This window comes from Rhododendron vialii, chromosome 1a (genome assembly GCF_030253575.1).
Source record: "Rhododendron vialii isolate Sample 1 chromosome 1a, ASM3025357v1".
NCBI classification, from domain to species: Eukaryota; Viridiplantae; Streptophyta; class Magnoliopsida; order Ericales; family Ericaceae; genus Rhododendron; species Rhododendron vialii.
Genome location: NC_080557.1, coordinates 4,512,134 through 4,583,261, shown reverse-complemented (window position 1 = coordinate 4,583,261; position 71,128 = coordinate 4,512,134). Strand labels below are relative to the sequence as shown.

General features: G+C 37.5%; 3 protein-coding genes and 1 pseudogene across 4 annotated transcripts in view; 1 reads left to right on the top strand and 3 right to left on the bottom strand.

Moving 5' to 3' along the window:
* The window catches only part of LOC131298589 (class V chitinase CHIT5a-like), a 4,707-nt gene extending 2,201 nt beyond the window's left edge, over positions 1-2,506 (bottom strand). The window contains exon 1 of one of the 2 annotated variants that reach the window (XM_058324073.1): positions 1,366-2,506. In XM_058324073.1, coding sequence (XP_058180056.1) covers positions 1,366-2,431 — 1,066 coding nt within the window. In that variant the 5' untranslated portion in view covers positions 2,432-2,506. The remainder of the gene's footprint in view (positions 1-1,365) is intronic. The other variant, XM_058324079.1, reaches the window with a different exon arrangement.
* A 6,951-nt stretch (positions 2,507-9,457) lies between these two features.
* Positions 9,458-13,784, top strand: LOC131298584 (ankyrin repeat-containing protein At2g01680-like). The gene is made up of 2 exons (XM_058324067.1): positions 9,458-10,189; positions 12,697-13,784. Exons 1-2 carry the CDS (start codon positions 9,557-9,559, stop codon positions 13,576-13,578), a joined length of 1,515 nt encoding a protein of 504 aa, XP_058180050.1. The 5' UTR covers positions 9,458-9,556; the 3' UTR covers positions 13,579-13,784.
* A 13,131-nt stretch (positions 13,785-26,915) lies between these two features.
* On the bottom strand, positions 26,916-45,036 carry LOC131326646 (uncharacterized; annotated as a pseudogene).
* A 2,661-nt stretch (positions 45,037-47,697) lies between these two features.
* Positions 47,698-69,830, bottom strand: LOC131326638 (uncharacterized). Its single transcript, XM_058359492.1, has 21 exons — positions 68,663-69,830; positions 68,185-68,316; positions 67,908-68,053; positions 66,660-66,870; positions 65,942-66,179; positions 65,716-65,866; positions 65,326-65,633; positions 65,061-65,237; positions 64,066-64,318; positions 62,585-63,973; positions 62,113-62,469; positions 61,834-62,004; positions 54,646-54,703; positions 54,408-54,413; positions 52,684-53,841; positions 52,238-52,390; positions 51,994-52,145; positions 50,747-50,957; positions 48,545-48,782; positions 48,323-48,473; positions 47,698-48,225 (listed from the first exon to the last, which is right to left on the bottom strand). The coding sequence occupies exons 1-21, from the start codon at positions 69,795-69,797 to the stop codon at positions 47,917-47,919; spliced, it is 7,104 nt and encodes a 2,367-aa protein (XP_058215475.1). The 5' UTR covers positions 69,798-69,830; the 3' UTR covers positions 47,698-47,916.
* Positions 69,831-71,128: the final 1,298 nt, after the last annotated feature.

The window sequence follows — 71,128 nt, the reverse complement described above, 5'->3', positions numbered from 1 at the left end:
CTAATCTAATACTCTAATCCACCACCTTATTCTTTCACTCTACTCTCAGGATTAATTCCCTAAATTCCTATACATGATAGCATATTCCTATAACTTCAACATACTAAATATACACACGGCTAGGGCTTAGTCAATTGATTTTTCACTCTTTTTTTCTCGGTAACTAATTTTTTAATCTAATACTATATTTCATGGCCTATTCCTTCACTAATAACTTATATTCTACTCTTATTTAATTGGTTAATGTTAGCGAGTTTTGATTATTTTAATATAACTGGTTTTAATATAAGTTAATTGGTTTAACTTATCTAGGCAATTTCAAATAGTTTATGGAGATAATATTTCAATTTCAAGCGAACCGTGGTTCAAAACCGAAACCGAACCGCTTTTTAATGGTTTAGATTGGTTTGATTTTATGAATTTTATGGGTTGGTTTGGTTCTCCAAATTCATAATCCGTAGGTAGTAGTTTGATTTTTAGATTATTAAAAAAAAACCCAGATCATTTCGGTCCATGCTTACTCCTAATGCGGTCCACGCTTACTCCTAATTGTTGGAGATCTTCTCAAGAAAATAAAATTTCTCTACACATTTTGTGAGAAAAAATATGGCAAGCTCTCATACTTTAGAGGGTTATACAGGAAAATTCATTTTCTAGGACATTCTTATTAAGTGAACATAAAAAAATATTTTTTTCTCTTTCTTGCGTTTTCTACCATTATCTTGCTAATCAAACGGACCCTTGGTGTTTTTTTGTAAGAAGAAACGGGATTTGTCCGTAAGAAAAGGAGTGTTAAAATCATTTTCCTAAAGAAAATTTTCTTCCGTGTAATTGGGCGAGGAAAACATTTTCGTATTCCAATACTTATTGCTCTACGGTTGTGTTCTTATAAACTTATAAGTTTGAAACTTATTTCAATATCTTTATTTTTTGTAAATTTTTGGGGTTAATTATTCGTTCCGACAAAACGAATCGAAAAAATATAAAAATATGGACCTATTTTGTAAAAATTCAGATAAGATAATTATTTAAACAAATAAAACAGCTGTTTGATCCGTTTTTTTGTTTGTAGTGAACTTTTTTTTTGTTTTCTTCTATAATTTTTTACTTTTAAGACTCCTCTCGTCGAGTTGGATGATTAATCCAAAGAATACGATACGAATCTAACATAAATTCAGAAAAAATGAACAAAAGAGTCTCGACGAATAATTCAAAAAAAATTATACGAATCTAACAAAAATTCCAAAAAAAAAAAAAACGAACAGAGGAAAATAAAAAATTCACAAGAATGAAGCCTACATGCATGAATATTCATCGATCGGGAATGGTGGAACAATAAGCGGTCGAAATTGTAACTATTTTCACCTTGTTTCGAGATTTTCAACTCAATGTCACCGGTGACGTTCCAAATAAAGTACCCGCGAATCCCATGGTCCTGAGCATGCCGTATCTTCACCGTGGTCGACCTGGTGTCGTCGTACCCAATCCAGGCAGTTCCGGCGTAGGAGTACGTCGACACCGTCTCCGGATCATACACCACCGTCGCGTTCTTCTCCCTGTTGAACTTCTCCACCTCCGAGTAACTCATCTTCCCGTCGTCCCCCGGGCCACCCAAGCCGACGGCCACCGCTGCCGCACCGATGCCGTTCAACCTCGGGTTCTGGAGCGTCCAGGTCCGGCCGAACAACGGCAGGCCCATGACGAACTTGCTCCGGCGGAGCCCGGCGGAGATCCACGCATCCACCGCGAAGCTCGTCGATATCCTTTTCCGCGGGTTGTACAGCGCGGCGGGGGCGCCCGTTTCCTTCGGGGTGAACTCCCCGTAGTAGTCGTAGCACATCACGTTCACCCAGTCCAGGTTCTCGTTGATTGACCGTACCGGGTACGACCGGGTCGCCCCCTCCGGGCTGTAGCTTATTTCCACGGTGCTGGCCACGGCGGCGGTCAGTAGGAGCGTTTGATCGTGCTTATCCTTGTTGACCTTGGCCCGCCATTCCTCCAGTAACTTGCCCAAGTTCTTCATGTCTTTTGGGGTTCTGGGGAACTCCCAGTCGAGGTCTATGCCATCGAAACCGTATTTCCTCGCCACTCCGATGCACGACTCGATGAAACCCCTGCGCGACTCCCCCGATGCTGCCATCCGGGCAAAGACCTTCGCATTTTTCTCGTCCGCGCTCCACCCGCCGACCGTGAGGAGCGTCTTGGCATGGGGGTTCTTGCGGTGGATCGTCTCCGTGAAGCTCCTGAGCTTTGCTGCCGTTGGACTCGGGTCCTGGACGTCGAGCTTAAAAGTATTGCTGTCGGGCAGGAGAAAAGCGTAGTAGAGGTGGGTGAAAAATCTGGTGTCGATGGCCGAGGGAGGGAAATTATCCGCGTCCCATTCAGGCCAGAAACCCCCTTTGACCACCGGTGGAGATGTTGCTCCGACCATGGTATAAATTGTCAAGATGGAAATAGCACAAAGTTCTTCTAGGCCTCCCAATGGTCTTATGGGTTAGCCAAATTCACTCCCCCAACTGGTATTAAATTTGTATTAGTATAGGGTGGTGATAATATTAAAATTGTTTTTATTGGTATCAAAATTTTAGCACATAAAAGTCTCTTGCATTGCACATAAAAAAAGAGACTGCACATAATACAAGTTTTTTGTGTACTAAAATTTTGACATTATTACTTTCTTTACCGTGTGTGTGTGTGTGTATATATATATATATATACAGTCCGGATTTTTTAAGAGATCCCGCACGGCCTTACCGTGCGAGACTTCCCTTTTCCGATCGAATTGCGACGATCCGAACCGCTCAAAATGATCAGAACGTGATTTTAAGGGTACTCGCGAGAAATCAGCAAAATAAATGATTGGGAAGGGCTTGATCCGAACAGTTTTTTATTAAACGGTTCAGTAAAAAACTGCTCGGATCAAGCCCTTCCCGATCATTTTTTTTCTGATTTCTTGCGGGTACCCTTAAAATCACATTCTGCATACTTTGAGTGGCTCGGATCGTAATAATTTGATTGGGAAAGGGGAGTCCCGCCCGGTAAAGCCGTGTGGGATACCTCATTGGATCCTAAGTGTGTGTATATATCTCTATTATAAAACAGAAGGGTGTGGGGACAAGTTGTTGGAACGGCTTAGATTCATTTGATCCAAAGGCTGTAGTGCATCCTCCCACTTCCCGGTTAAGTGCCCAGGGTTTTCACCTAAATCACACAACTGCCATCCCCTTCCAATCGGGATGCGTAGTGCCGTAGGCACGGGCTAACACTAGTATATATATATATATATATATATATATCGGGATGGTTATATATTGGGATGGTTCTGGGGACTCTTAAAAAACCCTTTAAAAAAATCCCCCCAAGTTTTCGATTAAGTTTTGATGATCCGAGCCGCTCAATGTAATCAAAATGTGATTTTAAGGGTACCCGTGAGAAATCAGGAAAAAAAAAAGACTGAAAAGGCCTTCATCCGAACAGTTTTTTATTGAACTTTATTGAACGGTTCAATAAAAAACTGCTCAAATCAAGCCCTTCCCGGTTATTTTTTTTTGCCAATTTCTCTCGAGCACCCTTAAAATCACATTCTGAACACATCGAGCGGCTCAGATCATCAAAATTTGATCGAAAATTATGAAATTAAGATTTGAAGAGTTTTTTTAAAAGTTTTTTTAAGGGTCCCCGGAACTGTCCTGTACATACATATATATTTATACAAACATATATGTACATATACATATATAGAGTCCCATTCCCCTAAGGACTACCTTAACTTAATAAAATACGGACCTCCATTTTCCGATAGAATTTTGATGATCCAAGCCTCTAAATGTGTTCAGAACGTGATTTTAAGGGAATTCGTGTGAAATCAGCAAAAAAAAAAGAAGACCGGAAATGTTTTATCCTAGCAGTTTTTTTGTTTGTTTTTTATCGAACGGTTCAAATAAAAACCGCTCGGATGAAGCTTTTTCCAGTCATTTTTTTTGTTGATTCCTAGCGTGTACTCTTAAAATCACGTTTTGAACACATTGAGCGGCTCGAATCATCGTAATTCGAACGGAAAATAAGCGAAATAGAGAAATCCTTATTTTACTCATTTGAAAATGATTATACATATATATGTCCTTTAAAAATGCTATGAGTACGTCTTTTGAAAACAAATCTTGCATTCCAGGTCAACTTGCCACATCAGCATTTGCGCGTGCAAGACTTGTTCCCAAAGTACGTAATCATAGCATTTTTGTAAGCCCTTCAAAGTAATCTTTTAGCCCTCCCATTGGTTTTCGGTGCACAGCCAATCCACTGTCCCAAATGGTCTTTGAATACTCCCCTCGTTTTAATTTATTGTGCTTATTTTGATTTTTACGTAATTTTAGAAAAAAAAAATCATAATTACATTTTGTCAATTGACTTTGTATCAATTTTATTATTTTACCCTTTTGTAATTTATAATTTTTTTGTCAACTTTTTACTTGTCATGTCATTGAGAGAATTGAGACAAATCTAATTTACTCCAAAAAAAGAATAAGAGCATGACAAAGTGGGACGAAGGAAGTACATCTTTAGCCTATACTTCATCTCTATCCTGAAGTTTTAGTCCGTCAGGAAGGGAATATATCTTTAGCCAATACTTCATCTCTCTTTAGCCAATACTTCATCTCTATCCTGAAGTTTTAGTCCGTCAGGAAGGGAGTATATCTTTAGCCAATACTTCATCTCTATCATGAAGTTTTAGTCCGTCACAAGATACATGTAATTTTTAAATCAAATAAAAGAATTATGTACATAACTTCATAATTTATTCACACCAATTTAAAAAATTAACTTAAATCATTTAGTTTGTTGCATATGCATATAAAAAAATATTCACGAAAGTACTCTATTGCATGGTCTAAAAATCACATCTTCATAGCAAACAAATTTTTTGGAATGGAGTCATCTCAGTAAATAAACCACAAGATTCTATAAAAAAAAATTAAATTCATAAGATTTGATTTAATTCAAATTATTAAAAACATGGAAAGAATTTTTTAATTTTATAGTGATTCCAAAGTGTTTCATTTCAGAATAAAGGTATTCGTAGTTGATGATTTATTTGATATTGGCTGATTTATTCTTATGGGTCCTACGAGCCGTCTTCAATCGTACTATTAAGTTTTTTTTAATTACTATTGTAAAACAAAAAGTCTAGGTACACTACATCTATGGTATAAATATGCAGCGGAATTTTACTAACAATTAACCAAATTTAATTTTTTTGAAAGTCCTCAACGGCGATGTATGACATGTTGCATTATTTATTGCACGGGTTCACGTCATTGATTGTATTAAACTTTTAACATATAACCGGCCGGAATTCAACTAACAATTAATCAAATTTAGGTTTTTTGAAGTTCGCAAATAACCACTACAAGAATTTTGGTTTTTGAAGACGAATGAAAATCGTCACAAATTTGCATGTTTTTTTGGGGTCATATATTGCATGTTTAGATTCTATATAACCAAATTTGACTCTTTGAAAAGTACCTAAATGACTGTTTATAAGTGCTCACTAAATGAAAGTCAACATTATATACCTTCATTCTTATTGGTTACTTTTAATTTGTAGGTCCCACTATGTTTAATCATGATTAGCCATTTTTTTAAAAAACTCGGAAACACATAGTTAGCATTAAAACCATGGACATGATACAAGAAGATAAAGTTATTTGGAATTATTCCTTGCAGGTTGCAACTCAAGGAGTCATGAAATATCCAAACAGATTTTCTTTGCCGGTTTTGCTCTGATGAAGAAGTATTAAATTGTAAATTTCTGCCGTTCAAGCATTTTTTTTTGCCATTCGTTAATCCTAATTTCTGTTATCTTAGGGGATCTGGTGGAAAGAAATGAGGCTTATGGAAAACATTAGTTTAATCTATGCCGTTCAAGCATTGAATCGTGTGTTTTGTGGCCATGTAAGACAAATGAAACATTAGTTTAGTGTGTCGACCGGTGACTGGTTCTCATCTGATTGCAAATTCACCGTAATGATTTCATTTGGTTCTTATCTGATTGGAAATTCCACCTCAATCCTCTTTTATTTATGATGATTTTGAAGGAACTCCAAATCCCAATCCAACCTTCTATAAGCTACGAAGTGTTGAAAAAGTGAAGATAAATCAGGAATGATTAATAGAGAACAACTACCCAAAAGGTTAGGCAGAATTAATTACATGTTAACTTGGCATATGAAACAACCTTCTCAGTTCTCATACTGGTAACCCAATAGTGGATTTGATCAAGATAAGAGTGGCTATGTGGATAAAAGTTAAGTTTGATATCTATTCGGTAGAGGTGTTTAAGTTGTTTCTTGATGGGATTCAAAAGGATAAACGACTATGAAATTGTGAGATTGTACTGTTTGTGTATTTCTTAAGGGATTCGGACTACAGAGAAGAGTGTACAATCTAATTTGGACCATTCATATTTATAATTAATAGTAGTTCAAATCTGTTGAATCTTTTACTGGTTAAAGTATACTATTACTGGTAAAAGATTCAAAACAAATCTGAACTATTAAAAACGCTAATCAACGGCTACGATCACTTGGACTGCAGACAAACCATATCCTTTCTTAAGTTGGTGGGTAGCTATCAACTCTCTGTCGGTTGTCTACCGGTAGCTTGTAAGTTTCGTTTTCCTTGGTTGGGCAGTTCTGTTGCTCTTCCTCTTCTCTTTTTTTCCCTTGATGTACCACTTTCGAACTTTTATAAAATAATCTTTTGCCGGGGCAAAAAAGAGAGAGTAAGCTTTTATTCATGATAGAGACTTTGACAATAACCAGATTACCATCCCTTACATGAAAGGACATGGCGTCAAGGTTTACAACAAGATGATCACAAATCATATGAAAACAGCCGATATAAAAAAAAAAATTTACTTATATCATATGAAAACAAGAGTACCAAGAAATAAAGGATGGGAAATGATTTTGGTACTCTAAAGGATGAATTTTATACTCCCTCCGTCCCATAATATTTGTCTGGTCCGCAAAACGAGAACTATAAAATAATGCATTTCTTTCAAGAAAAAATTCAATTTTTTTTGATAAGTTAAAAGAAGTCGTCAAGATCTAGTAAATTGTTAAATTTTTTTCCAACTTTTCTTACAAAAATTGTATTATTTTTACGTCTCCGTTTTGCGGACCGGACAAATATTATAGGAAGGAGGGAGTATTTTGAAGGGTGTGAATTCAGAGGAGCATGTGTGCGTTGGAAAAAAAGGCCTAGAAAAGTAGCACATGTTGGCGAGTGGGCCTGGACAGATAGGGGTCCACAAAACAGGCCAGCCTGGAATAACCTCTTGTTTATTAATTTGTGCGTTTGATCTTGTTGTACTAAATTTTCTCTTTTAACACGCTTCCTTGCGTTGACATCATCGAAAAGTCACATACATTAACTGAGGCGTGATAAAAATAAAAATAGGTCAATGTATGTGGCCCGGTTAAATGGTTTGGGGCCCCAATTTCTGTTAGTTGACTTTAGCAGAAATTCACTATCTTTAACCTTATAAAATTCTTCTTTACCATCAGAAGTAATATCATAAGTAATATGTGCCCCACTAAAGTTTCTGGGTCTACCAGTGCCTGAACTTATTTATAGAATAAGATAAGAAATGTTATGTATAGTAAGTGCCTGCGTCGACTTATTTATACAGAGGATGTCATCAGGATATAATTATGATATTATATAATTGGATATTCTAACATAGAGAATGTCGTCCTAATACAATATCATCGATACATTGATGACATGAAAAGTTGACATCCTATCCCATGTAGGGATGGCATTCGGGGTGGAAATTGGGTTTTCGGTCCCCGATCCCCGAAACCGAAGTTCCGCCCAATCCACCCCGATCCCCGAATGGGAAGGGAAGAATGAAACCATTTTCGAGCCATTCGGTTTTTAGGTAATCCCCAACCGAATGGAATAGAAAAATATGTTTACCCGAACCGACCGAACCGACTTGGCCTTAATTTCAGCAGCCACACCAGCAGCAGATAACACAACCAAGAACAGTAGTTCAAAACAGAGAGAAACAGGAATCAAACAGTAGATGGAACCCCAATTTATATGAATTCGCGAATAAGATCAATACCAGAAAATCAAATAACAACCGGTTTCAGAGATCTAACATCAAATAGAACCCTAGCTTACCTGGATTCTTGAACAGAAAAGAGCAAAACTTGACTAGATTGTGCAGAAATCAAGTAGATCGTGTGAGAACCAAGACTTTACAACCTTATCGATTCGTTTTACCTTACGCCAAAACTTCGACTCTGGCTCCAGACCCACGGCATACTTCGGTATGACTCAAGCGAGCCTTGCCGGAGGACTTTCCAGCCTTATCAGTCTCAGGCGAGCCATGTTGGAGAGCTTTCCAGCCTTGTCGATCGAGCTCAGGTGGACCTTGTCAGAGTTTGTCGAGCTCAAGCGAGACTTGCTGGAGTATGGGTTTGCTGGTACAGGTACTACTTAATGGATGGGTGGGAGAGAGAGAGAGAGAGAGAGAGAGAGAGAGAGAGAGAGAGAGAGAGAGAGAGAGAGAGAGAGAGAGAGAGAGAGAGAGAGAGAGTACCGAGGTCCCGTTTCAGAACACCTTTTTAAAAAATTAAAAAATAAATACTTATTTCATATTTTCAAACTCAAAAATAATGTAAATGAAAATTATTTTTTTAATTTTTTTTTTGCACTGTATTAAAGATCTCAATCTATCAAACAAGATCCATATTAATAGGAAAATTATTTGCGTAAGCACATGATTTTTGAGCTTGAAATTGCCTTCTTAAAAAATAAGTATTTATTTTCCTTTCCGGAACGGAGCCTGAATAGCTCGGTAGGACATATGTGTATATGTATAGGTAGGGGTAATTTTGTAATTTACTAGTTCGGTTCGGGTTCGGTTTGGGTATCAGCTGAACCACAACCGAACCGAAACCCGTTCGGTTATCCTGTGTGCCAACCATACCCGTACCCACGGGGAAAATTTCGATTATCGGTTCGGTTCGAATTGCCATCCCTAATCCCATGATCATCCTCTGCTAAAAGGAAAAATTACATTAACCCCCTTTAACAATGACCCGGCCACACATTGCCCCCTTTAACTACAAAATCCAACACTTAACCTCCTTTAACCACCATTTAATCGAAAGAGTCAAAAACAGATCTAGAGTATGCCGTCCTAATACAATATCATCGATCCATTGCTGACGTGAATTATGTTAACATCATATGCCAATGTCATCCTGTGCTAGCATACATTAAGTTGACTCACATTACTTAATAGTTGGGAAAGCATCATATTTAAATCTAATTAAGAAGATGCCTTTCACCGCATCATAGTAGTATCTTTTTATATGTAAAACATTCAACAGTATCTCTCTGTATCTATATATACATGCGTAATAAGCCGTGTTGCACTGCGCAGACTAAATTTTTTTAACATATGCTCGATCTCTGATAACTTGAGAGAGAGAGAGAGAGAGAGAGAGAGTGAGAGTTGCTCTGTGCTGCACCAATCATGGGGGATATTAAATCACTGCACTCAAGAACCGTGGAGAGCGCGAAATGGGTGGAGAGAACGGAGGACTGGCTCTGTACTAATGCAGCATTGAGAGGAGATGTAAAATCACTAAATGAAATAATTGCGAGAGATGGTCACATTTTGGATAGAGTTTTGGTGGGAAGTTTCAAAGGAAAAAATCCTCTTCATGTGGCTATATCAACAGGGCAAGAAGGTATTGTTGAAGAGCTTCTCAAAACCAAACGAGAACTGGCTAAGGTTTTAGATTGGGACCTAGGCACGGCCCTTCACGTAGCATCTGCTAAGGGGCACCTAGGGATTGTGAAACGTTTAGTGGACGTTTGCCCTGGGATGTGCATGACTCGAGATAGAGAAGGCAATAATCCTCTTCATATCGCTGCAATGAACGGTAAGGTCGAAGTATTGAATGAGTTGCTTCAAACCTGCCCCCAAGCAGCTCTAGTTAAGGTGGATCGAGGGGACACCATTTTGCACTTGTGTATAAACTATAATCAGCTTGAGTGTCTGGAAAGGCTGCTAATCCCGTTCGGAGATGAACAATTCGTCAATTCTTTTGATAGCAATGGCAACAACATTTTCCATCTGGCTGTTTTTAGTAGACGATTGGAGGTATGTTTCATATTCATATTTTCGAAGTGTTCAATTTTTGACAAATGTTTTATAAAGTTAAAATCATTCCATTCATAAATAGCTTAGTGATACTTACGAAGGATTCCACCCTTTAAAACAACGATGCGAACAAATAACAGTTCCAGCCTATGTAGCACCGACACTCCAAAAGGGCGCCGTGTCCACATATTGGACACGGGGACACGCCCAAATACGTATTGGACACGCTACGTGGTGTGTCCAATAATTTTTATTATTTTTTGATAGGGGACACACCGGGGACACGGCTGGGGACACGCCGGGTACACGGCTGAGAGTCAAAATGTAATATATATTTTTAATTTTGAGGGGGTTAATAAGAAATTATTCAAAAATATTTTGGTTAAATTGTAATTATGTCTTTATTTGGACCATGGTAATCTTATACATTCATATAGGACTTGTCTGCATCAACAGTGGAAGAAAAGAAAAAATATATGTATATATGTATTTATATATATTTATTTATTTATTTATACACGTGGCGTGTCCCCCGCCGTGTCCGTATCCTCATTTTTTTAGAATTGCCGTGTCCCGTATCCGTATCCGTATCCATATCCTTATTTGTGTCCGTGCTACATAGGTTCCAGCAACAAAACATAGAAAATCAAGATAGGAGACTAATGTCTATGAGGTAGATACAAGTCTAAAAGCTCCCTAATACCTAATTGTTCAATCAGAGTGTGGCAAAGAAGAAAATGTGGTATCTCATCCAAAAAACACCTTGGTGATAAAAGGAGAAATCCAGAGAGATGAGAGGAAAACAGAGGAAAACGCAAATAGAGAGAATAAGAGCATCTCTATTTCTTACCCAAATTGGTTCAGTTTGGTATGAGAGTATCCAGCCCTTGACTCATATTTGAAGCCCTAACCACCGTCCTCCGCTGGTCAACGCCGCCGGAGCCGCAACAAATCAGGTTCAAGTCGGGTATTGGTTGATGATGACAACGATGACGAGCACAACCCACTTCCGGCGACGTATCCTTGCTTGATGTTGGGATTTGTCCCACATTGGTTAATTATCTCCTCCAATACTAGTATATAAGCCTGGGCGGCCTCTCCACTCTTGGCCAATTGGTTTGGAGTTGGATGCTTTAACATGGTATCAAAGCTAGAATTTCGGAGGCTTTTCCCCTTTGTCTGTGCCATAGTTGCACTTTCTTTCATTGTGGTCCGTGTGTTCCGGTTCCGGATCCTTTGTTTACCTCTCCACGTGCGAGTCAGGGGTCGCACGTGCGGGGGAGTGTTGGGATTTGTCCCACATTGGTTAATTATCTCCTCCAATACAAGTATATAAGCCTGGGCGGCCTCTCCACTCTTGGCCAATTGGTTTGGAGTTGGATGCTTTAACACTTGAGTTGAGACGACGACAACGGGGTACTTCCGGCCAAAAACGCCACCACAAAGCAGCCATGAAGGATTCGGTGAAGGACCAAATTTGGTATGAGTTTGGGTAAGGAGTGGAGCTGTGATTTGAGAAGTTTTTATTCAACTTTGAGTTTGAGTTTAAAATTGGATAAGGAGTGGAGATTGTCTAAGAGAACCCATGAAAAATCTCTATGGAAAACCCTTAGATATGAGAGACTATGTATGTGTTTTTCTTCTTCCTTCTCATTTTCATTTGGATGGGCTGCTTTGTTCTGTGAACAATGGCAAAAACGGTGCTGTTTAGTTGCACAACAGGGGCAGTAGTGCAAGGTGCACTGCCCCCCAACTCTTTGTGGTTTTGAAAACCGGCCGCTACGTAATTTTCGGACATTCGATACTGTTACACTTTGGTATATTTGTTCTATTAAAAATTCACATCCGTATCGGCCAGTTCTCGCTACGTATGGCTTTGTATCCGATTTTTCACCTGCAACATGACCGCTACATGTGCTTTGGCGCCACAAACGATTTTGAAAAATTTATGACCACTACACACAATTCCCGCTACATATAAATCGATACTCCCTCCACTGCTTTTACTATTTAAAATATGGTATAGCGGTAGCGGAAATATCAAATAATACGAAGCGGGAGTCGGGTGTGTCAGTCGTGAATTTTTTAAAATTATTTTTTGGGCCAAAATACCTGTAGTGGTCACGTAGCGACTTAGCAAAAAATCGGATACAAATACATAGCAGGAACCGGCCGGGTGTGAATTTTTTATAGTACCGGTATATTGGGGTGCAACCAAAAGTCCGAAGCAGCCGTTTTTAAAGTATGTTCTAGGGACAGTGTAATTAATTGGTGTTGTGGTGGAGTACTAAGTCACATAAAGCGTGTGCGGGTGCGAGCATAAAAGCGTTTCTCAAAAACCTCCATAACAAATGAAATTCGTGAGTACGAAGATTGAGAGCGCAAACATTTACCATTTTGAAGGAATTATGCGAATTAGGTGGAAAGTTTTCCGCTTCCGAACGGTTTTGTTTAAAAAGTGTTCATTCCAATCGATCTAATCGTGAAACCGGGTATCCATATTTCAGCTTGTGCAACGAGTGCTTAACAAAACCAATACAAGAATAGACGTGAACGCGACAAACGGAAGTGGGTTAACGGCGATGGACATTCATTACGCCGTGAGAGCTGCTCATGATCGGGAGAGTGATAAAAGAATCGAAGACTTCCTACACAGTAATGGGGCTAGACTCTTGAAAGAATTACATTCGTTACGGCCAGGAGACGAGCCTTCATGGAAGAAGAACAAACATGATACGTTGATGGTTGTATCATCACTGATTGCTACAATGGCATTCCTAGTTGGGTTGACCCCTCCAGGCGGTGTTTGGGTAGACACTTTAGCAGGGGACAAAGGTGGGAAAGCTATAATCGCTTATCGCTATCCGAATGCATATCCCTGCTTGATGTATGTCAACACGGTAGGATTCGTCGTGTCTTTGACCACAATCTTACTTCTCATTATTGCTTTGCCGGCGGAAAAACAAGTTGTTAGGTGGATTCGATCTGTGGTCTCGTGGTTGACAATAATGACCACGGCATTCACTTACACATTTTCCGTTGTGGTTGTCACACCGAGAGTAGAGCACGAGAGGTCCGCAAGCATTGCCATTTTGGTTACTGTTATATCGTGGGCTGTTGTGACGTCGCTTATCCTCCAAGAGCGATTTAGAAGGGATTGTATTCGGGAGCGATGGAGTCCGAAGGATATCCTTGGAGATCGTTTTCGAGAGCAATGGAGTCCGAAGGAGATCCTTGGAGATTGTTTTCGAGAGCGACAGAGTTCAAAGGAGTTCGTGAAAATGAGCACGGCCTCGCGGGTAATACAACCAAGACCACTTCCAGATGAAGAGCTAGCGGAAGCGAGTCCAATGTTGGTTGCATTTCATTCTGCAGAAGAGCTACAGTAAATACTTCAAATCTTGTTAAATTCGTGATATTTGTAATCGTTTCATTAACACATGGTACATACAAAATCTCATTTGTTTTCTGTGATTCTTTTGTTAGGAGATTTTTGTAGTTATGCTAGGAGTTTATGTGTCTAGTGTCATGAATCGAATACTGATCGAGACGTGTAATGGGCTGTTTAGGAGCCGGATTATGGATTGTCATTATCCATTTTGGTATTCACCCCCCCCCCCCCCCCCCCCCCCCCCGGTTTGAGAGCCTCATTTGGAGAATGCATTGTCTTAAAACTACACTTTAGAGACACAATTTGAGAATCAGCTCTGGAGAAGTTTTTCTATTCTCATTTTGGATTATCTTTGCAATTCATAATTTATTTTGAGCATTATCTTCATCCCTAATTTACCTTACGTGCGGACTTCTTTTCCAAGTCATTGGATCTCATCCAACGGGTACCAAAAGAAAGGGTAAACTCGTAGTTCTAATGAGAGACGGGTTTCCTGCTCATGACCAATGCGGGTTAAAAGAAGACCCCGTGAGTTCTTTTTAAATCCGTATTGGTCATGACCCGAAAACTCGCCTGTCATTTGACCCGTGAGTTTATCCTTTCGATCTTTTGGTATCCAAGGGCTTAGAAAAACGTCCGCATATAAGGTAGAGGGATCCCCATAGGAAGGGGACTATATGTGCGTGTGGACACGCAGGTATATGTGATTTTGTATAGAAAACAACAAATTCATAACCATTTTTCACATGTTAAAAGTTTTCAAAGATAAATTTGAAAATTTTCCTGATAACATACTAACTCCGTCCCAAAGAATTTGTCTAGTATGCAAAATAAGATGTTACAAAGACTAAAAGGAACAAGGATAAGACGACATCAAATTCCTAAACTAAGCTAAAAACAATCATGTGCCAATCCAAGACCCGAACTGGAATTGGCAAGATGCCAACCAAGGAAACACCCATTCAGACGAGCCCTCAAACTTTGCCAACTTGGCCTTTTGTTTTGTCCTTATTTAGATTTTTTCGTATTTGTTATCTTTTTTTCTTCTTCTAATAAATGGGAAAAAGTCATAATTTTTTTTTACTTTTTTGATTCTTCTCATCAAGACAAATCAATAATTTACAAAAAAATATGGCGCAAAACTAACTGGCTGTAATTTGACTATTAATTTGTCACTTTTCAAAGTTAGTTTCACTTAGATATTAGCAAACTAAGTTTATGTTCAAAAGTAATGACGGAGTCACAATTTAACCTGTTTTTTTTTCAAAGTTTAGAGGTGCTTTCATTAAGGGGAAAGCTGTGGTACACAGGTATACCGTATGTCTAAATTACGACAATTTGTGATTTTCATTATGCCGATTTTTGGTTTTCGACTGCATATTTATGGTGCTAGTTATGACTTGTACTTTAAAATTTGCCCGTTGAACAGGTCATTAGCAGGTTATTTATAATTAAAAAATATTGTTATTATGTAACCATAATTATTTGTACCAAAATCCATAATACTTGTATCCCAACCAAATATGTACAATATCAAAAATTAAATAATGCTACCCATAAATGTTATAGCAACACCATAAATTGGTATTATCTTACCACAATGAGTCGTACCAAAAATTCTTTGACTCGTATGATATTCCGTAACAAAATAAAAAATTATCGTACTAGAATCAACAATTGTTATACCCAAGCCAAAAATATTTGTAAAATATCACAAATTTTATAAAATAACCACAATTGTTATGACAACATCTAAAATTGTCATTTTCTTACCACAACGTGTCGTATCAAAAGAAAACATATGTAAATATCACAAATTATGTAACAAACCACAATTGTTATGACAATACCATAAATTGACGATTTTTTTTATCACAATGTGTCGTACCAAAGGAAATTGATTAAAATATTCCATAATAAGACATGTTTAAAGTACCACAAATTCAGTAATATAACCAAATTTGTTATGACAACACTATAAATTGACGTTTTCATACCCACAACGTGCCGTATAAAAAAAATTCAATTAGCTTGTTCAGTTAACGATAGTTATAATCGGCAAAATACCATACCATAATTAAATAATATAACCACAATTGTTACATTAAAATCATAAAGTGGCGTTACCTTACCACAACCTGTTGTATATATATATTTTTTGTGATGATATATTCCATAACAAAATAAAAATATGTCGTAAAAAATTCACAATAGTTATACCGAAGAAAAATTTATAATTAAATTAAATACCAAATATTGAATAAAATAATCACAAATATTATAACAATAACATAGATTGTTGTTACCTAAGCACAATGTGTTGTACGAAACTTAAACCTAATTTTTTTCAATTCCCACCACATAATTTTTTCAAAATTTGAAAATTTCCATAATATTATCTTAATTTTCAATTACCTCCGCACTATTTTTTCAAATTTTAATTTTTCCTACACAATACCTCAATAATTTAAACTAAAAATGAAGTTCTCGAACAAAATTTTCATCCAAGAAATTCACCAAAAAATAAGTATTATATCCAAATTTTCGAATACAACTACAATCTCCTCTCAAAATATTAGTCTAAATCAGATTCTTTCTCTACAAAATTTAATTTAAAAAATCAAAATTCCTTCATGGAAAAATGAGATGTCACTAAAAAAAATAATTATCCAACTGTCTCAAATACATACACTTTCGACACTAAAATAGAGTATAAAAAAATAAGTGTGAATATCAAAAAATAGAGTGTGAAAATTAATCCCCTTTTTGTAATTGGTGAAATTAATTATATTACTACCCAATCTTATCAATATTTAGGGCAGTGCACTTAATAATTGGCACTATATGCATAGTTATGGATACCGTTCCGTACCGGCCGGTACGTACCATTTTGATGAAGAACCGGTACCCTAACCCCCCAATTTCGTTCCGGTCTCAATACTGGCCGGTACCGGGCTTTTCGGGAAATACCGGCCGGTATCGGGATACCGGCCTTTCCGGCCGAAATTTTGCAGAGTTTTTTTTTTTTTTTTTTACGTTTTCTGGTCCCAAAAAAACCAAAAAAAAAACGTTTCAGGCCCAAAAAAATAAAAAAACGTTTTTAAAAATTTTAGCAAAACACGGGCTTAACCATAGTACGTGCGCGAGGCTTAGATCCCGGATTTGCACCCCCCCTGCGCACGAATAACCCGTGACGCGCACCCGGTTAATTGGTTTCCGAATCAATTTTTTCAAATTGCCTTCGGCCACGGCACATTTTTTCGAGCGCGCGAGACCTCTTATTGGGTTATCATTCACAAGTTCACTAGTGTGCAAAGTCATTTAAAGTGGAAAAGAGTTTTGTAACTAAGCAATGTGGGACTAGAGAATCTCTAATAGAGATATTTCATGATGAATTGTATGATATGGGGGATTTTTTTGAATTATAATTACATATAATTATTATATATATTGTAGTTGCGGTAAATTCGAAACGGTACCCGGTACCTGATCGGTACCGGTACGTACCGTACCAATAGAAAAACCGGTATCCTGTCCGAAACGGTATTCAGAACTATGACTATATGTTAGACACGTGGATCGGTGCTGCTTCGTTCTCCAAGATAATATGGAATAATACCCCAAGCGTTCGATTGAAGCATAATAAACCGGAAATCCGGGATCGTACCCAAGGGAATAATTATATGGCTTGATCGGATTTGTAGGTGTAAGTAAGGGCTTTCGGCCTTTAGAAGGCCAACTTTGTTTTACTTTAAAAGGTGGAAATAAAAGGGCTAAATTAAAGCGAATTAACTAAAGAAAAGATAGGCTAGGTCTAGAAATTATTAGCACTCAAGACTCGAACTAGGTCACACTCTTCACCCAACTACACAATTTAAGATACTTGATTATAGTTCTCAAATCGGAAAATAAAATGATTTGAGAACCAAGCTAGCTCTAGAATTCATTTGACAAATACCTCGAGCGAAAGAGCTCTAAGCATCATGTGTGGTGGGTAGTCGACGCTCCCACCAATACAAGATCAAAGAGGTTAACACCTCGGTGATTTGTCAAACAAACCCGAACCCCACATCAATTTTCAAATCAAAGTTTAAAGCTTTATTGGGTGCAAAATGCAATTTTCGCCTGAGCCATGAGATGCTAATCATCCCATGACCTAACCTTTAAAACTACTCACCCATATCTAGAGAGATAGGAGCAAGCAAAAATCTAGTTAACATAATGAAATAACAAGACTTGAATTAAACTAGAGACTAATATAGATCGGGGGAAAATAAACAACTTTAATTAAAGAGACAATGTCAAAAATTAACAACTAAGAGCAGAAATTGAAATATTAAACACTGAAAAATAAAGAACACTTCAAGAACAATTTGAATTCCAAAGAAATCTAATCTAGATCTAGAAAAAGATACTATTGAATCTATGCTACTTTTTTTTACAAAATGATGTAATAAGCTTTTATACTCCGGGGATCCGCACCTGGAATATTCCCAAGATGCTCTGAAAATCCACCCCTTAGGCCCTCGGTATCGATCGCGAAGCCCTTAAGTTGCTGTGCTAATGACCTCGGTATCGATAGATGCCAAAAAGTGGTATCAATACCGAAGTGGTTAAGGAGTTACCACTATGCTACTCGGTATTGATAGACTGAATCACTTGGTATCAATACCGAGGCTATTAGGGGCTGCTGCATGATGATCTCGGTATTGATAGGAGAAATCTCAAGGTATTAATACCAAAGCTATTAGTGTCCAGCACTTGCTTCTTTGATCTTTGGCTTGCTTCTTTGAGCCGACGGGTCCCTAAATGCTTGGGCTTTGATTCCGATGACTTCGAATTTGGTCACGTTTGAACTTCCATTGTCTTAACGTGCTTTGGCTTTAAAGACCCTTGCTTAGAACGATTTCCTAAAAAACGGAACCAGAATACCCTACGAGTAAAAAGCAAATTAAAACCCACTAAATTAACGAAAGAAATAACTAAAACTAGATAACTAGCGCACCCTTAATGTCATTGTCGGGTGCTTATCAGGTGCCAAACCTTCACCCTATGCATACCAATCCAAATTTAATGGTGGTCCCTGGAACTAGGTCGTGGAAGTACAATCTAAATAATTTTGTAAATTTATTTCATTGTACTTTCTTTCAAAAAAAATTATTATAGTCGACATATTAATTTACACCAATGACATAAGTTATAATATGATCTACAAGTGCAAGCCTAGCACTACGACGGAGGCATTTGAGGCCACTGTCTTCTCAATTTTTCAATTGGGAAATAGGGTCCCTACGAACAAGAAAGTATTATATAATTAATAGCTTTTAGAATTAGAAATTCTCAATTGTGTACCATAGTGATAAGATGTCGGAGTTTGGACATTTATCTAAAATATATGGGGTTCAAGTCTTGCACCCTGCATTCTTATTTTTTTTAAGAGAATGTTGTTATTTTTTAGGATAAATTACATAGTTAGTGATTGAAGTTGAATACTTCAACAAATCTCGTCGTTCAATTTCAATACAACATTAAAATCTAATAATGCACCATCTGAGCCCCACGTAAGGTTTTTTTTATTATTATCGAAATCGTCTATTTTTTACAATTTAAATACTCCCTCCGTCCCAAACTGGATGACAATTTTTGAAATTTGTGTTATTTTTTATTACTTATATCTTTCAATCTATAATGTTTTTCACGAATTTGAAAACTTTGTCTAATAGAACTAATCGAGAACTATCAAACAAGATCCATATTGCATATTTTTTGAGATTCATATTGAAAGATATAAGGAATTGAAATTGGCACCGATTTCAAAAATTGTCATCCAATTTGGGACGGAAGGAGTAATATCAATTAGGTCATTCGTATCAAGAATGAAGTTGATGGCTTATAGCTAGACACTTAATTGAATGAAAAATATTATTCTATTATTCAATCTGCGTGTCGATGATGAAGCTTCCTAAACCTGATCGAGGCAAAAAATTTACGTAGGTGACTTAATCAACAAACATAAAAAATTCAACGGATTTAATTGTCATTATTGTGTCATGGTTGCATGATTACCTTACATTCAACTACAATAGAGGACTAGGTTTCATATCAAATATAAATTGAATGTACAATCTAAATGTCGTTAGTGAGTGCATTTTTAGAATGATTGATCAGGGCTGTTAGGATGTCAAATTATACGATATTTAATTTTTGATATTTTAGACATGTATCTTGCTTGAGTATAATAATTATTGATTGTGGTACGACATATTTTGGTCTTGTATCTAGTATCTTTTGATCGATTTCTTTTGGTACGACACATTGTGGAAAGAAAGTGCCATTTTTTTGTGTTGTCATAACAATTGTGGTTATGTTATATAATTTATAGTATTTTACATATGAGGGAGCGGGAGAGAAAGTCAAGAAGGAGAGAATAACATGTTACATGCTAAGCCCTTTTTTTATTTTACTAATTAATTTAATAAATGGATGGTCCGGATTATTCCTTTTGAAATCCAAGAGTTTAAGATCATAGTGTGTACGGTACACTCCTTAATAAGGGGTGTGTACCATAGGACTACCCATTCATTAATACAAAAATTGTACATCGAGAACGGGTAGCCACCTCCTAGGAGGGACAAAAACAACCACAAAGAACATCTAAACTCATAAATGAACATTCAGGATGATTTCACACAAACAAAACTTGTCTCTGACCACGAAAAGCCATCAAGATATGGACATAGAAAACCCATCACAAAACAGCCACAAGGAGTGAGAGAAAGTCCCACGCAGGGGAAGAAAACCAAAAAAAAAAAACCAAAAAAAAAAAACCAAAAAAAAAATTAATGCAAAACCTACAAGCAAACAACAGATTGACACCCCTAAGTCCAGCCACCCAAAAAACGCTGATCAAGACCCTCACTGCCATTAACGTTAAGACTATCAAATTGAATCCTAAAAACTTGTTGGTTCCATCTTCTTCCTTATCTTCCAACCAAGCCATCGGATCGTGCATCTGATGGCTCGGATTTCATCTCGGTAATTAACGGCTCTCAATCATTTGTTGTCAAGATAAGATCCGAGCCGTCGGATGCACGATCCAAAGGCTCGGAGGTGTGCACCTCACTGCACAGCATCAACCCGAAGTCTAAAGTTAGAGGAGGGAGAAACTATACTTTAAAGAAATTTGTTGAAATGCAAGAGGAAGAATTTAAGAATAGGATCCATGCTCTAAATGACTTGGAGGAAGAGTTTGCCTCGGAGGAAGAAGTTGATTTCGAGGATGAAGCCTCTCTTTCTTTGGAATTTTAATATCGAGGTTTGGCGGGTTTTGGTAGCTTCTTGGTTTCGGCTTTGTCCTATAGGTTTGCTATCTTAAGTTTCGGATTATGTTTTGGGCTTGTTTGGGTTGTTTTGGTTTTGGTTTTCTCTGTGATTTTATGGTTGGCTGCTTGCAAACCGTTAAATCTTTGTAATATTTTTTAAAGATTTATAAAAAAAATTTGTTGATCATAAAAAAAAAGACCCTCTCTGCTGCTACCACAAGGTTGGCGGCAGAGACATAGCAAAGACCACAGAACAAAACCTTGATCACCACACCAGTCACATCCCACCGTACAACACCACCAACTGCTACCTCCATCCCAAGAAACAACGCCCTCCTTAGGACACGAACTTATGCGATGCCCAGAACAACAAGAACAGGGCTGACCTAATAACGTCAATGGAACTGCAGGACAACTTGAAAAAAGAGCATACAGTGAGGAAGATCGGATAAAGGAGCACACGAGTGGATTGCTCCGATGACGATCGACTCCGTCGACGTTGGGGCTCGCGGAAATCAATGGGGGAGAAGGATTAATTTTTATTTAGCCCCTATCAAGGTTAAATCGTAAGAGTTTTTTTTTTGTTGATATGGCATATTGGAGAATTAAATCTCAAGAGATTGTTGATACCATGTATTAAGAACCGCCGTATCATAATATAATTGCAAATTATTAGATACGCATACCGAACCCCACAAAAATTAGGGTACTGAAAATAGATTGGTTAGTGTATTTTGATTTTGGTTCAAGTTCTATACATTTTCTCCTATTGCGTGAAGCCCTAAAATAGTGGTGTAAAAAAATATTTGAACTTATTTATTTTACTTTTTTGGTCCCTTAATACTTCCGCCACTCTTTAAAGGTATCGGGGTGTAGATATTTTGAGATTTTTAGCTAAAACTATAAACAAGCCGATAGTGATATGGATTCGTGAAGTCATGAATGGATTTAGTCTCCTATTACGGCGCAATAGGATCTACCTTTTCTGTTTTCTAAGCAAGGGCGGCACGAGAATTTGTATTCAAATGGCAAGTTAATCTTTGTAATTCGTTTTCAAAGATTAACAAAATTCTTTTTCGCTAATCAGAAAAAAGAATTTGAATTCAAAAGGCAAGTTACAATATATAGACTTTTTGTTCTTGAACAATTGATTAAAAAAGATGGTTTCTGTTTTTTGATGTTTTATTGAATGGTTTCCAAAATAATAGAATGATCCTCTGGAGATTAATATCATGTCATCCATGATTAGGTGTCCCCTCTATAACAAATGAATATGTGCTACATTTCATAATTATTAACTTACTTAAAACAATGAAAATTTCAATTGCGGTAGAATGTGTTTTAGAGGTGTATCACAAATATTTGAAAAAAAATAAGGGTGAGGCCAGTGCCTAGGGGTAGGAATTTTCGACATGACACGAAATTAGCGAATTAGGGTCAGTTATTTTTGACACGGAACACGAATATAACACGAAAAAGCTTATAAACAGGTCGGGTTAGATTTGAGAGAATTCTGACACAAACACGAGATGACACAACACAACACGAGAATTTTTGGAAGGACACAATAACACGACACGAAGTTAGCGGGTTAGGGTCGGTTATTTTTTACACGAAACACGAATATGACATGACATGATAACATGAAAAGCTAAACAGGTCAGGTTAGAATTGAAAGAATTTTGACATGCATGAACACGCGCAAGATGACACAAACACGACATGACATGATGCCCACCCCTACCAGTGCCCGAGCGGGACCCATGGTAGGTCTGCCCTTGTTTGCACGTTTTATTATTCCATTTGACCAGAGTGATGAAATATCAATGCAAAAATTGTTTTTCATTCGTAAGTTGGGAAATGATTTTTACACTCCCTTTTGTTCTTATGCACTTTCTTTTTTGTCATTATGCATGTGAAATTACTAAGTTGTCCTTTTTTCTACATCCACTTTTTAATTTCTCGTTGATAAATCCAAAAAAAAAGTGCAATAAATAAAAGAAGAATGCAAAAATCATTTATCCTACGTAAATTCTTGTTGACCACCTTTGTTTGTTTTTACTTGATTTGCATACCCCAAGCCCCAGCCTAGATTTCTAGGCTTCTAGCTTTAAAATGATAGATTAGACCCCATTCTGCCAATATTTTTATTTTTTAAGTATTTATTTTTTATTTTATAAGACAAATTATTCTCTCACAAAAAATAAGTAATTATTTTCGTTAATGAAACACCCGCTTATAAATAATGTGCACCACCCGCACAACACCATCCCCGGTTCACACTAATGGCTATGAAAACGTTGTGAATGGGCCTCTTTTATTTGAGTACCTCTCACTGCTAATATCGTTTTCATTTTCCCTATTGAACTGGTCTCCAGAAGTTGACATAAAACCACCTTTATCGTCCCACATAAGAAGGTACTTTCAGCTCCAAGGAGAAGGTTCCTTCTATAGTACAACAATAATACACCAATTATTGTAAAAGCTAGGGTCACACCCATTTACACGCTCAAACTTACATGAGAGGTGGGTTCGTGTGGGACCCACCTCTCATGTGAGTGTGGGTGTGTGTGTTTGAGTGTGGTGCTAGCAAAATTGATATAATCACATATTTTGTGGACACCGTCGTACGTAGTGCTCATGAACGACCTAAGACTTTTGAAGTGATTCTTCAATGTTCTTCTAGCACCACATGGTAACTTTTGATTTTCGTGGGTCTAAAGCAAAAATATAAAAAGTCACGCCCATTTTGAAATGTTTGTTTAAACAATATTTGTTACATTCGCATGATATCAGTTCTTCGACTCGCATATGCGGCAACCTATAGGCTAGATTAAAATATTTAAAGTATTGAATACTGATAGATGAGTGGAGCCGTCAAAAAAAGAGAAAGGTCTATCATCGGGTTAGTGTTGATAGAGTGGGTTGCCGTGGACGTTGGTTGCGGAGTATGGTGATATGTTATGATCCTAAAATCCCACATCGCCTAAGCATGGGCTTGACCTAGTGTATATAGACTCTTGGGCGCCCTCCTCTTGTAAGCCGGTTTTCAAAGATGAGTTCTACCCACGAGTTTGTATCATCTTTGAGTACTAATGGTAAGGTTAAGACTTGTTAAAAACGACATCTATATACAATGCTCAACATTAATCTGAGGGAATGTTTTACAGAAAGGCCCAATATAAGCTCGACCCAAGAACGACTTGGTCCTGAGGCCTGACCCTAGCTTGATCCCTAGAATGGGCCACAGGTGTCCCGTAGGAAATCGATCTAGTCTGGCAGAGACTGGACCATGGACTAGGCTTGAGCCAGTTGGTTCGGCCCAAATCCCATAATCCAGTCACCCAAAATGCTTGTTATGGGATTTAGGAGTATGAGATGATTAGGGTTGATAAGCAATAAAATTTAGAATCTAAAATCTGTAGCAAAATCTGAAACTAAAATTCAAAATTTGTATTCATAACAATCGCAAACACCCTATTATGGAAGAGAAAGTAATCAAACCGAAATGTCTTGTGAATGGCATTGGCACCTAGTGGGCCCCGTTAACATTAACATTAGTGATTAATTTAAGCACCACAACTTTTTGGTTGTCCTTATTCAATTTTTTTTCGCGTTTGATAGTTTTACTCTAAACTTTTAATTGATATGGGTTCATCTTGACGAGAGAAACCGGAAAAGTAAAAAATTATGACTTTTATACAAGTATTTTGAGAAATATCTAAGAAAAAGTCCAAAAACTCACGAGATGAACTCATATCGCATAAAAGTTTAGCGTAAAACTAATAAACGCAAAAAAATATTGAATAAAGACAAAACCAAACAATTATACTAAACAAGTTAATCACTAGTTTAAACACACCGAATGTTGGACATCACATTTTATGTAAGTGATTACGCAAAACCAAAAGCCTACAATCACAACTTTAAAATTTAATTCTTGACACAAATGCATCTAACGTCATTAGAATACGTATCGAACGGCAACAGACAAAGTTGTGTTTAGAGTTGTATTTTTAAATTGTGTTGATAGCATTGCTCTCGAACTTGCTTTCACAGATGACAAGATTTTACGATAATTGGTAAAATATTGCTGCCGTTTTATTTATTTACTAATTTTTTTAAATCAAAAAGCAATATAATACATTCGTCGAAGCCTTTCGGTACTTACAGAATTTTCATCTTCATCTGACAAATAGTGATAAGAAAATATACACAAAAAGACCACGTTCGCTTTTTGTATTGGGATTTTCGGTAATGAGTGGAGAAAGATAGATAGAGAAATAAAAGTAATACTCCCTCCATTCCAAAATATTTTTTGGTCCGCAAAACGAGAACGTAAAAATAATACAATTTTTGTAGAAAAAATTCAAATTTTTTTCAACAATTTACTAGATATCGACGAGTTTTTTTAATTTATGAATTTGAATTTTTTCTTCAAAAAATGCATTATTTTTTAGTTTTCATTTTACGGACCGGAGAAACATTTTGAGACGGAGATAGTAATTGTTGAAAAATTTATTAGAGACGGTTTGCATAGAGATAATTCCAAATCCAAAATTCCCAAAATATTTTGCGGCCATATGTAATGTAACGCGGTCAAGGGTAATTAAAAGTGGCCAAGTGTAATTTCGTGCCGCCAAGGATAATTAAAAGCGGCCAAGTGTAATTTCGTGCCGCCAAGAGGCATATAAAATACGAAAGAATTGTTTATAGCGATCCCGCTTTCAATATTTCGGGGCCAGATGCAATTTAATGCATCCAAGAATAATTACAAGCGGTCAAGTGTAATTCCGTGCGGCCAATAGGTATGTAAAGTGATACCGCTTTTAACGGTAAACAAAAGCGGCTAAGTGTAATTCCGAACGGCCAAGAAGCACGTAAAATGGTTTCAAATACGCAGATTACCCAACAAATCGTAGACATTGACTCGACGACAATGGGCGAAGTCAATCTGATCAATATTTGGTTCCCAATCCCATCTTCAGTTTCCAAGGTTAATACGGAAAATTCTCTCTCCATTTTGTTGTATTAACTGTTTGGTTGCACTTGCACATAATATGTTCGAATAAATGTCTATTAGAAATTCCCTTCAGTTATCCCTGGACCAACACCCTTCATTTCAACCAACAGTCTCTTATCTTGATTTTGCTTTGTATGCTTGCTTAATTTGCTACAATGTAATTCTGGGTTCTATGAAGAATTTGTTTTTCTCCTTATGTTAGCTTTGTCAAGTCGATTAACTTTGTCTTGTTCTGAATTTGTGGTAGTTATACTTTACTTTCGTTGAGAATTGACGGTATAAGTGTTTTTATGTTACTCTGTGGCAGTGTCACTGTGGTTGCGATGTCTGCCATACCTAATATCAAGCATATCTTTTTAATAACTAGATGTTCGGATCAGCTTGCGTGCATCTTAGCTAATTTTGAAGTCATAAAGTTAACGACCAGACAAATATCAAACAACTTGCTGGCTAGAAGCCTAGGTACCCAAAACTGGCGTGAAAAAATGATCCATGAAGTAAATGGATCAAAATCCTAGACGTTCTGTAGCCTGTAAGGCTCTTTGTGAGTTCTTGCTAGGCCTACGCCTATGATTGAAATTGTTCACATTTTAGAGCTTGTTGATTGGATGCCATTTGATATGTATTGGAAACACACCTATGTTAAGAAAAATGGATTCCGATTCAGTCCTGCTATAATTTTTTCTCAATGTGTTCTGATTCTTCTGAAAACATTTCAAGTGAAATTGATCATAGCGGGCCTGGAAAGGGCGCACAAAGGGCCCAATAGGACGGTCGAGTCCCTTTGGGGACCAGAGAGAATCGTAATCTTAAGTAAATTGTGTGGTCTAGATTCACTTGGATCAGTTAGGAGGTATACTTTATGAACAATTATTTAGTATTTTTTTGTTCCCAATTCTTGAACCATAAAATTGCTCTTTAGCTGGATAACACTAAATGGAAACAAGAAAAAGAAAACATATGTGTACTCACTAGAACATATGTGTACTCACTAGAACATATGTGTAATCACAAGAACGAAGAATATTCTGCATAATGATAGAGCTAAAGATAGATGTCATCTGGGCATGACTTGGGACGTAGTTGCAAAATTAGCTGAACAAATTTCTTCCCCTGACTTGTGATGATTTTCTTCATCCATATCAGTTTTAGTAGAAAAGGCAGGCCTTTTAGGTGCTGACACATCTTCAATTTCATTTTTGAGCATCGAGTACACTTCCAACATGGTTGGTCTATCTTCCCATTTTTCTTGGACGCACAAAAGCCCGACTTGCATGCATCGTGGGAGTTTACACCCCGAATTTGTATCATCCATTAGTGGATCCATGAACTCCATGCTTTTGCCGTCTTTCCACAATTCATACGCCTGCCCAAAAATATTTATCATATAACCTTTGGTGTTGACATGCGAAAGTTTGAAGCACAGCCGTGATAGGAGTCATTGTTTAAGTGATGACTTACGTATTCTAGGAGGTGAAGGTTGTCCTGACCATATAGAAATGTATTCTTCTTTCCACTTATGATTTGCAAGAGTAGAACCCCAAAGCTATAAACATCATATTTGGTGGAGTATATGCCTCGTTTTACGTACTCTGGAGGAACGTAACCGCTGCAATTCAGGAGTCAACATCGCCATTTTTGGTTACTATAATACATGTGTAAGAGATTTGAGAATAGATTAGCTTACTATGTTCCAACAATCCGGCCGGTGTTTGCTTCATGTTCATCTTTCTGAAAAATTCTAGCTATACCGAAATCTGCAATTTTAGGTCTCATGTCATTGTCGAGTAAGATGTTGCTAGCCTTCAAATCTCTGTGGATTATTGTGAATCTTGAATATTCTTGAAGATATAGAAGCCCTTGAGTCACACCTTCGATGATATGAGCCCGTTCCTCCCAATCCAACAGTGCTCGTCTAACCGAATCTACATAATAGAAATTAAGAAGTCACCTCTCAATAAGTCAGGTAGGAGCTGGAGGAGCAGGTTAGACTTCAACTGATCATGATTTCATTCAAGCTTGAAGGCATGTGGCACAACATAGCAACCTCTTAGTGAAACTCTTTTAGCCTTTTAGGCACAAACACATCGAATTTAGATACATGCCCTTCTGGATTGCTGTGGATAAGTAATATTGCGGGATAACATAAGGCAAAATATTAGTTGTACCATGTTTGTTTGGGGTTTGGATAAGGAGAGAATTGTTTAGACTGTTGGAAAAAGGAGGGATATAATCTGGATGGACTTAATCTCAAGAGTCCATGGAGTGTGGTGTGTAGCGATTGTAGTTGTTAATGTCTGTTCTTTGTTCAGGAATTAGGTATTGTGGTTTCGAGTATTTGTTCTTTCATTTCATATAAAAAATCTTAGTACTGCAGTGATGCCGAGAGAGGGTATGGGCCAGGAAGGGTTTTGTTAGACCAAATAATTACTGGTATAGAAGGGGAGTGTAAGAGATTGCGTACCATACAGGTAGAAATCCAAACTTTTGTTAGGCATGTACTCATAGATCAGCAGCTTTTCTTCCCTTTCAGTACAAAACCCCAAAAGTCTTACTAGATTGACGTGTTGAAGTTTTGCAGTGAGTGTTAGCTCATTTATGAACTCCTCTTGCCCTTGTTTAGAAGATTCCGAAAGTCTCTTCACTGCAACTTCCAGTCCATCTTGCAATCTAACCTGCAAAATCTCACTTGGTTAGTGTTAGCAATTGAATAGGAGGAAAATTTTGTGATGCCTTGAGCAAATGATTACTGCAAGTACCTCTAACCTGAACTTTTTTCATCTATATATTCTACTTTATGCTCTCATATTAGAAAGCACTACAAGCAAATGCATAATCAACCAACTCTAGTGTTAAGGCAAGTCTATGACACCGGTCCAATTCTTTCTGTGGTTTTGAATGGCCTAATATAACGTGGATTTATCTTAATTTTCGAAAAGCAGAGTTCCTTAGGTGGTACCTTTAAGAAAATTGAGTCTATAAGTTGTACACCACATATCTCCTCTGTTGTACAATAAAACTTTTTGCCCTCAGATGGATGGAATTGATAGTCAGAAACAACGATACATAACCCTGTAAGATATGTTATGCAAGGGATTTAGAGATTTTACTTAGAGGTATTTGAGTAGCGCAGATAGAAGAATGGTGCGACCTATATACTGGACATGAGGCCAATGCTTGATATGTTGCTTGGAAAACTATCCTTGAGATGTATGGTTATTGGCTTGTCTATTGAAGAGAGATGCCAAATATATAGCTCAAGTTCTTATAGAGGATATACTTTATTCCCACATCTCCCCAAACGTAGATTCTTGATCATCTCCATCATTTATGATTCTCTAACAATAACGCCATCATTGTACGGGCCTATTAGGTAAAATGAAAGCACTTTTGGTGGAACCACACTTGGTGTCCTATATATAAATCTTTAGATATCTAAATAATTGCAGGCTTTTCAACCAAGCCAAGTATGACATACTGTATTAGGTAAAATGAAAATGTCACCCTTGGCATTAGGTAGAGCTCATACCACACAAATTGTTGAAACATGTGCTGCAAACAAATTCTGCTAAAGAACACCTTCTCTGATAGGAAATCTGTGGCGGAGTGAGAAAAAATGGAATTTCTAACTGAAGTCTAACATATATTCCAAATGGAGGGATACTTGAAAGGAAGTAAGGGTAGATACTGCAAAAGTAGGAGCAGTCACAACCAAGAGAAATCGGCCGAAAGGGTTAGCGAAAGGAATGTTGCTTGTGTTTATTATTCCTACTTTTAGCTTCAAGATTCCCCATACAACCTTCAGATGTGGAACATAACTTTTTGTTCCTACTTTAGCTTCAAGATGGGAATCCCATACAACCTTCAGATGTGGGACATAACTTTCCTTTGGCAACTATATGACTCAAAAAGATATAGCTTTAAAGAAAGGCACAATTTCTTGTTCTAATTCTTCATCTTAACCAATTTAACAAAACATATAATCTTCATCTTAAGATTCTGAACCATTCAGATTCATTTGAACTACGGAAAGTGTTCTTCACTTGCAGTACTAAATCTGTGGAGTATGTGTACATCTTGTTTATTTTCCCTAGTCAAAGATTGACTGCAAAGATAGGACACAACATTGTAATGCATATAGTACCTTATAAACAGGTCCAAATCCTCCCTCTCCAAGCTTATTCTCATCAGAAAAGTTACTTGTGGCCACTTTGATGTCAGTAAAACGGAATGCTTGCAGGTTCGGATAGCACGATTTTGTCCTCGTAGCCATTACCCTCATAGCCAGAACTGTAAAAGATGAACAATGTGAATTTGCGGATAGTTGTATTGACAAATCATTTGATGACAACAAATGGTGAACTCTGAAAATTGTAGCAAGTTACCTTTCCATTTGCACAATCTCCTTCGCAAATACCATGTTAGAGTCCCAAGTAGGAGAGTGACTACAACACTTGTAGGTAGCAGAATTTCCAACAGCAATTGCTTGTTTTCTTTATCCTTGCCTTCCTCTTGAGCTGCAGTGGTGGGTTTATTGCATTTGCAGTAAGTACGTTTTCAGAGCTATTGCGTTCAGTTTTTCAACATTTTTGATTTTTGCTGGACAAGTAGAGAGCTGCAGAGTATGCAAAAATCTCACTTTTGCTTAAAATTGACTTGAGCGATCAAAATTACTAATTTGGTGGTTTTTTCTTGTCCAATAAACCGGATCAAACATTCATATGGAAAGTTGACAGAGATGGTTGCTTGATTTGCTTCCATATCTGTAAGCAAATTCATCCTTTTACAATATGATAAACCAATCAAACCGAGCTTTTAAGTCCAAGTAAATTGGGTCGACTACATGATGTTGCTATAAAATTTTACCTGCCTTGGAAAGCACCCAATTGTCATCATTGGGGACTTGCCATACTTTGTAACCCAGAAGCCCTTTGTCCCTCGCATACGAAACCTTAGTTTTGATAGCCTCCACATCATCAAAACCAATCCAAAACGAACCAATTACGCAATAGTTTGCTACATAACTCGCGTTGTACACCACTTTTACTCCATAACTTCTCAAATATGACTTGATGTACTTGTAGCTCATCGAACCATCTGCCGTAATGGCGCGACCTCTTGCAGGTGATCCAATTGCATTGTCCTTGGGGTCGACAAGAGTCCACGCGTACCCATGGTATGCTAACCCCAAAACCATCTTTTTAGCAGGTAAATCCTCTCCTTATCCATTCCTTAATTCCGTAATTTGTATTTATATTGCTCGAGGGATCATACAAAGCGGAATGAGCACCTGTGAAATTTTCTTTGGTAGACAAGTGATAGTCATATGATCCGATATGTACCCAATCAAGGTTCCGTTGAATAGAGTCCATCGGATAACTTGTAGTGCTTTGTGATGGCAAATAATGACCTGCCATTGTTAATATGAGCGGTGATCGGGTGGAATTTTTCGATTCCTTATTTATTGCAGATCTCCAATCATCAAACAGAATTCCCATATCTTTCATGTTTTTGGTGCTTGTGTCCGGTTGGATACCATAAGGGCCCATACCATAAAGCTCCAGCCCATGAAACCCATAAAGCCTAGCTGTCTGTATTGATGATTCAATGAAAGAAGTTCCGTGAGAGGGTTGGGCAGCCATTGAAAAGAAGGTTGAGAAATTTGAATCTTGAGTCCAGATGGACAGAAGTGTTATAATTGTTGGATTTTTTTGGCGAACAATATCGGTGAAGGTGGAGATGTATGTTTCATCAGATGGTAAGATTGAGAGCTCATAAGTGGAAGAGTTGATATGTGCAAAAGCACATGTGAGGTGGGTGAACAGAGATGAATCTATGTCAGGAACTGGGAATTCGCTGCCGGAATACCAGTAACCTGCTTTGATCCAGGTTGGAGCCTCTGAAGAATTTGCTAATGGAGGAAGAAAGAGGAGAAGGGAAAGGATGTTGAACAACATTTGAAGATGGCTTGAGCTCATGTGGTCTACAACCTTTGAACTATATGTAGCATCTCGAGGAAAGACTCTCATTTTGTTATCTGTCTTTTCAATGTGTAGGTGTATGAATACCAAGAATGTTAATTGAAATTTTCAGTTCTCCACTCTTTCTCTTGGAAAGGTTATCCCAAATTGCATGAGCAATAGGCCTTGCGTGTAAATGGTGTAAAGGGTTCTGTATCCATGACTCAAAATTTCCTTGCCAGACTACATGAAATAGATTGCCGGAAGTCCACATAAAAGTTATTGCTAATTGACCAATGTGAGAAGCAAAATTATTCTGACAAAGACTTGACTTTCCTCAGTAATATCAATAGCTATTTCCCACGACTTAAAACGTGAACTCTTTTCCACATGTTCCGCTTATGCGATCGCTCATCAATAGCTATTTCTACAATTGTGGACCAATGACAAGCAATGCATTTGTGGGAGCGCCAAATGAAAGTGAAAACGCCATTTACAAAAACATCTTAACCTAATTAAAAATTTACGAGGGCAAAAATTAATAGTAGAAGAAAGATCTTAGGGCATCTCCAGCTCTTACTCTATTATTGAGTTAACCTCATGATTTAAGTAAAAATCAATTTTTATTTATTCAAATCCTACGCGACACTTGTCGTCTTCTATCTAAATTTGTTCTCCCTTCTACTTACTTTCCACTCCAAAGTTAACGCATGGCAATTTTAAGCAAAATTGAGTTTGTCCATTAGAATGAGTCAAATGGAGATATGAATAAAATTCAAGGCTGGTGATGCTCTCTTACTAGATGATTATGTGACTTCCGTGTGGACTCACGGGTTGAACGGAACCCTTAGTCTACATACACCGTTCGATGCATTTAAATTCATGTGCATCAAACAACTCAAAATGCAATTGTGTCTGAAGTTGTGTTCGAGAGTTGTGTACGTACGTAATATTCCTCAGAATTTTCAAAGACCGCGGACTCTTTATGGTTTTGATTTAAAGCCAATTTGGTCACGACAATGAATTGTCCCATCATGTGGCCGTGTTAAATCACTTTCCGGTCTTTGTAGTCAATAACGATAACGACTCAAACCAAAACCCGGTTCCATTTGCTTCTTGCAGTCACATTCAGGTGATTTCATGGACTTAGACGGTGTTCTTGTAAATTTATAATTTGAAACTTATTTTGGTATTTTTTAATTTTTGTAATTTTTTTGTTTAGGTTTTCGTTGTAATTTTTGGAATTAATTGTTTGTCTCGACGAGAGGAGTCTAGAAAATAAAAAATTATGACCGAAAGCAAAAAAAAAAAAGGCTAAAAATGAAAGAAGTATCAAACAGCTGTCTTATTTGAATTTTTTTAACATTGGTCCATATTTTTATACTTTTCCAATTTGTCTCGTCGAGATGAATGATTAATCCCAAAAATTACGACGAAAATCTAAACAAAAGTTACGAAAAATAAAAAAAAACCGAAATAAGTTTTCAAATTATAAGTTACAAGAACATAACCTTAGTTGTGGAAAGTGGGGATTGGAAAATTTATGTAGAATATTGTAGTACGCTGAAAGCGGGTTGATCATTTGGGTTGGGTAATCAAAGCCCAACTCGGTGCTGGCCCGATTGTCCAGATGACCAAAGCCCATCGATGACCAGACAAGTCACCCATCTGGTCTCGCCAAGTGGCATGGCCTTGTTGCGTACGAGAACATAGCGCTCGATGAGAGTACGGGCCGGCCATGTGTCACCACTCTGGTTTTGCCATGTGGCGTGGTTGTGCAACGTATTGCAGCATGGGACTTCACAATCGTACAGTTTGGCCAAGCGGCACCAATCTAGTCTTGCCATATGGCCGGCACGGTCACATTCTTCGTGACGAACATAGTGTCCTAGCGATTATCGTGCATGGCGTCTAGCCATGAAGTGGCTGTCGGAAAATGGTAGTCGGTGATGTCATCGCGGCACGAGGGTGGCACAAGCTATTTTGGCCTCCAAGTCAAGGCACTCTTATAAATACAACAGTGAGTCACAAACCCCAGCGAGTTATGCCTGCTTCTCCTGGAACGAACCTCTGTACTTTCCTTCTCTTCAGCTTAGCACTAATAACTTAGTCATTGGAGTGCCTTCTAACTATCTTTGGTTGGCTAGACACTAACCATGTTGCTGCTTTTATAGAGCTAGGTTGAAGGGGGCTAGCTCAATCCATCTGAACTCAATCCAGATTGACCACCACCCCACCCCCACAAAATGCCAAAAAGATATATTAGTATCAGACACATTTGACCTCATAAGTTCCTGTAAATTATCCCAAACATCTCATAAAAATGTGATATTTGTCATGTTTCATCGTCTAATGAGACCTGGTGTATATGTTTGACTTCACGGATTTGCAGATATCATATCCAACCTTAGCCTATGTGCAAATTCCATTAGACCTGGTGTATATGTTTGACTTCACGGATTTGCAAATATCATATCCAACCTTAGCCTATGTGCAAATTCCATTTACGTTGAAATTGTCCTAATATGTTAAAAGAGCTTGTCTCACGTTGACGAAATAATTTTTTAGAACTAAGATCCGATTAAGACGCTTCTTCACTCATTGTTACTTTTTAGTTGAAGTACATACGGATGTTTATATTTGTGTTTTCACTTATCTATTGTGACAATTGTTATAGAGGAATTCCTCTAACAATTGTTACTCGAGCCTAATCCCATGTATGCTCCAATCAGGGACGGAGCCATGCATTGGTGTAGGGTGGCCACGGCTCCCCAAGGTTTTAAATAAGTACTATATTAGATACCCTCTCATAAATATGTATCTTCCAATGAAATCTCACGAAACTTATGCATGTGGTTCCCCCATAGTCCGTAACGCCTTAATCCAATAAATTTCTGTTTAATTTTATTGTGGTTCATAAGGTCATATATTCATTTTGTTTGTAATTAAGAGCTTTATAGCTAGTTGAGATTTTAATGTCTAACCATTCACAATGAGTCTCAAATAAGAAGATACAGAATTACAAATTATGAAAAGACCAATATACAAATGTTAAGTTGACGTGTACCCATCTACTAAGGGTGTTCTTAACTTGCTAAGTTAATGACCAAATGAGTTTTACATTGTTTCCGATCAAATTTTGATAATCCGAACCGTTCAATGTGTTTTAAACGTGATTTTAAGAGTACTTAGAAGAAATCGACAAAAAATATGACCGGGAAGGGCTTGATCCGAGCAACTTTTCATAAAACGGTTTGGATCAAGCCCTTCTCGGTCATATTTTTTTGCCAATTTGGAGAGTATATCCTTAAAATCACGTTCTGCACACATTGAACTATTCGGATTATCAAAATTTTGATCGAAAAAGGGGAAATCTTAACTTAACAAGTTAAGGGCGCCCTTAGTAGAAGTTTGCTGTATAATGTATTTCTACCAAAAAAAAAATTCATATCATTTTCACATGTTAAAAGATAGAAAGTGATAATGTAAAAATTGTTTTTATTTGTGCCAAAACTGCAGTGTATAAAATGTCTTGTATTACAGTTTTGACATTAGCAACACCTAAATTTTTTTGCTAATATCTATTGATTTGCAAATTAAATTTGAAAATTTTAATACTAAGCTACTAACTTTGTCCCCAAAAAATTGTCTAGTGTGCAAAACGAGAACCTAATATTGATGCATTTTTGTTAAGAAAAATTAACCTTTTTGCTGCTAATTACTACTCTCTCCGTCCCAATTTGTTTGTCCTATTTTTGATTTTTTTAGAGCGTTTAACCTCTCAAAGAATTGTCTATAATTTTCAATTAGTAATATTTTTAATATGCAATATAGATTTTGTTTGATAGATCTCAATTAGTTTTATTATACAAAATCTTCAAAATCATAAAAAATATTATAAAATATAAGATAAAAGTACGTCCTCCATCTCAATTTATTTGTCCTAATTCTATTCTAACTGGATTAAAAAATTAGTTATATCATTAAAGTGGTAATGAATTTTATATCTAATATGGATCTTGTTTGATAGATCTCGATTTGTTCTATAACTAGTGCATGCCCAGGCCTGAGGGCACGACGCAACGTATCTAAAGGCACGTTGCTAGTGCATGCTTGAAGGCACGACTCTACGATCAGCGCACTGCAAATAAATACTGGATATTGAACCCAGTATATCAACCCCTGTCCAAGAGTAAGATTATAAGAACCAACATTTTAAAATTTAAACATATCCACCAATGCTTTACATCAACTAAATCAGTAGGGGATGAAAAATAATAATGGAAACTCTTTTTGGTACTGATTTTGACCTTTTGGTTTAATTTATAAAAAATGAGAGAGTAATAAGAGTAGGGGACAAAAATTATCATCCTTCTAATTTGGTGTTTTTGATTTATGCAGACTTATACTGAAAAAAAGAAGATGAAACACTCAGTCATGAAATATTGTTCACACACTCCATGCACTTACACATTTTCCAACTTAAATGGATGGCCAATAGCCATTACCTACTTCCAAAGATTTTCTAAAACACATACAATTGAATAAAAAGTAGTCTACTTACTATAAAAATCAATTCACTGCTACAGATTCACCGAACATGTATTGGATATTCCATCAAACACCTTATTGGCCATATAAAAAAAGTAGCGAATACATGAGAAGGAAGAAAGCTAGAGATGAGAACCACTGGTTTAAACAGAACAGTATCAATGATTTTGCAGCGACGTCATGGCCATCGTCTACTTACCTATTTCTACTACCTGCGTGGAGAGAGAGAGAGAGAGAGAGAGAGAGAGAGAGAGAGAGAGAGAGAGAGAATTTTATTTAAAACTCCTCCCTCCCTCACTAAAATGTAATATATTTACCAAAATGTCATGTTGTAAGATCTAACATCTGTAACGTATTGAAAACTCAATCTAACGGCTAAAAATGTGCTTTTGTTTATATGTGTACATAAATTTTGAAATATTCTCTTAAGATACTGCTTTATTTTATAATATAAATTCTATATTTTCGAAATCATCAAAAATATTATAAATTATAAGATATAATTAATTGAAAAGTGGTATAAACTCCAAAAAATAACAAGTAAATTAAGACGGAGAGAGAATATTTTTGAAAGACATGAAATTTAATAATTGGACAAACAAATTAAGACGAGAGAGTAGAAAAAATTAGGACGCGAGAGTAGAAAAGAAGAAAGATCTTTCATCTTATCTTACGGCAAAAAGCCTACGCATCATCATCATCATGGGGCAAGTTGGAAGTCCACCCCGATATACAGATGTCCCTCTGGCAACCGACGATGGGCGAATTGTCAATCTGATCTACATTTGGCTCCCAATCCCATCTTCTGTTTCTAAGGTTAATACTGAAAATTCTCCATGTATTGAATGTGTGGGTGCAGATAATATGTTTGAACAATTGTCTATTAGAAACTCACCTTGGTTATCCCTAAAACAACAAACTTCATTTCAACGAACATTCTTTTATCTTGATTTGCTTTGTCTGTTTGCCTAGTTTGCCACAATGTGATTCTGGGTTCCATTTAGATTCTGTTTCCCCTCGCCCCTTATATTTGTTTTGCCTAGTTTGCTACAATGTGATTCTGGGTTCTATTAAGATTCTGTTGATAATCTTGGTTGTGTTGTGAACGGCAAAAGAACAATTTTCAACTTTTGTTTTTCTGAACGGGAAAATAAAATTTTATTAATCTTTGAAGATGATATAAAGACTAAAGGAATAAGGATAAGACGGCATCAAATCTGTAAACTAAGCTGAGAACAATCATATGCCAGAGACCGGAATCAGGATTGGCAAGATGCCAACCAAGGAAACACCCATTGGATGAGCCCTCAAACTTTGCCAACTTGACCTTTTGTATTGTCCTTATTCATATTTTTTCTTGTTTGTTAAGCTTTTCTTTTTTTCTAATAAAAGTTGGGTAAAAGTCATAATTTTTTAACTTTTTCAATTTCTCTCGTCAAGATAAATCAATAATGTACAAAAATTTGACGCAAAACTAACAAACGCAAAAAATATCTAAATAAAGACAAAACAAAAGAAACCCGAAAGGCCAAGTGAATTTTTTGGGAAACTGCGCTACTCTACTTTAATTGAGAATTCATGCTGGAACTATATTTATGTTTACTCTGTGGCATTGCGGTTTCCATGTGTGCCAAACCTAATATCCAGCATTTTGCTTGCTAGAAAGTCTACGTTCTCAAAATTGGTTAAAAACCGACCATTTTATATATGGATCCAGCTCCTAGGCTATCCTGTTGGGCTCTTTGTGGGTTCTTCCCGAGCTAACTTTGATGATTGAAACTGTTAACCTTTTTAGAGGTTGTCGAGAACATCAGTCAAGTCAAAAATCATGTTGGATCGGATTTGGTTTGGTATGTTTTGGGAACATATCTATGATGAGAAAAATGGGTTCCGAACTTCCAATCTAGTGTTGCAATCCATTTTTTTCCTGATATAGATCATAGTTGTGTTCAAAAGCATATCAAACAAAATAATCAACGTGATGTTTCCTGGGTTCTTGAAGTGCCCTAAAAGTGAACGGTTTCTATCATCAAGGCGGGCATGGAAAGGGCTCAAGAAAGGCTCAACTAGACCGTCTAGTTCCTTTGCAGTCTAGAGGATCTTATTCCAAGTGAATTGAATAGTTCAGATTCACTTGGGTATGCGGAGCAGATTTACTTTATTAAGTAGCTTTTTCGTTGTTTTTCCCCGACAATTCTGGGACCGTAGAACTGCTATTTTGCTAGATAACACTACATGGATACAAGAAAAAATAAGAGAACATATGTAATCACTAGGAGTCATATTCTGCATAATGAAATAGCTAAAGATAGATGTCATCTGGGCATGTCAAGGGACATAGTTGCATAATTAACCGAACAAATTTCTTCTGTTGACTTCAGATGAAGTCATCCATATCTTTTCTTGCTGCAAAAGCATGCATTTTAGGAGTCGGCACATCTTCAATTTCATTTTTGAGCATTGAGTACACTTCCAACATTGATGGCCTATCTTCCCATTTATCTTGAACGCACAAAAGTGCAACTTGCATGCATATCACGAGTTTACAGGCTGAATTTGTATCGTCCATTAGCGGATCCATGAACTCCATGCTTTTGCCGTCTTTCCACAATTCGTAAGCCTGCCAATTGAAATTCATGATATAACCTTTGAAGTCTTGACATGCAAAAGTTTGAGTCCTAGTCGTGATAGGAGTCATTAAGTGATCACTTACGCATTCTAGGAGGTGAAGATTGTTGTCCGGACCATACAGACATGTATTCTTCTTTCCACTTATAATTTGTAAGAGTAGAACTCCAAAGCTATACACATCATATTTGGTGGAGTATATCCCTCGTTCTACGTACTCTGGAGGAACGTAGCCGCTGCAATTCAGGAGTACATAGTCATTTTCGTTTACTATCATACATACATGTCTAAGAGATTTGAGAATCGATATACTTACTATGTTCCAACAATCTGGCCGGTGTTTGCTTCATGGTTATCTTTCTGAAAAATCTTAGCTAGACCAAAATCTGCTATTTTCGGTGTCATGTCGTTGTCCAGTAAGATGTTGCTAGCCTTCAAATCTCTGTGAATTATTGTGAGTCTGGAATATTCTTGGAGATACAGAAGCCCTTGAGTCACGCCTTGGATGATGTAAACCCGTTTCTCCCAATCCAACAGTGCACGTCTAACTGGATCTAAGTCATACAAATGAAGCAGTCACTTCTGAATAAGTCAGGTAGGAGCTTGGACGGGCAGGTTAGACTATAAATGATCACGCCTTCTTTCTAGCTTGATGGTATGTGGCATAACATAGCATACTTCTAAGTGAAACTCTTTTAGCAACAGGCACTTCAAATTTAGCTATGTACCTTGTGGTTGGGATAACAAACCGCAAAGGATTAGTTGTACCATGTTTGGGTAGGGTGGGATAACGAGAGAATATTTTGATTGTTGGAAGAAGGTGGGAAATAAGCTGGAGGGACTTAATCTCAACAATCCCATCAGGTGTTTGTTCTTGGTATTGCCCTATTTAATCCCAGACACATGGCATAAGGATTTGTTCCGGGTATGTACTTCAGCAAACTAAAAGCGGGAAAGAAAACTATGCCAGACCCATGTATGTCCCCTCAATGAAACCACCAAAAAAAGGTACTAAATTAGCCACCTGCCGTTTCACAATTCTTCAAGTTGGCTCATATTCTTTGTGATATTGCAATCCTGCAGTTTCTGTCGTGGCTGTTGTTTTGAGTGTTTACCCTTTATTTAGAAATCTGGTATTGTAATTTTGAGCATTTGTTCTTTCATTTTAAACACTAATCTTAGGACATAGGGAAGTGTTAGAGATTGCATACCGTAGAGGAAGAAATCCAAGCTTTTGTTAGGCATGTACTCATAGATCAGCAGCTTTTCTTCCCTTTCAGTACAAAATCCCAAAAGTCTCACTAGGTTGACATGTTCAAGTTTTGCAGTGAGTGTAACCTCATTTATGAACTCCTCTTGTCCTTGTTTAGAAGATTCGGAAAGTCTCTTCACTGCAACTTCCCGTCCGTCACGTAATTTTCCCTGCAAAATCTCACCTAGTTAGTATCAGAAATTCGGAAGACAAGCTACGTTTACGATGCCTTCAGCAGAGATGATTACTGCAAATTCTACTAAACTGAACTTGTCCGACGTAGACATTTATACTTCATGCTCTTAAATTTTTACCTATTGACTACAAATGCACAAAGTTAACCCTCACCTTATTAAAATTATCAGTGGGAAAGCACAAGTTAATGATTGACAACAATGTAAGAAGTTTGAAGAATTAAGTTTCGTTTTGTAGATGAATACTGTTGAAAAGAAGGGGTGTAAGGTAGGAAAATGAAACAACTCAATTCTTAAGAGAAATTTACACAGTTTAGAAATTGCAAGTCAAAGAAGAGCAAGGATAAGGCGGATAGATGGATCAAGGAACCAGAAGACAATAAGAAGGTAATGGCCTATTAGCGAAAATGAAAACAATAATGGTGGGAAACGCTTGGTGTAATGTATATGTCCTCTGGTATCTTAATTGTATTTGCAGGCTTTTCATGCAAGCTAGGAATGACATTGATTTGCTGAAATGGAAGAAGTAACCTTAGCATCATACTAGACAAATTGCTGAAAACACGGGCTGGAAACAAAATCAACTAAAAGAACACCTTCTCAGTTCTCTTATAGGAAATCTGTGGTAGCAAGTTTAACATTGGTTCGAAAAGGAGGAGGGATATACTCGAGAGCAAGTCAACCGAGGGAACTCAGCCGAAAGGGTTAGCAAAAGGAATGTTACTTGTGCTATTATTGTTCCTACTTATGGCTTCAAGATCTCCATATAAACCTGAAATGCCAGACATAATTTTCCTTTGGCAACTAAATGGCCCAAAACATATTTAGCTTCAAAGAAAGTCACACCGTTCCTTGTTTTTTCTTTGTTATTATTCTTTGTTTTAACCACTCAGCTTCATATTTGGACTACCAAATTGTTCTGCCCGAGAACTACTAAAAATTTATGGAGATGTGTACATATCGATTATTTTTTTTTTTGATAAGTAACATATCGATTATTTTTCCTAGTAAAAGATTGAATGCGTGGATAGCACACCACATAGTAATACGTAGATGAACAACTGAATAGTACCTTGTAAACAGGTCCAAAACTACTCTCTCTGAGCTTATTCTCATGCGAAAAGTCACTTGTGGCTGTTTTGATGTCAGCGAAACTAAATGCTTGCAGGTTTGGATATTGCGATTTTTTCCGTGGCCGTATATCCTTTATCCTCATTACCAGAACTGTAAAAAGATGAACAATGACAATCTCGTTATAGTCGTCTTGACAAATCATTTGATGACAATAGTAGCAAGTTACCTTTCCATTTGAACAATCTCCTTTGGAAATACCATGTTAGATTCCCGAGTAGGAGAGTGACTACAGCAATTGTAGGTAGCAGAATAGCCCATAACAATTTGTTGTTTCCTTGATCTTTTCCTTTCTCTTGAGCTGCAGTGGTAATTTTATTGCATTTGTGATAAGTACTATGTTTTAGAAACTCTTGCATTCAGTTTTTTGACATATCTAATTTCTTCTGGACAAGCAGAGTGCAGCTAAGTATGGGAAAATCTCACTTTTGCCTAAAAGTGACTATTTGATTCATATCCCTAACTTGGGGTTTTTGGTTCTGCAAAATACAGATTCAAACATTCATATGGCAAGTGCACAGAAATGGTTTGACTCCATATCTGTAAGTAAAATCTGCTTCTATTACTATACTATGACATAAACCAAACAAAACCAAACCTGGGGTCTTGATATACTATGGCAAGCGCACAGAAATGGTTTTACATGATGTTAGGGGGTGTTTGGGAGCCAATTTTTTGACTTTTCATTTTCAACTTTTTGCCTTTTTGGCTTTTGGGATTATGATCAGAATATATTTTGTATTTGGTAGAGTGTTTGGATAATATGTGCAGAATGCATTTTGCAGTAGGAGTAGTGTTTGGAAGATATGGAATGAAAATGAATTATGGATTGATTTTTTACTGTATTGCCCCCGATTATTAATAATAGTGTATAATGTATATAAATAATGTTTTAATCAATTTTTTTAAATTTACTTTTGAAATTGGATGTACATGACCTGAAAGTGTCCCCTTTTTTTAATTATATATTTTTTATTTCAATTATTGTTTGCTATTATGTGAAGAACTGGTGGGAGGTGAAGGAAAATCAGTTGAGAGATAACGTTCCAAAACGGACCCAGGACTTTGCAGCCTCCATGGCACAACAACCCCTAGCATGACTAAAAACGTCAACGTTTTGGTTTTAAAAAAAATCCTTACCATCAATTTGCAATCCTATATATGGAGCAGAAATATGATTATAAGAGCCTTAGAGACAAAATTTGATTATGTCTCTTTAGAATAATATGATCAGAATAATAAGATCTTCACACCCGTTCAAACGGATTAAAAATTGGAGTATTTAATTTTTTAACCATATTTTTTAATATATAAATTGTCTAAAAAAATTAAGTGCTCAAATTTTCACTTTGTTTGAATCAGTGTAAAGATCTTATTATTCTTATCATATTATTCTAAATGGTCATAATTAATTTTTATTTATAAGACTCTCATAATCACATTTTTCTCTACAGAGTCCTAAATAAATAACATATACTTAATATGAGAGCCCTAGAGATAAAAATGAATTACGACGCTTTAGAATAATACGATCAGAATAAACAAGATATTTTCACCAATTCAAACGGAGTGAAAATTTGAGCACTTAATTTTTTGAAACCGTTTATATATTAAAAAATATGGTTAAAAAATTAAGTACTCCAATTTTTAATCCGTTTGAACGGGTGTGAAGATCTTATTATTTTGATAATATTATTTTAAAGAGACATAATCAAATTTTGTCTCTATGGCTCTCATAATCACGTTTCTGCTCCATAGGATTGTAAATTGATGGTAAGGTTTTTTTTTTTAACCAAAACGTTGCCCTTTTTAGTCCCCGGGTCCTTGAAAACCGAAGGCAAAGTGGAGATTATCCAAAAGGCAGAGGGTATGGTTGTCTTTTTGGCATGGCTGGATTCCAAAATGGGAAAATGGGAATTGGAAAAGCTCCTATTATCAGATTCTGCCTTTTATTTTAGAAACAAGAAATCGAAAAATCTATTTTACCCAAAACCCATTTTCTCCTTTCCTGCCAAACACCCAAAACCCAAAAATGAGAATTTAAAAATGTAAAAAGTGGCCATCCAAACACCCCCTTACTTGTAAAATTTTACCTGCCTTGGAAAGCACCCAATTGTCATCATTGGGGACTTGAAATACTACGTAGCCCAGAAGCCCTTTCTCCCTCGCGTAGGAAACCTTAGTTCTAATAGCCTCCACGTCGTCATAACCGATCCAAATTGAACCACTAGTAACGCAGTAATTCGTGACATAAGTGGAGTTATACAATACTTTTTCTCCATAACATTTCCAAAATAATCTGATGTACTTGTAGTTCATCGACCCATCTGACGCAATGGTTCCTCTTGCAGGCGATCCAATCCCGTTGTCTGCGGGGTCAGCAAGCGTCCACGAGTACCCATAGTATGCTAACCCCAAAACCATCTGTTTGGCAGGTAATCCTCTACTCATCCATTCCTTAATACCATAATCAGTGTTTAAATTGCTTGAGGGGTCATACAAAGCAGAATGAGCACCTGTGAAACTTTCTTTGGAAGGCGAGTGATAGTCGTACGCTCTGATATTTACCCAATCAAGGTTCCTTCGAATCGAGTCAAGTGGATAACTTGTGGTGTTTTGTGAAGGCATGTAATGACCTTCCATGGTTAAAATGAGCGGTGATCGGGTGGAATTCTTCGATTCCCTATTTATCGCAGATCTCCATTCATCGAAGAGTAGTCCCATATCTGTCATGTTGTTCATGCTCGTGCCCGGTTTGACACCATTAAGCTCCAGACCATCAAAGCCATAAAGCCTAGCTCTTTGTATTGATGATTCAATGAAACTACTTCGGTGAGAGAGTTGGCTAGTCATTGAAAAGTAGACTGCGAAGTTTGAATTTTGAGTCCAGATGGACAGAAGTGTTTTAACTGTTGGGTTTTTTCGGCGAACAATATCGGTGAAGTTGGAAAAATTTGTTTCATCAGGGGGTAAGATTGAGAGCTCAAACGTAGAATTGTTGATGTATGCATAACCACATATGAGGTGAGTGAACAGAGATGAATCTATGTTGGGAGCCGGGAATTCGCTTCCGGAAAACCAGTAACCTGCTTTGATCCAGGTCCGAGACTCTGAAGAATTTGCTAATGAAGGAAGAAAGAGGAGAAGGGAAATGATGTTGAACAACATTTGAAGATGCCTTGAGCTCATGTGGACTTCCACCTTTGAACTATATGTGCCATCTTCAGGACTTAAAAGACGCTTCTTTTTTTTTTCTTTGTTTACTGTTACTCTCTCAAACCCTATATGCTGAGGTGACACTGTATCATTGGGCATTGTAAAATAACATCTCATTTTTTGGCCAATAATACAATACCACCTAAACATGTCGTGAATAATATTGGGCATATGTGTTGTGTAACGTGTATGGTTTTAGACTTTTCCATGATTTTATGGGCTGAGAATGACTACCAAGAATATCATAGAGGTCTCAAAACTCTCTCTCTTTCTCTCTAGAATGGAGTAGATGATTTGGTGAAAATTGCCTTATCTGTCCCTGTGATTATGGGATTTTGAATATGTCAACAAAATAACACCCACACAGTTTGTAAATTGTACGAATGTCATAGCAGTCAACAATTGCTAATTGGTTTGTTCCAATATTCAAAGCTAATGGGTTGGACTTCCACTGAAAGGAGGAACTACTACCACATGGGCAATGTCCTTTTCGGGAGAGGGTAGAAGTACTTGGTAATAATTATGGGTGTTCTGCTTTTTATGTAACTTTAGTGCAAAAGTCTAGGCTAGAATAGTAGAAGCAATAATATGCCCCATGTAGAGTAATATCTAATTATGTGTAGATGCTGTTTAGATACTGTTTGTATGATGCAGCGAATGATGTAAGCAGTCTTTTTATGCCTATAAAAGGAGGACATTCCCGTAATGTAATCCAAGCTCGTGCAAGTTAGAAAGTCAGTTAGTGTTTGCAATAATATTTCAGTCTTTTGTGTGTTCTTATAATTTCTTGTTGTGTTCTCTCTACGATCCTAACTTACTTAGTGTTTGTACCAACGTTTGTTAGCTAGTATTTTCATATCCCTTTGGCAACTGATTGTCGACAATGGGCGAACGGTCAATCTGATCTACATTTGGCCACCAATCCCATCTCCAGTTTCTAAGGTTAATACTGAAAATTCTCCATGTATTGAATGTGTAGGGGGTGCAGATAATATGTTTGAACAATTGTCTATTAGAAACTCACCTTGGTTATCCCTAAAACAACAAACTTCATTTCAACGAACATTCTTTTATCTTGATTTTGCTTAGTATGCTTGACTAGTTTGCCACAATGTGATTCCGGGTTCTATGAAGATTCTCTTTTCCCCCCCTTATATTTGCTTTGCTTAGTGCTACAATGTGATTCTGGGTTCCATGAAGATAATGTTTCCCCTTCCCCTTATATTTGCTTTGCCTAGTTTGCTACAGTGTGATTCTGGGTTCTATAAAGATTCTGTTGATAATCTTGGTGGTGTTTTGGATTTTTAGTTTTGGGCCAAACTTAGGCTCCGTTCCGGAAACTTTCTTAAAAAATAAGTACTTGTTTTACTACTTCTCATTCAAAAATAAGAAGGGTCATTCCACAAAATTCAAATAAAAAGTTCCTTTCACATTTTCAAACTCAAAAATAATGCAAATGAAAAAAAAAGTTCAATTTTTTTTACACCGTATTAAAGATCTCAATGATAATCAATGAGATCTATCAAACAAGATCTATAGTGGTAGGAAAATTATTTGCGTAAACACATAATTTTTGAGTTTGAAATTGCCTTGTACAAAGAATAAGACTGTTGCTATGATAATGGGTGCCGGCGGAGGGAAATCGTACTGGCGGCCACGCCGGGCCGTATCAGGCCACCGGACGGCCGATCCGAGCCGTCCAAAAATTTTAAAAAAAAAAACGAGGGGGCCCACGAGGGAATCAACGACATCCGAGGTGTGTAGGGTGCTTGATCAGAGCACCCCTTTTCCGTGTATATATGATCAAGCACCCTACACGGAAAAAGGGTGCTCGGATCAAGCACCCTACACACCTCGGATGCCGTTGATTCCCCCGTGGGCCCCCTCGTTTGTTTTTTTTTAGAATTTTTGGACGGCTCGGATCGGCCGTCCGGTGGTCGGAGACGGCCCGGCGCGGCTGCTGGTACTATTTCCCTCCCCGGCCGGTCGGTACCTATATAAATTCTTCCAAAATAAGTAGCAGCCTTCTTATTTTCAGGAACAAGCCTTCTTATTACACAAAAAATAAGTTCTTATTTCGTTTCTGGAACGGGCTCTTAGCCAACTTGGCCTTTTGTTTTCTCCTTATTCAAATTTTGTTGCATTTGTTATCTTTTTCTTTTTCCAATAAAAATTGGGTAAAAGTCATAATTTTTTTGATTCCTCTAGTTGGGATGGATCAATAATTTACGAAAATTTAGCCCAAAACTAACAACCGCGATAAAATTTAAATAAAGACAACAAAAGAAACCCAAAAGGCCGAGTGATTTTTTTGGGAAACTGCACTGCTCTAATTTAATTGAGAATTCATGCTGGAACTATTTTTATGTTTACTCTGTGGCATTGCGGTTTCCATGTGTGCCATACCTAATATCAAGCATGTTGCTGGCTAGAAAGTCTACATTCTCAAAATTGGGTAAAAACCGACCATTTTATATATGGATCCAGCTGTTGGGCTCTTTGTTGGTTCTTCCCGAGCTAACTTTGATGATTGAAACTGTTCACCTTTTTAGAGATCGTCGAGAACATCAGCCATGTCAAAAATCATGTTGATCGGATTTGGTTTGGTATGTTTTGGGTACACATCTATGATGAGAAAAATGGGTTCCAAACTTCCAATCTAGTGTTGCAATCCATTTTTTTCCTGGTATAGATCATAGTTGTGTTCAAAAGCATATCAAACAAAATAATCAACGTGATGTTTTCCTGGGTTCTTGAAGTGCCCTCAAAGTGAGCGGTTCCTTTCATCAAGGCGGGCATGGAAACGGCTCACAAAAGGCTCAACTCGACCATCTAGTTCCTTTATGGTCTAAAGAGGATCTTATTCCAAGTAAATTGAATAGTTCAGATTCACTTGGGTATGTGGAGCAGATTTACTTTACAAGTACCTTTCTCGTTTTTTTTCCCGACAATTCTGGGACCGTAGAACTGCTATTTTGCTAGATACAAGAAAAAAATAAGAGAACATTTGTAATCACTAGGAGTCATATTCTGCATAATGAAATAGCTAAAGATAGATGTCATCGGGGCATGTCCCAAGAAATACTTGCATAATTAACCGAACAAGTTTCCTCCGTTGACTTCAGAAAATTTTCTTCATCCATATCTTTTGTTGCTGCAAAAGCATGCATTTTAGGAGTCGGCAGATCTTCAATTTCATTTTTGAGCATTGAGTACACTTCCAACATCGATGGCCTATCTTCCCATTTTTCTTGAACGCACAAAAGCGCGACTTGCATGCATCTCACAAGTTTACAGGCCGAATTCCTATCATCCATTAGCGGATCCATGAACTCCATGCTTTTGCCGTCTTTCCAAAATTCGTACGCCTGCCAATAGAAATTTACGATATAACCTTTGAAGTGTTGACATGCGAAAGTTTGAATCCTAGTCGTGATAGGAGTCATTGATTAAGTGATCACTTACGCATTCTAGGAGGTGGAGATTGTTGTCCGTACCATACAGACATGTATTCTTCTTTCCACTTATAATTTGTAAGAGTAGAACGCCAAAGCTATACACATCATATTTGGTGGAGTATATCCCTCGTTTTACGTACTCTGGAGGAATGTAACCGCTGCAATTCAGGAGTCAACATAGTCATTTTCGTTTACTATGTCTAAGAGATTTGAGAATTGATGTACTTACTATGTTCCAACAATCCGGTCTGTGTTTGCTTCATGTTCATTTTTCTGAAAAATCTTAGCTAGACCAAAATCTGCAATTTTCGGTGTCATGTCGTTGTCCAGTAAGATGTTGCTAGCCTTCAAATCCCTGTGAATTATTGTGAGTCTTGAATATTCTTGGAGATACAGAAGCCCTTGAATCAAGCCTTGGATGATAGAAACTCGTTTCTCCCAATCCAACAGTGCCCGTCTATCTGGATCTAAGTCATACAAATGAAGCAGCCACCTCTGAATAAGTCAGGTAGGAGCTTGGACTAGAAGGTTAGGCTATAAATGATCACACCTTCTTTCTAGGTTGATGGTATGTAGTATAACATAGCATACTTCTAACTAAGTGAAACTCTTTTAGCAACAAGCACTTCAAATTTAGCTATGTACCCTGTGGTTGGGATAACAAACCGCAAAGGATTAGTTGTACCATGTTTGGATAGGGTGGGATAACGAGAGAATATTTTGACTGTTGGAAGAAGGCGGGAAATAAGCCAGAGGGGCTTAATAAAGAAATCTTTCTTTTCCCTAATTTAAGGGATATTGTTTTTTATAGGTACAAAAAAAAAAAACTTTCTTTTCCCTAATTTAAGGCAAGCCAAGCTACCATGTTAAAAGACAAAATTACCCTTCTGGTTTTTGTCTTCCAAATTTCTTCTGGATGTCTTGAGTTGAGGTTATTTTAGGTTCTACTTTGCTTAGTCAAGAAGAAAAGGCTTTTTCGAGCGTATTTTAGGTATTTAAGAGCATCTCCAGCCTTGACCCATTTTAAGACTCAAATTTAAAAATGGGGCAAAAATCACAAAAATCTCTCTCCAATCTTTGACCCAAACCCTTTCCCATTTTGGGTTTTACCCATTTTTTTGCCCAAATATGAGACAATTTTTGCTTTGACCCATTTCTCCAACAGCTAGTTCGAGAGAGAGAGAAAGTGGGAGGAGGAGGGAGAGAAAGAACCTCGTCGGCAGTGGCGGCAGGCTAAGAGCCGGCGGTTTGAGAGGTGATGCAGAAAGTGGCAATGGCGTTGTGACCTCTAAGCCGTCTTGGGTCCCCTAGAGTTGTCGTTATCTTCTGGTCCGATGATGATTAGACCTGGGTAACAGATCGTGTCGGGTCGTGTTCGTGTCGTGTCAGTCGGGTTCGTGTCACAAATCACCCAACCCTAACCCAACCCATTTAGAATTCGTGTTTCTCGAGTCGTGTCATTTTCGTGTTTCGTGTCAGAAATGCTCAACCCTAACCCGTTAACTTCGTGTCCCGTTCGTGTCATGTTATCGTGTCTGTTGGCTAACTCTATATAGAATTGCAGATATACCATATATTATGTATATATGTTCGTGAAAATGGGTGACACAGATTCGTAACCGTGTTGGTCGTGTCAATTTCGTGTCTCGCGTGTTCAACCCGAACCCGACCCATTTAGAATTCGTGTTCTCGAGTCGTGTCATTTTCGTGTTTCGTGTCAGAAATGTTTAACCCTAACCCGCTAACTTCGTGTTCGGTTCGTGTCGTGTTATCGTGTCTCGTGTCTGTTGCCCAGCTCTAATGATGATGATGAACGAGTTTCAGAATTGTCTTTTGTCATTGTATTCATTCTGGGTTTTGTGTGGCAATGTTTGATTCCTAGGGGGAGAGAGACGGAGATGGAGAGAGAAAAATACCAGGTCTCCTCATTTTGGATTTGATTGTTTTACCTTATTTACCATTATGCCATTAAGAATAAAATGTATATATATTTGGGTAAATTTTGGGTTTGATGGTTGGAGATGTGTCTATCCAAAATTTGACTCAAATTTGAAGAAAAATATGGGTGAAGGCTGGAGATGCTCTAAAGGTCATCTTTTGCTTAGTCAACCATTAATTCCGGTTATGTCCTTCAGCAAACTAAAAGTGGGAAAGAAAACTATGCCGGACCCATGTATGTCCCCTCAATGAAACCGCCAATAAAAAGGTACTAAATTAGCCACCTGCCGTTTCACAATTCTTCAAGTTAGCTCATATTCTTTGTGATATTTCAATCCTTCACCTTCCGTCGTGGCTGTTGTTTTGAGTGTTTGCCGTTTATTTGGAAATCTGGTATTGTAATTTTGAGCATTTGTTCTTTCATTTTAAACGCTAATCTTAGGACTTGGGGAAGTGTTAGAGATTGCATATCGTAGAGGTAGAGATTGCATACCGTATAGGTAGAAATCCAAGCTTTTGTTAGGCATGTACTCATAGATCAGCAGCTTTTCTTCTCTTTCAGTACAAAATCCCAAAAGTCTCACTAGGTTGACATGTTGAAGTTTTGCAGTGAGTGTAACCTCATTTATGAACTCCTCTTGTCCTTGTCTAGAAGACTGTGAAAGTCTCTTCACTGCAACTTCCTGTCCGTCCCGTAATTTTCCCTGCAAAATCTCACCCAGTTAGTATCAGAAATTCAGAAGACAAGATACGTTTACGATGCCTTCAGCAGAGATGGTTACTGCAAATTCTATTAAACTGAACTGATGCTCTTAAATTGTTAACTATTGAATACAAATGCACAAGTTAACCCTCACCTTGTAAAAATTATCAGTGGGAAAGCACAAGTTAATGATTGACAACAACGTAAGGAGTTTGGAGAATTAACTTTCACCTTCTAGATCAATACTATTGAAAAGAAGGAGTGTAAGATAGGAAAATGAAACTACTCAATTCTTAGACAAATTTACAGAGTTTTGAAATCGCAAGTCAAAGACGAGCAAGGATAAGGCAGATAGATGGATCAAGGAACCAGAAGACAATAAGACGGTAATGGCCTATTAGCGAAAATGAAAACAATAATGGTGGGGAACACTTGGTGTAATGTATATATCCTCTGGTATCTTAATTGTATTTGCAGGCTTTTCAAGCAAGCCAGGAATGACATATTGATTTGCTGAAATGGAAGAAGTACACTTAGCATCATACTAGACAAATTGTTGAAAATAGGGTCTGGAAACAAAATCAACTAAAAGAACACCTTCTCAGTTCTCTTATAGGAGATCTGTGGTAGTAAGTTTAACATTGGTTCGCAAAGGAGAGATAGTCGAGAGCAAGTCAACCGAGGGAACTCAGCCGAAAGGGTTAGCGAAAGGAATATTACTTGTGCTATTATTGTTCCTACTTATGGCTTCAAGATCTCCATATAAACCTGAAATGCGGGACATAATTATCCTTTGGCAACTAAATGACCCAAACTATATTTAGCTTCAAAGAAAGTCACACCGTTCCTTGTTTTTCCTTAGATGTTATTCTCTGTTTTAACCACTCAGCTTCATTTGGACTACCAAATTGTTCTGCCCGTGAACTACTAAAGAATGTAAGGAGATGTGTACATATCGATTATTTTTCGTAGTTAAAAGACTGAAGGCGTGGATAGGACAGCACATAGTAATACATAGATGAACAACTGAATAGTACCTTATATACGGGTCCATAACCACCCTCTCCGAGCTTATTCTCATGCGAAAAGTTACTTGTGGCCGCTTTGATGTCAGCGAAACTAAATTCTTGCAGGTTTGGATATTGCGATTCTTTCTGCGGCCGTATAGCCATTATCCTCGTTACCAGAACTGTAAAAGATGAACAATGTCCTCGTTATAGTCGTCTTTTCAAATCATTTGATGACAACTAATTGTGAACTCCCAAAATTGTAGCAAGTTACCTTTCCATTTGAACAATCTCCTTCGGAAAAACCACGATAGAGTCCCGAGTAGGAGAGTGACTAGAGTAATTGTAGGTATCAAAATAGTCCATAGCAATCGGTTGTTTTCTTGATCTTTTCCTTCCCCTTGAGCTGCAGAGGTAGGTTTATTGCCTTTGCGATAAGTATGTTTTAGAGACTCTTGACAAGCAGAGTGCAGCAAAGTATGGAAAAAATTCACTTTTGCCTAAAAGTGACTATTTGATTCAATATCGATCCCTAACTTGGGGTTTATTGTTCTCCAAAATACAGATTCAAACATTCTTATGGCAAGTGCACAGAGATGGTTTGCCTCCATATCTGAACGTAAATTCTTCCTTTATTACAATACTATATATATATATATATATAAACCAAACAAAATCAAACCTGGGGTCGATTACATGATGTTACTTGTAAAATTTTACCTGCCGTGGAAAGCACCCAATTGTAATCATTGGGGACATGATATACTGTGTAACCCAGAAGCCCTTTCTCCCTTGCGTAGGAAACCTTAGTTCTGATAGCCTCCACGTCATCATAACCGATCCAAATCGAACTACTAGTAACGCAGTAGTTCGTGACATAAGTGGAGTTATACAATACTTTCTCTCCTTCGCATTTCCAAAATGACCTGATGTACTTGTAGTTCATCGACCCATCATCCTGAAGGGTTCCTCTTGTAGGCGATCCAATCCCGTTGTCTGTGGGGTCAACAAGCGTCCACGAGTACCCATAGTATGCTAACCCCAAAACCATCTGTTTGGCAGGTAATCCTCCGCTTATCCATTCCTTAATACCATAATCAGTGTTTAAATTGCTTGAGGGGTCATACAAAGCAGAATGAGCACCAGTGAAACTATCTTTGGTAGGCGTGTGATAGTCGTACGCTCTGATATTTACCCAATCGAGGTTCCTTCGAATCGAGTCCAGTGGATAACTTGTGGTGTTTTGTGAAGGCATATAATAACCTTCCATTGTTAAAATGAGCGGTGATCGGGAAGAATTCTTCGATTCCCTATTTATCGCAGATCTCCATTCATCAAAGAGTAATCCCATGTCTGTCATGTTGTTCATGTTTGGGCCCGGTTTGACACCATTAAGCTCCAGACCATCAAACCCATAAAGCCTAACTCTCTGTATTGATGATTCAATGAAACTACTTCGGTGAGAGAGTTGGCTAGTCATTGAAAAGTAGACTGCGAAATTTGAATTTTGAGTCCAGATGGACAGAAGTGTTTTAACTGTTGGGTTTTTTCGGCGAACAATATCGGTGAAGTTGAAAAAATTTGTTTCATCAGGGGGTAAGATTGAGAGCTCAAACGTAGAATTGTTGATGTATGCATAACCACATATGAGGTGAGTGAACAGAGATGAATCTATGTCGGTAGCCGGGAATTCACTGCCGGAAAACCAGTAACCTGCTTTGATCCAGGTCTGAGATTCTGAGGAATTTGCTAATGAAGGAAGAAAGAGGAGAAGGGAAATGATGTTGAACAACATTTCAAGATGCCTTGTGCTCATGTGGTCTTCCCCCTTTGAACTATATGTACCATCTACAGGACTTAAAAGTCCTTTCATTTTTTCTTTTTGTGGTTACGGTTACTCCCTCAAACCCGATAAAATTATGGGAAAGTCTATTAACACAATACGATGTACAACAATGTGCACAATATGCTGAAGTAACACTGTAATGTTGAGCATTGTAAAATGACATTTCATTCATTGTCCAATGATACAATGTCACTTAAACTTATTGTTAATAATACTATTGGGCATGCGATGTTGTGTAACGTGAGCGTGGTTTTAGACTTTTCCATGATTTTATGATCCAACAATGCTACTTGCACATACTTTTGTGCACATATCATACACATACATTTTTGTGGGGCCCATATTGTTGTCTCACAAAATGATCCGAACCGCTCATTTTTTTAAAAATATTTTTGAAAGGATTCCTGTAAGAAATCAGCTCCAACGGATATCGGTAAGAGCTTTATCAGAAATCATAGGGCAAAACAGAATGATTCGCTCTACGATTTCTGAGAAAGCTTTTATCGATATCCGTTGGAGCTGATTTTTTACAGGAACGCTCCAAAAAATATTTTAAAAAAGATGAGCGGTTCGGATCATTTGGTGGAAATTATGTTACCTGTACCTGTGATTTTTATGGGATTTTGAATATGTCCAAATGATCCCCACACAGCTGTCAAATTAATGTCATAGACTTATAGCTTCGTCGTCTTCCGATATTTCAAGTAGAAAGTGTAGTAGGCCCGGTGAGAATGACTACCAAGGGTCCAAGACAATTAAATGTTCGTCATCTTCCCTAGCATTAGTGTCTTTTCTTTATTTTTTCCAACTGTCAGGCAATTCGGACTGTTAATTACCGAGATCAACGGACGAAAAATGCACATCACTGCAGTGCGCACAATACCATCCCCGAATCTATGGGCATTGTAAAATTGTAAAATGACGTTTCATTCATTGCCCGATGATATGATATCACCTAAACATGTTGTGAATAATTCTGCTGGGCATATGTGTTGTGTAATGCGTGTGTGGTTTTAGACTTTTCCATGATTTTATGAGCTGAGAATGAATACCAACTACCAAGAATATCATTGAGGTCTCCAAGTCTCTCTTTCTAGAATAGATTATTTGGTGAAAACTTTTGAATATGTCAAAATGACCCCTGTCCCTGTGATTTTTATGGGATTTTGAATATGTCAAAATGACCCCCACACGTCTTAAATTGTAATGTCATAGCTTTGTTGTCTTCCAATAATTCAAATGGAAAGTGTAGTAGGCCGGGTGAGAATGACTACCAAGACAATTAAATGTTCGTCATCTTCCCTTGCAATTAAATGCTCGTCATCTTCCCTTGCATTATTGTCTTTTTTTTTTTTTCTCCAACCGTTGGCAATGCCGACCTTTAATTGTCGAGATCAACGGTTGAGATATGCACAACGCACAACACCATTTCCAGATCCAAGCGGGGAGCTTCCCCTTTTTTGGATATGGACCATATGGACATGGTGCAGACTGTGGCGGGCAAACTGCTAATACCATTCCAAAAAGGGGAGCTTCCCCTTCTTTTTTCCCAATTAGCTGTTAATTGCTTATTGGGTTGAGTTATTCAGGGTAATGGGTTGGACTTCCATTGAAAGGAGGAAATTTTTTTTTTTTAACGGTGAAAAAATATTTTATTAATTTTTGAATGTGAATACAAAAATCAAAAGAAACAAGGAGAAGGACAACGAGTGCTCATTCGAGACCCAAGCCAATCAAGAAAAATCCAAAGGGGCAATTGGATGTGCTCGTCTACTACATGAGCCCAACGTTTGTTAGCTATTTTGACCAACAACAATGCTACGTACACCACACATATCCATCGCACATCACATGGGTTCTACTCCGGCCCCACATAAAAAAAAATATATACATAAATTTTAAAATATTTTCTTATGAAACTCTGTAAAAAATTAGCTGCAAGGGATATCGCCTATCGATAGGTATATTTTCTGAATTCGTATCCCTACGAATTCAGAAAACGCTCAGTCTCTACCATATGAATTCAGAAAATATACCTACTGATATCCGTTGGAGCTGATTTTTTACAAGATCTCATAAAAAAATATTTTAAAATTTATGTATATTTTTGTGTATTTCTGTAGGGTCCGAAGTAGACCTCACGTTACGTGGGTATACTTGTGCGATGGACTTTAGACTCAGTGTTTGACAAAGGATGGGGCCAATCGTTTGGTAATCATATCTTATTAGGGCTTTTGCAAGTGATTGAAGTGGCTGCTACTACCTTCTAGAGATATTCACGGCCTCATCAGCTCCTTATAAAAGGAGAGGTTACATGCATAACAGGGGATGACGACATTGCGGTGCCATTCCGTTTTTTTTTTTAAACTTTTTTTTTCAAAAACAATATAATTTCAAGCTCAAATATAATGATAATGAAAAATCATTTTTCAATTTTTTTTGCACCGTTTAAAAGATTTTAATGAGATTTATCAAACAAGATCCATATCGGTAGGAAAATTATTTGCGTAAACACATTTTTAAGCTTGAAATTACTTTTCTTTTCAAAAAGTACTTTTTGTAAGAAGCCAGAACGGGGAGAGAGCAACACCGCAGCCACGCATAACTATCGGGCTCCCGGGGTCTAATCAATGGCCGGCTGCTAAACCCTCTCCTAGGGTCTAGACGAAGCTCGCACTCTGAGATTTTATCGCTTTTCTTAGATTTAAATATCTGGATTGGTTGTATATATGGACTATAAATGATTTCATGATCATGAAATTGGTTTTATTTTGCCATATAATTGTGTGTTTGTTATCCGTGGTATCAAATGGAGTATTTTTCATGCAACGGTTCTTAATTGGATTTGCGATAATTGACTGTGAAAGGGTATGTTACCTAACATGTGTTGTGCTATTAGACGATCCGTACCATTGAGACGAGCCATGCTAGTAAAGATGATTTGTGCTAGGCAGACATAATCTATGCCGCTTGATGATATATGAATATTTTTAGGAGATATCCTTAGGGCCTCGCAAACTCTAATGGTATCGGGTAAATCCGAATAAGAAGTCCTTCAAACAAATCTAGGTTGCAAAGGGACAAGTGAATTTGAAACCATAGGCCTTTTATCTCATCGAATCTCTTTACATTTTTTTTTTTGTCATTTGTTAAACCTAATCTATTCTATCGTATTGCTCTTCACTCCACTTGCAAATATCTTTACATTAAATTGCTTTTAATGACCATCTTTAGTTAGTTTTCTCAAAATCGACAATCAACTCTTTTTCCGAATTAATTTAGAAAGTAAATGAAATAATTGTGACTTTATTTGAACAACGAAATAATTGTGACTTAGTCTTCATAATCTCTGAGAACGATACTCGGAATATTTACCGCTATCTTTTTGATAGTAGCAACTATAATTCGTTTTATTAATTATTTTTTATACAGTAGGTAACAACACGATCAATTAACACATGGCAATTTTATGAACATTGAGTTTGTCCATTGGTAACTGTGGTTTTAGATTTTTCCATAATTCTATGAGCTGAGAATGACTACCAAGAATATCATTGAGGTTTCCAACTCTCTCTCTCTCTCTCTCTCTCTCTCTCTCTCTAGAATGGAGTAGATTATTTGATGAAAGATTATATTTATCTATCCCTGTGATTTTTATGGGATTTTGAATATGTCAAAATGACCCCCACACAGCTTCGTGGTCTTGCGATAATTCAAATGGAAAGGGTAGTGGGCCGGGTGATCATGACTACCAAGACAATTAAAAGTTCGTCATCTTCACTAGTCCCTAGCATTATTGTCTTTCTCTTTCCCCGACATAAATGTGAACTATTGTCGCGTTCGTGATCACTCGTCAATGGCTCTTTTCTTACGGCATCTCCGACTCTATTATCGACTTAATCTCAAAATTTGAGTAAAAATCACATCCCCAATCATTTACCGAAATGAATTTTTACTCAAACTCATACTCAAATTACTGGAGATCCGTTTTTAATTTACTCAAATCCTATGCAATCCAAACACGACACTTGTCCTCTTCTATCTAAACACTTCCTAATTTATCATTGTTAAGTTCATTTATATTGTTACTTCGAGTTTAATGCTTAATTTTTGTTAGGTAGCCATGTAGGTATCTGGAGGCTTAAAGCTCCATTATCATATGTTGAAGAGATGATAATAATAGTATTAGCAGTTAACAATTGCTAATTGGGTTGTTCCAATATTCAAAGCTAATGGGTTGGACTTCCACTGAAAGGAGGAATAACTACTACATGGGGCCAACGTTTGTTAGCTTTTTTGACCAAGGATGGGGCCAACGTTTGTTAGTCATATCTTATTAGGACTTTTGCAAGTGATTGAGGCTCCCCATTCTGTTAAGAAAAATAAGTATTTATTTATTTAATTTTTTAAATTAAAAGTGATCTATTATGAGAAAATTACATGTATCGTAAAATAAAAAATAAGTAGTTAAAAATAAGAACCTTAAACAAACGGAACTTGAATTTGAACGAAGAAAAGGGGCTGCTACTACCTAGAGATATTCACGGCATCAACACACAGTAGCTTATAAAAGGGGAAGCGGGGCGCTGCTGTCCCTCAGGGGCAGCAGCTTGCGGCTGTGCCTGAGCTGCGGGTCCACTCCAATTTTGCTCCGGTGATCGAAAGTGTTCACTTCGTAGAGCTCGTCGAGTAGAACAACTATGCAAAAAATCAGCTCAATTGGATATCATTAAGTGCCTGATTGGAACACATAAAACTCTCGGTCCATGAGTTACAGTGGATTTGATCCAGTGTTTCGGATCCATTCTTTTCAAGATATAAAGGTTCCAATTAGACACTTAATGATATCCAATTGAGCTGATTTTTTGCATAATTCTACTCGACGAGCTCTACAAAGTGAACTCTTCCGATCATTGAAGCGAGACTAGAACGGACCCGTAGTTCGGGTACAGTCACAAGTTGCTGCCCCTAAGGGACAACAGCACCCCCACATCCTTAAAAGGAGAGGTTACCTGCATAATAGGGGGATGACGACATTGCAGACAGAAAGCAACATAGCAGCCGCGCATAACTATCGGGCTCGCGGGGTCCAATCAATGGCCGCTAAACCTTCTCCTAGGTCATAGATGAAGCTTGCACTCTGAAGTCTGAGTAGCTTAGATTTTATTACTTTTTTTAGATTTAGTATCTGGATTGGTTGTGTGGACTAGATGATTTCATGTTCATGAAGTTGGATTTATTTTCCCATATAATTGTGTGTTTGTTTTTCACGGTATCAAATGGAGTACTTTCCGTGCAACGGTTCTTAATTGGATTTGTAGTAATTGCCTGTGATAGGTTATGCTACCGTAATCCACGCCGTGCTATTAGACGGTCTGTATTGTTGAAATGAGTCATACTAGGAAGATGATTTGTGCTAGATGGAGATAATCTATGCCGCTTGATGATTCCTAAATATTTTTAGGAGATATCCTTACGGCCCGCGAACCCTAAGAGTATCCGGTAAATACAAATAAGAAGTCCTCAAACAAATATAGGTTGCAAAGGGACAGGTGGATTCGAAATCCTAGACCTTTTCTTCCCTCGAATCTCTTTACATTCAATTGCCTTTAATTATAGTCTTTATTGCTTTTGTCAAAATCAACCATCAACTCTTTTTCCAAATTAATTTAGAAATTAACTGAAATAATTGTAATTTAACCTTCGTAATCCCTGAAGGCGATACTCGAAATATTTATTGCTATCTTTTTGGCAGTAGTAACTGTGTCGTTTTATTATTTATTTTGACATGGTAGATAACGACACGATCAGTTAACACATGACAATTTCATGAATGTTGAGTTTGTCCATTGATATGAGTTTTATCAAATGAAGCTTTTACTCAGATTTGAGTAGAATTCGGGCCTTTTGATCTCTTTATCTAATAAGTATATGGACTCCTATGGTTTTTGATATAAAACTCACGTGATTTTGGCACTCCAAATTTAACAATTGGTACCTCACTTTCTGTCTTTATTATATGTGAAATTATCAAATTACAATTTATTTTGTTAGTGTTCGTCTACTTTAAAGAGTATTGTTGTAATTTCAAATGAAAAAGAAGACAAAAAATGGTGTCAAATGTCAATGGCTAAAAGTGGGTGCCAAAATCAATTTCCAATTTCCAAATCCATTTGGTCACCACAACCAAATGTCTCATTATGTGGCCGTGTGGACTACTTCCGGTCTCCACTATTTTTAGCACTACTCAATTCCGGTCTTTATAGTCTAGCAACGATAACGACAACCACAACAAAATGTCTCAATATGTGGCCGTGTGGACCCCTTCCGGCCTCCACTATTTTTGGCACTACTCACTTCCGGTCTTTATAGTCTAGCAACGATAACGACACAACTCGAAGGGTTGAGTTGTGGTGAAGATTTGGACTTAGGGCTAGATCGGATGCGGGATGAGTTTTGTGGATATTATCTATAGAAGGGAAAAAATAATCGGAGGTCTTGTGCAGGTTTGGGACTTAGGGCTTGATTAGATGCGGATGAGTTTTGTGGGTAATTTTTTTTTTTTGGGGTAATTAAAGTTTTATTCACAACAAACAGGAAACAAAATCAAAGGGGCATTCCCCAGTGAACCAAGCCAAAAAATTGCTCAGAAGAACACTCTACAGTAGAAAAGACAACTAACCCAAAATCAACAACTATACAAGCTACTCGCTAATACCTAGAGTAAAAAAGGGAAAATTTCAAAAAAGTCCCTGAACTTTCTGATAACTTGCAAAAAAACACCTGAACTTTCACTATTAACAAAAAAACACCTAAACTTTGCATTCCGTTAGCAATTAAACCCCTGCCGTCCAATTCCGTCAATTTTTAACGGATGGAGCTAACGGAAGGCGTTAACTTTTTATTTTTTTTTACTTTTTAATTCAAAAATTACTTTTAACTCTTTCTTTTTTTTATTGGTAAAAAAATATACAATAAAGTTCTTTTTTTTTCTTACTATTTATCAAAAATTACTTTAACCATATTTTTTATTTTCAAATTTTACCTCCCCCCCCCCCCCCTTTTTTTGCTTATTAGAATCAACTCCATACCCCAAATTAACCCCACAACCAACCGCCAAAGCCTTAGCCACAATTTCAGAAATTCAAAAGTTCTTTTAACCTCCTCTTTGTAACCTTTTCTTTTTTTTAGTACTTTTACTTCCAAAAATTATTTTTAACTCATTCTTTTTTTTAGTCATAAATAAATATGCAATAAATAGTAAAAATGGGTTAAAGTTATTATTATAAATAGTAAAGATTAGAGTTAAAGTAATTTTTGATAAATAGTAAGAAAAAAAATTTATTTCATATTTATTTACTACTAAAAATAAAGAGTTAAAAGTAATTTTGGAAGTAAAAAATATAAAAAACAAGAATGCTAAAAAAAAGAGTAATTTCGAATTTCTAAAATTAGAGCTAGAGCTTTGGTAGTTGATTGGTGGAGTGGGGTTAAAGTTCTAAAAAAAAAAAGAGGGAGAGAGAGAGAGAGAGAGAGAGAGAGAGAGAGAGAGAGAGAGAGAAGGGGAAAGGTACAATTTGAAAGTAACAAAAAAGATGGTGGTTAAAGTTATTTTTGTAAATAGTAAAAAATAGAGTTAAAGTAATTTTTGATAAATAGTAAGAAAAAAAAAAGAACTTTATGGCATATTTATTTACCAATAAAAAAAAGAAAGAGTTAAAAGTAATTTTTGAATGTAAAAAGTAAAAAAAAACAAAAAGTTAATGCCTTCCGTTAGCTCCATCCGTTAAAAATTGACGGAATTGGACGGCAGGGGTTTAATTGCTAACGGAATGCAAAGTTTAGGTGTTTTTTTGTTAATAGTGAAAGTTCAGGTGTTTTTTTGCAAGTTGTCAGAAAGTTCAGGGGCGTTTTTGAAATTTTCCCAGTAAAAAAATACAAGTAGAGAAGCGCCAACGGGAGCAGAGAGCCAGATTAACTCCTATTTTCTTCACTCCTCTCCAAGAACTGATACAAGCTCTAACCTCTGTACAAATCTGAGCTTCCAAACCCCGCACATCCAAGCCTCTATGCTGTTGGAAAATACGTCTGTTACGCTCCCCCCAAACATGATAAATCGTAGCAGCAAAAACCACTTTAGCCACCAGATTCAAGAAAAGAGTGCCAGTATGGTGTTGAACCATCCAATCTACCACCTGAGAAAGAACAGAAAGGCTGCAAAAGGAACTAAACTTCATTTGCAACAAGCTCCACAACTGAGATGAAAAAGGGCACTAAAAAAATAGATGCTCATGAGATTCCACAGCATTTGAACACAACACACATTGGTTTTCCGCCAAGACACCCCACTGCTGCAACCTGTCCTTTGTGGAAAGTCTACACAGGATGGCCAACCATTGCACAATAGCCCACCTAGGAACTGCATGCTTGTACCACACTACTTTAGCCCAAGGGACCAGAGGTTTGGGCCTTCTGAATGCATTCCAAGCAGACTGAACAGAGAATTTACCGTTGGCATTTAAGTTCCAAATAATAGAGTTTTCCCGGGCAGTATTAGGAAGAAGAGAAACTGGTGTATGCTCAATAATCTCTCTAGTGACTGTATTCCTCCCCCTGGGCCAAAGCCAATGATTATCAACAATAATAGAAGCCACTTTAGCCTGTAGATTCCTACCCAGATTATAATTAAGTCACTCGGGCACCAAATCTAGCAAGCAGTGGACCCAATGGGTGCCAATTATCTAACCACAAGAAAGTGTGATTTCCGTTACCCACCTGGTGAGTAATCCAAGGCTGCACAAAAGACCTTAGATTGAAAATTTTCCTGATCGTCCAAGATACAGAGTTAGGGATAGTCATATTCCACATGCATTTATCCTTTATAATGTAAGTATATACCCATTTAATCCATAAAGTATCAATTTTCAAAGCAAGGGCCCATAAAAGCTTCGTCATGGAAGCTCTATTCCAATCTTTTAACACTCGAAAACCCAAACCACCCTCTTCTTTTGGGACACAAATATCAGCCCAAGCCACTTTAGCACCCACACATTTCAACTCCGTACCTGACCAAAAGAAAGATCGCACCATCTTCTCCACCCCTTTAAGTACTTTTTGAGGCAAAATGAAGATTGAACTCCAATAAATTTGAGTACTAAACAAAACTGAATTGATGAGCTGTGCCCTGCCTCCATAGGAAAGCAGTTTATTAGCCCAAGATTGAATGCAACCCATAATTTTATCTAAAAGCACTTGACAGTCAATGGCATGTAGCCTAGTGGTAATAAGAGGAACCCCCAAATATCGAACAGGCAATACTCCTTCAGGCACAGCTAGAATTTGAGAAAGGATCTGCTTTGTGACATCATTAACCCCAGCAAGAAACACACTGCTCTTTTGGAGGTTTGGTTTTAAGCCAGATACTGAATAAAAGTCTAGTAACAAATCACTAACAAGCTGAAAAGATTGGGAATCAGCCCCACTCAAGATGAAAAGATCGTCAGCAAAGATAATATGAGAAAGTTGTAACTCCCTACATCTAGGGTGGAAAGAGAAGCACCTAGCATCAATCCGTTGTTGCAACATAGAGGAAAAACCCTCCATAACAAGGAGGAACAAATAGGGGGAGAGAGGATCACCTTGCCGTAAACCCCTTTTTCTCGGGAAATAACCCACCAATTCCCGATTAATAACAATGGAAAACATAGCAGTAGAAACACATTGCTTAACCCAGGAAATGAACTGACAAGGGAAAGCCATTACCTCCATTACTTCAAAAAGGAAGTCCCAAGCCACTGAATCATAGGCTTTCATAAGATCGAGCTTCAAAGCACAACGAGGGGCACCTTGATCCTTGTGGTAGTCCTTCACCAGTTCTTGCATAAGAAGAATATTGTCAACAATAGATCTGCCTTTAATGAATGCAGATTGGACAGGGCTAATCAGAGAAGGAAGCAAAGGTTGGAGCCTAGCCACCAAAATCTTGGAGATGCACTTGTACGTTACGTTATAGCAAGAGATAGGCCGATAGTCCTTAATGGTAACAGGAGCACTCTTCTTGGGAGCCAAGGAAATGGCTGTGGAATTCGATTCCCTCAACATAAAACCAGGGTCAAAAAATTGCTTAACGGCACGAACAACGTCATCTCCAACTATATCCCAGTTCTTGTGAAAAAAACTAGCACTAAACCCATCAGGCCAGGAGCCTTGTCCCCATTTATAGAATCCATAGCCTTCTTAATTTCCAACTCAGTCACTGGCTGAATTAAAGTAGAAGCCATATCCAACGGAACTCGAGCTTGGATAGCCTGTCTAACTTCAGAAACAGGTCGAGTTTGAGTAAACCTAGTGCCAAGCAACCCTTGAAAGTAACCAAGAATTTCCTTTTTTATCTCAGTCTGATCTTCTAAACGAATGCCAGACTCATTGACGAGGTGCGAGTAAACTGGCCGGACAAGATAATAGGGCGTCTTATTAGGCGAGGTGCGAGTAAACTGGCTGGACACCTGCCTATCAAAAAGAGAATCCCATCTTCAGTTTCTAGGGCGAAAATTCTCCCTGTATTGACTGTGTGGGTGCACATTATGTGTTTGAACAATTGTCTTCTAGAAACTCACCTTGTTATTTTGTTGATTTTTCTCAGTATTTCTTGCCTAATTTGCTACGATGTGATTCTGGGTTCTAAGAAGATTCTGTTTTTTCCCCCTTATATTTGCTTTGTCAAGTTGATAATCTTAGTGGTGTTCTTAATTGGTGCTAGTTATACTATATTTTAATTGAGAATTCATGGTAAAACTATTTCATGTTTACTTTATAGCATTGTGGTTTCCATGTGTACCATACCTAATCCCAAGCATTTTGCTGGCTAAAAAGTCTCGCTCTTATAATTGGGGTAAAAACCGACCAATTTGTATATGGATCCAGCTCCTGCTCCTAGACCGTCCTATTGGGCTCTTTGTGGGTTCTTTCCGGGTTAACTTTGATGATTGAAACTGTTTATTTTTTTGGAGGTCGTCAAGAACATTAGCCACCTCAAAAATCATGTTGATCGGGTCTATTTTGGTATGTTGAACACGTCTATGTTGAGAAAAATGGGTTCCCATCTAGTGTTGCAATAATATTTCTTTTCAGAATAAAAATGTGTTTCGAAGTCATATCAAACAAAATGATCAACATGATGTTTCCCTGGATTTTTGAAGTGCCCTAAAAGTGAACGGTTCCTATTATCAAAGCGGGCTTGGAAAGGGCTCACGAAAGGCTCAACAGGACCGTCCAATTCCTTTGCGGTCCACAGAGGATCTTATTCCTAACAGATTGAATAGTTGATATCCACTTGGGTATTTGGAGCAGATTCACTATACGAACAGCTTTTTTGTTGTTGTGTTTCCACAATTCTCGGACCATAGAACTACTCTTTTGCTGGATGACACTACATGGATACAAGAACTAATAAGATAACATATGTAATCACTAGGACGAAGAATATTCTGCATAATGAAAGAGCTAAAGATAGAGGTCATCTGGGCATGACTTGGGACATAGTTGCAAAATTAACCGAACAAATTTCTTCCTTTGACTTCAGATTATTTTCTTCATCCATATCTTGTCTTGTTGAAAAAGCATGCCTTTTAGGAGTGGGCACATCTTCAGTTTCATTTTTGAGCATTGAGTACACTTCCAACATTGATGGCCTATCTTCCCATTTTTCTTGAACGCACAAAAGCGCGACTTGCATGCATCTCGTGAGTTTACATGCTGAATTCGTGTCATCCATTAGCGGATCCATGAACTCCATGCTTTTGCCATCTTTCCACAACTCGTACGCCTGCCAATAAAAATTTATCATATAACCTTTGAAGGGTTGATATGTGAAAGTTGAATCGCATGATAGGAAAATGATCACTTACGCATTCTAGGAGGTTAAGATTGTTGTCCGGACCATATAGACATGTATTCTTCTTTCCACTTATAATTTGTAAGAGTAGAACTCCAAAGCTATAAACATCATATTTAGTGGAGTATATGCCTCGTTTTACGTACTCTGGAGGAACATAACCGCTGCAATTCAAGTCAACATTGACATTTCACTTACTATAATACATGTCTAAGAGATTAGAGAATTGTCATACTTACTATGTTCCAACAATTCGACCGGTGTTTGCTTCATGTTCATCTTTCTGAAAAATTCTAGCTATACCAAAATCTGCAATTTTCGGTTTCATGTCGTTGTCCAGTAAGATGTTGCTAGCCTTCAAATCTCTATGGATTATTGTGAGTCTAGAATATTCTTGAAGATACAGAAGCCCTTGAGTCACGCCTTCGATGATATGAATCCGTTTCTCCCAATCCAACAGTGCTTGTCTAACTGGATCTAAATCATAATAAAGTCACTTCTCAGTAAGTCAGGTAAAAGTACTAAAGTAGCCACCTGCCGTTTCAAAATCTTCAAGTTGGCTCATATTCTTTGTGATACTGCAATTCTTCTGTTTCTGTCATGGCTGTAGTTTTGATTGTTTGTGACTTATTTGGAAATCTGGCATTGTAGTTTAGAGTGTTTGTTCTTTCATTTTAAACAAAAATCCTAGGACTTGGGAGAAAAAACGGAACAAAAATCGTAGGACTGCAGCAATACTGGGAGAGGGTATGAGCCAGGAAGAGTTTGCTTTGGCATAAAAAAAATTACTGATTTTGGGGCCCGTTTGGTTATCATATCTCATAGTCTCATTGCTTATTTGCTTATTTTGTGTCCGAGTAATGTGTCAGATTTGAACATAAAATAAGCCAATAAAACGATAAGATGTGAGAACAACGGCCAATTACCATAGAAGGGGGAGTGCAAGGGAATGTATACCGTAGAGGTAGAAATCCAAACTTTTGTTAGGCATGTACTCATAGATCAGCAGCTTTTCTTCCCTTTCAGTACAAAATCCTAAAAGTCTCACTAGGTTGACATGTTGAAGTTTTGCAGTGAGTGTAACCTCATTTATGAACTCCTCTTGTCCTTGTTTAGAAGATTCTGAAAGTCTCTTCACTGCAACTTCTTGTCCGTCCTGCAATTTACCCTGCAAAATCTCACCTAGTTAGTATTAAAAATTCGGAAGACAGCTATGCTTGCGATGCCTTTCAGCAAAGAGGATTACTGCAAATTTTACTAAACTGAACTTGTCCCACCTAGATAGTCATACTCGACGCTCTTAAATTGTTAACTATTGAATACAAATGAATAATAATCAACCCTCACTCATAAAAATTATCACTAGGAAAGCACAAGTTAACGATTGACAACAACGTGAGGAGTTTGGAGATTTAAGTTTCGTCTTCTAGATCAATACTATTGAAAAGAAGGGGTGTTAGACAGGAAGTGAAACAACTCAATTCTTAGTGAAATTTACACAGTTCAGAAATTACAAGGCAAAGAAGAGGAAAGATAAGGCAGATAGAGATGGATCAGGGAACCATAAGACAATAAGCCGGTAATGGCTGATTAGTGAAAATATATAAGAACAATAATTGTAGGAAACACTTGGTGTAATGTATATATCCTCTGATATCTTAATTATATTTGCAGGCGTTTCAAGCAAAATGAAAGGGCTACCCTTAGCATCATAGTAGACAAATTGCTGCATACACGGGCTGGAAACAAAATGAACTGATGAACACCTTCTCAGTTCTCTTATAGGAAATCTGTGGCAGCAAGTGTAACATTGGTTCGAAAAGGAGGGATACTTGAGAGCAAGTCAGCCAAGGGAACTCAGCCGAAATGGTTAGCGAAAGGAATGGTACCCGTGCTATTATTCTTCCTACTTATGGCTTCTAGATCTCCATATAAACCTGAAATGCGGGACATAATTTCCCTTCGGCAACTAATTGACCCACAACATATTTAGCTTCAAAGAAAGTCACACCATTCCTTGTTTTTCCTTTGTTGTTATTCTTTATTTTAACCACTTAGCTTCATTTGAACTACAAAACTTGTTCTGCCCGTAAAGTGCTACAAATTTTATGGTGATATGTACATAACGACAATTTTCCTAGTAAAAGATTGAATGCGTGTATAGGACACCACATAGCAATACAAAGATGAACAACTGCATAGTACCTTATAAACGGGTCCAAAACCACCCTCTCCAAGCTTATTCTCATGTGAAAAGTTACTTGTGGCCGTTTTGATGTCAGTGAAACCAAATTCTTTCAGGTTTGGATGTTGCGATTTTTCCCGTATAGCAATTCTCCTCGTAACTAGAACTGTACAAGATGAACATATCAGACTCGTAGTTTTTCCTTTCCAAAAAAAATAGATAAACAATGCCAATCTCCTTATAGTTGTCTTGACAAATAATTTGATGACATGAACTCCCAACATTGTAGCAAGTTACCTTTCCATTTGAACAATATCCTTCGGAAATACCACGTTAGAGTCCCGAGTAGGAGAGTGACTACAGCAATCGTAGCTAGCAGAATAGCCCATAATACTTTGTTGTTTCCTTGATCTTTTCCTTCCTCTTGAGCTGCAGTAGTAGTTTATTGCATTTGCGATAAGTATGTTTTAGAAACTCTTGCATTCAGTTTTCGACATACCTAATTTCTTTTGGACAAGCAAAGTGCAGAAAAGTATGGGAAAATCTCTCTTTTGCTTAAAAGCGACTATTTGGTTAAATATCCCTAACTTGGGGCTTTCCATTCTCCAAAATAGAGGTTAAAACATTCATATGGCAAATTTCACAGAAATGGTTGATTTCATAGCTGCAAGTAAATTCTTCCTTTACTGCAGTATGATAAACCAAACAAGACAAAACTAAGCCTTAAGCCCCAATCAATTGGGGTCGGCTACGTAATGTTGCTTTAAAGTTTTACCTGCCTTAGAAAGCACCCAATTGTCATCATTGGAGACTTGCCATACTTTGTAACCTAGAAGCCCTTTCTCTCTTGCGTAGGAAACCTTAGTTCTGATAGCCTCCACGTCATCATAACCGATCCAAACCGAACCAGAAATGCAGTAATTCGTGACATAAGTGGAGTTATACACTACTTTTTCTCCATCACATCGCATATATGACTTGATGAACTTGTAGAACATCGAACCATCAAGCGTAACGGCGGGACCTCGTCCAGGCGATCCAATCTCATTGGCCATCGGGTCCACCAGCGTCCACGCGTACCCGTGGTATGCTAACCCCAAAACCATCTTGTCAGCAGGAAATCCTCTACTTATCCATTCCTTAATTCCATAATCAGTACTTATATTGCTTGAGGGGTCATACAAAGCAGAATGAGCACCTGTGAAATTTGCTGTTGTAGACAAGTGATAGTCATATGATACGATATGTACCCAATCGAGGTTCCTTCGAATCGACTCCATTGGATAACTTGTGATGTTTTTTGAAGGCAAATAGTGACCAGCCATTGTCAAAACAAGCGGTGATCGGGTGGAGTCCTTTGATTCCCTATTTATCGCAGTTCTCCAATCGTCAAAGAGAATTCCCATATTTTCCATCTTGGTGGTGCTTGTGTCCGGTTTGACGCAACAAAGATCCAGGCCATGAAACCCATAAAGCCTAGCTGTTCGTATCGATGATTCAATGAAAATACTTCTGTGAGAGGGTTGGGTAGCCATCGAAAAGAAGGTTGAGAAGTTTGAATCTCCAGCCCAGATGGACAGAAGTGTTATAATTGACGGATTTTTTTGTCGAACGATATCGGTGAAGGTGGAAATATATGGTTCATCAGAGGGTGAGATTGAGAGCTCATAAGTAGAAGTGTTGATATGTGCAAAAGCACATGTCAAGTGAGTGAACAGAGTTGAGTCTGTATCGGGAATTGGCAAGTCGCTACTGGAATACCAGTAACCTGCTTTGATCCAGGTCTGGGCCTCTGAAGAACTTGTTAATGAAGGAAGAAAGAGAAGGGAAATGATGGTGAACAACATTTTAAGATGGCTAGAGCCTAGAGCTCTTGTCTTCATGAACCTTTGAACTATATGTAGCTGCATCCTGAGGGCCTTTAAGACATTTTTTTTTTCTTTTACGTGTTACTTCCTCTGACCCCCAAAAGAACAAAAAAAGTCCAAGAACAAAAGTCGTGCTGATCCACTAGCATTATATTTTGGGAGAATTTCTGTGCAATTCTATACGGACCTGAGATTCTGCAAAGCGACTTGCAGGACTGTTAAAAACACTCACAGATGATTATGATACGCCCTGTAGTGCACCCAGGATTTTCGGTTCCATCCTATACTACAAAGTGGTAAACCAAAAACTTCCCTACAGTGTACGTATAGCGTGTACATAGTTTTAAGACTTTTGCATAATTTTATTAGCTGAGAATGAGGAGCAAGAATATTATTTGACGTTTTCCAACTCTCTCTCCCTCTCTCTCTCTCTCTTGTGAAAAGGTATCACTGTCACAGCTTAATTATTTCGTGAATCGTGACTCAAATGTGTACTCTTTCCCAAATATTTCAAACGTGATCAGTCGTCCGTATGAGGGATCAGTAGTCCATCGCTCTTTCTACAAGTGTGGACCAAAGAGGCGTGCACGATTGCTAGTACGAGTACAAAGTACAAACATATAAGTCTCTCTCTCTCTCTAATAAGTGACCTGGACTCTTCCAAGAAAGTGCCTTACCGCTTGCCAAACACGTTTTTTTTATTTAAAAACCAATTTGGTCACGACAATAAATGTGTCACTATGTGGCCCACTGGCCTTGTTGGTCAGGTGTGCAGTATAGGGCTTCTTTCTCGTTCTCGTTGATCAGTTCGCTTCCGCCATTCATTCTACAATCAATACACTTACTTTATTTTTGGGATTTGAAATCTGAACCATTAAAAATTTTTTTTTTTACGGATCAAATTGTGCATTATACCTCTGCAGCACGTGCTGGGATGTCCTCGGTCTTTATGGTCAATAAAAACCAGGAGCACTGCAGGGTCCCGCTCTTTAAAAGTCCATAACGACTCATTCCAAAATTCATGGTTCCATGTGCTTTAATTTCGTTTCACGGCACTTTTTGGCTGCTCTTGGGGCATGTTCCAATAGCTTCTTGCATTCACACATTTGGATGATTTTTGAGGCACTTGGTCGTGGTAAGTTTAATTTCTTTATGGTGAAAACTTTGAGTTTTTCACCACCGTCCGTTGTGGATTTTATTCTGTATTTTTTTGTTATAATCTGAACCGTTCATCTCGTATGACTCACAGAGTAGTATATTAACGCAAAATATTATCAGATATCAATAGGTATATCAAAAATCAAATTTTGGTTCATAAAATGAACGGTGATGGATTGTTTAACTTCCAAATTTATGACCGTCCATTTTGTATT

Bases quoted from the DNA above. Each gene is read 5' to 3' on its own strand.
- LOC131298584 (XM_058324067.1), top strand. From the start codon at position 9,557: ATGGGGGATATTAAATCACTGCACTCAAGAACCGTGGAGAGCGCGAAA. The intron at 10,190-12,696 runs GTATGTTTCATA...TCCATATTTCAG, and splicing joins TTTTTAGTAGACGATTGGAG to CTTGTGCAACGAGTGCTTAA.
- LOC131326638 (XM_058359492.1), bottom strand. From the start codon at position 69,797: ATGCAGCTACATATAGTTCAAAGGTTCATGAAGACAAGAGCTCTAGGC. The intron at 62,005-62,112 runs GTGGAATCTCAT...GTTCTTTCTCAG, and splicing joins GTGTGTTGTGTTCAAATGCT to GTGGTAGATTGGATGGTTCA. The intron at 50,958-51,993 runs GTACTATTCAGT...GAGATTTTGCAG, and splicing joins GTTATGGACCCGTATATAAG to GGAAAATTACGGGACGGACA.